Source organism: Emydura macquarii, unplaced genomic scaffold, assembly GCF_026122565.2.
Source record: "Emydura macquarii macquarii isolate MOO-44397 ecotype Brisbane River unplaced genomic scaffold, CSIRO-AGI_Emac_v2 contig_2297, whole genome shotgun sequence".
Lineage (NCBI taxonomy): Eukaryota > Metazoa > Chordata > Testudines > Chelidae > Emydura > Emydura macquarii.
In genome coordinates this window covers 1,959,883-2,031,971 of record NW_027132434.1, presented here as the reverse complement: position 1 = coordinate 2,031,971, position 72,089 = coordinate 1,959,883, and the positions used below count along the sequence as shown (strand labels likewise).

Below are 72,089 nucleotides of genomic sequence, written 5' to 3'. Positions count from 1 at the left end.
GAAGCCTGGCACTTCTCCACCTGCAGGGAACTAGAGCAGCCTCCTCAATTTTGGCTCAGCTGTGAAATTGACATGGCTGCCCAGTTCCTTGCAGGAACTGAGAAGCCCTGGGCTGCTTCTCTGCTCACTCCCAAGGAGAGTAGAGTGGACATCAACCATTGCAGTAATTACTATGTTAGGTTGAATTATTTTTCTAGTGTAGACACGGCCCTAGTTTTATTGTTTTGGAGAGAGAAACTCTCTATTCATAGAACAGAGCAGGGTTTAGCAGCAGCTGCAGCACAAGCTTCCCCAGGCTATTTTGACTCAATCTTGAACTGCATGAGCCATCTTTTGGGGTTAGGTTGTAATTCAGTTTTCACATCTATTCAGTCCTCGGTCTCTCTGCTGATACCGACAAATGTGACAATGTGTGTTTGTATAGCTAAACAAATATAGCAATAAACCTAATTAGAAAACAAAAAACAAACTCGAGGCCTCACACATTTAATCTCCCTCTAGAAGCTTGTGCTCTCATCTTGCAAACTAAAGCGTGAGCTTAACTTTACTCAGTTAAGTATTACCGTTTAAGTCAATGAGACTACTCATGCAAATAAAGTTAAGCATGTTTGCAGGTTTAGAGTTTGGATCAATTACTTTACAATATAAATTTATCAACTGGAGACTACACCACATTATTTTTCACCGATCAGCCCCTTTAAAACACATAATTGAATTAGATATAATTAATTTTCACACCCAAATGTGTGAACCGTCTTATTCCACAATAAGTGTCCACACATGAGGTTATTCAGGAATAGCTGTTCCTAAATAACTCCATGTGTAGGCAAGCCCTGGGCTTGAAAGTTGTTTTGGATTAATTTAAGGATTTTTGGATAAACTACTTTACATCCACAAGTAAAAGTTCTTGTTTTGAATTATCTAGTGTCTCAGCCTGTGTTAATTAACCTACTTTGAAAGCAAGTTCACTGACATTCAGGATGCTTTCCTTCAACAAAGTAGATGCATCTCCATTTCAAACCAACTGTTCCACTTCTGGCAGTCCTTCCACTGCTATTCCACACTGCTTTGTTCACAGTTCACATGGTCTGCAGCTACTACGAAGAGCCAGACCATATTTTTGCAAAGAGGGCCATCACTGAACAACAGCATGCTGTATACACCATTAAGAACACTCCTGCAGATGCCAACAAAGACACCATGCAAAAGGATCTCTTTGACCTGCTAAGCTGCATGGCAGAGACAGTGCTACAGACCCATGAGACCCCAGAATCACAGGGCAGTGAATCAACCTGAATTACATGTAGAGTTCAACCTGCCAGTGCTGGTGAGGGGACCTCTCTCAGTAAGTATTATGTGGTATATTACAGTACAACTGAACTGGGGAATTTAACTTTGTTCTGGGTACAATCAGGGTACTACTCTGGTTTGGCCACCCTTTCTCCACCTCCTCTTCTTTAAGTGTGTCTCCTCCCCTGCCTGGCATCCGGCATACTCAAAATGGTGGCCACACCAGAGAATCCAAATGCTCCATACCATTTATTTCTCCAAAATATGAAATCCCACTAGCACTGACCAAACATGCTGGGCATCCTCCTGCAATCCCCTCCTCTATTGCTGATTGCTCCCTCTCCTTCCTGGCTGATTGCAGCATCTCCCTCACTCCACTGAAAACAGTGGCATTAAATAGTGGCAGCATCTCCCTCACTCCATTGAAAACAGTGGGTTAAAAACCAAATGCATTGCATGGCAGGCATGTTTATTGTAGCGACAGATACAGAAAAGAAAAAAGCAACAGAAAAAATACTTTGACTCAGAGTTTCATTAATGCCCTCATTTTTTTTTATCTGACTTGAGAATTTATCAGGTAAATTTGAGATTGTCAGACATCATAAGGCATTCATGACTATCCCTCTTCGATTCAGAGCAATTACTGCAGATTTCTATTTATTTTGCAGTGCACTTTATGCTGATTGGCAGTGTCACAAAAGATAATTTTATGCAAAGAAAGTGCTTCTATTTTTGGTCACACATTGCAAAGCAATGCAGCTCTCATGACTGCTCTTGTAATTTGTGATTTTCCTTCCATTCCTGCCCCACTTCTGGGGGCACCATCCTGGCAAACAGCAAAGTGGCATATCTTCCTGGTTTGTCCATTGCCTTTTTGAACAAGATCTTTTCCCCTTTTTTGTGGACATCTCAGGGTAACATCCTCCAACATTAGGTGGACATCCGCCCCATCAACCAACTAACCCCAGCCAACTGACAGGCTGAAGACATGTATATGCAATTACTAATTACCCCCAATCCCCCCAAAATTCACCTTCCATCCCAGAGGTCTATACAAATTGGGAAGGAAGTTGGAAAACCCAGACTGGAAAGAGCTCATGGGACTGGAACTTCAATAGAGGAGAAAAAGCAACATGTTATCAGTTTTGGCATGGAGACTAAAACTGGGTAAGAACTACTTGTGCTTTTTCTCTGTTCCCCCATCTTGGCATCTGGCATGCCATGGCCCCCAAGGACCAGGGTGCTATCACTGGGTGAATGCATCACAAATTTGAGGAAAGAGAAGGAGAATAAGGGATGACATGTTTGGTGGCCTTGTGGCTGCTTCTCACGGAGGGTGAAGAAGACAGAAAAGTGGAGAGTAAGTTTCCTTCTCCATGTTGCAAAGGAGAAAGAGGAGAACAGGGAACTGTCAAGACAATCAAGCAGACAGTCCTGCTGCAGAACAAAGTAGTACTACCTTCACGACTCCTCCCTAATCTCCCTATGTCCTGCAGCCCTCTGATAGCTCCGCACACTGGGAGACATCCTTCACTTCCCCAACTCCAACTTACAGACCCTTTCCTCACCAGTCCACACTACAAGAAAACAGGGAGAATAGTGAATATTGAGACAACTGCAAGGGACAAGCCCTTCTATCACCATCCTGCACCCCAAGACGCAGAGAACTGCCCCCCTTACATAAAATCTGTGTCCTCATCTAAACAATCTCAGCACTTTAGTTATTTTTAATTTTGCCCTGTGTTTTAAACTTTGCACCACGTCATGTTTGACAAACATACTTCTTATTTACAACTTGATTATTATTTATTAGAAGTGTCATGATGTTGGAAAATTTCATAAAATCATTGCACAAGGCATGATAGAATCCATAAATAAAGCATGAGGAAATCTTTACACAAAGCATAATATGCTTACAGAGCCTGATAAAATCCTTCACAAAGGTATGTATGTTTTTCATAACAATGTCTTTGCCTACATCCCTCACCCTGTGTCCTTGACCAGTTGTGAAATTTATTAGAGCAGCATTTCCCAACCAGCGTGCTGTCAGACATGAACAGGTGTGCTGCTGAATTTTGGAAAAGTCACACATGAGCCCCGCACTGGGCTCTTCCCCCTCCCACCCCACACTGGGCTCCACGACTTCCCGCCAGTGAGAGCTGCCCAGCTGCTCTTGCTGGCAGAGAGCCAGCCAAGCTGTGGCTACCCTCTCCCCCTCACGCTGGGCTCCAGGCCTCCCCCCTCGCCAGGAGCCTCCCCCAGCTGGCAGCTCAACCCCCCACGCTGGGCTCCCCACCCCTCGCGCTGGGCTCCATGCCTCCCTGCCAGCAAGAGCTGTCCAGCTGCTCTCGTTGGTGGGGAGCCAGCCCAGCTGCGGCTACCCCCGCGCTGGGCTCTCCGCCTCCCTTGCTTGGAGGAAGCCGAGACCAGCTATGGCTCACACACCCCCTGCGCTGCCCCTCCCCTACCCCGCCGGGCTCTGCAACTCCCCGCCTGTTCTTCCTGGCAGGGAGCCAGCCCAGCGGTGCGCCCGCCCCTCCCCCCCCCCCCCCCCGTTTAAACGATAATCAGCTGTTTAAAACGTTTAAACAGCTGATTACCACTTCGGTTAATCTTTTACATCCCTAATTTTGCACATTATTAGTAATAATATTATAAACATAACTTATTTTCAATGTGAAATCTGAGCTTGCATCAAAGTATACAGTCACTTTATCCTGGCAGGAATTGACGACAGTGAAACTCGGAGCTCTTATTCCCCTGCTCTCAGATGTTCTCTGTTTTTGTTTTTTATGTAGGTCAGACTTGAAAAACTTAACTCACATAGGTAGGTTGTGGAAAATGGCAACAAAATTGAGATTGCATTGTCTGAGACTACTGGATATTCATTTGCAACTGTCAACCAGAATGTGTCCAACGTCATGTCACCAAATTTAATTTTAAAATTGCGATCCATCCTTAATTCCATAAGTTGCTCTTGAGCCAATAATGAAATATTTTTAGCACTTTCCATTGCAGATGAACTCCAAGGATCATGGACCCAGTCAAATTCTTCAAGATGAACTGAAGAGAAACAAAAACCAAATTTCTCTTCAAGACTTTTCAAATGCTGAGAAATTACACTGGCCAAAACACTGCTAGCTGGATCTGCTGAATGTGTCAGGGGGAACATTTCTATTGTGCCTTTTGCTACATTCTCACACCAGAGAGCTAGTTTAGATCTAAGCCCATGCAATTTATCAGTGATGGAGAGAAGATTTTCGTTTCTTCCTTACATTTTACTGTTGGGATTGTTGAGGTGTCAGAAAATATCAGCTAGATAAGCAAGTTTTGTGTACCATACTGCATTGGCAAGCTGGTCCGTGGATGCAGATTCCTCAGAAGTTAAGAAGATTTTTAATTTCTCTGTTTGTACAAACATGATAAAACCTTTCTATGGGAAAGCCAGCATACTTCCGTGTGCAATAGCAAAATTTGATGTTCTGCTTCCATCTCCTCACACAACAAGGAGAAAAGGCAACTTTTCAAAGGCCGTTATTTTATGAAGTTTACAATCTTTATTGCTTCCTCCAACACTAAAGAGAGCTCTTCAGATAATATTTTAGTCACAAGTGCTTCCCAGTGCAGGGAACAGCGGGTCACCAAAACATCGGAGTTTTGTTCCTTGACCCTGCTTACAAATCCTTTTAAGTTCCCCATCATTGAAGCAGCCTGTCTGTGCAAACACTCAGGCAGCTTTTCCAGTGTAGTTCTCCCTGTTCAAGATAGTCCATTGTCACCCTGAAAATTTCTTCTCTGGTTGTTTTACTTGGAAGGTTTTTACAAAATAAAAAAAATTTCTTTATACTATCTCCATCAACAAACCTGACATTAATCAAGAGCTGAGTGTGCCCACTGATGTCTTATCAAGCTGCAGTGCGAATTTTCCACTTGATTTTATTTTTTCTTGAATAACAGTTTCAATGTCAGCAGACATATCATCAATCCAGCAACTTATCATATTGTCTGAAAGGGGTAACTCTTGCTGGCAGGGAAGCGTGGAGCCCAGCACGGGGGGTGAGGTGCAGCTGGGCTCGGCTCCCCACGAAGGGGGAGGCACGGAGCCCAGTGCGGGGGGCTAGGGCGGTAGCCCCAGCTCTGCTGGCTTCCTGCCAGCAAGAACAGCTGGGCAGCTCTCACTGACAGGGAGTCGCAGAGCCCAGCGCAGGGCTCATGTGTGACTTTTCCAAAATTCAGTGGCACACCTATTCATGTCTGCACACCACTGTGCCACGACACACCGGTTGGAAAATGCTGCCTTACACCAAAAATCACAACTGTATTCAGATTACTCCCAGTCCCAAAGGATCAGTCACTTACCCCAGATAAACTGCACCTCAGATCTCACACCAAAGACACCGCTGGTAGCCAGTCCTATAATAAACTATCTAAAGATTTATTAACTAAGAAAAAGAAATGAGAATTATTTACAAGTTAAAGCAGCTAAACATACACACACATGAGCTACAGTCTTAGGTTCCAAAAGGTGGCAGAAGCTTCTATAATAAGCAAGCTCTATATGTCCTTTAGGGCTACCCAGGCCAAGCACTGGTGATTTTTATCTTATGCTTAATAATCCTTGCCCTTCAGGGCTTGTCTACAGTGCTGCAGCAGTAGTGCTACAGTGAAGATGCTACTATGCCAATGGGAGAGTTTCTCTCATCAGAGTGGTTAATCCACCTCTGTGAGAAGCGGTAGCTATATTGATGGGAGACGATCTCCTGTCGACATTGCACTGTCTACACCGGGTGTTAGGTCGGCATAACTCCATTGCTCAGGGAGAGGATTTTTCACACCCGAGTGACATAGTTATACCAATGTAAACTTGTAGTGTAGACCCCGCCTCAAAGTCCAAGCAGCATACAGATACAGCTTTCTTTTGTCAGGGATTTTTATTCCCTTGCCCCTCAGAGTCCACATGCATGTCTATTCTTCATGGGTGTAGGGGGAGCAATCAACCAAGTCTTTCGTCCTCTGATGTTCCACAGTGGTTTGTCTGAGGTGTATGAGCCTTTTTTTTTTTTGTTAGGTAGGAGATAATACCTCTTGTGGCAAAATAGTATTTCACTTGGTAATGCTTCTCTCCTGACTGATGGTTTACAGTTTCAGAGCACACACTTTTAGTTATAGAGCAAACATTTAAATATTACTTTATAACTGTGGTTCTCAATCTGCAGCCCATGGGCTGCTTGCGGCACAATTAGCACACAGCTGAGGTTCAGCTGTGTGTTAAAAAAAATTCAGAGTTTGCCACTCCTGGGTTCCAGCAGGGGCGGGGCGGTTGAGGGGCAGAGTGCCCTAGACTCTGGAATGCTCCCTGCCAGCAGAGAAGGCAAAGCAGACCCCTGTGGACAGGAAGGAGCTCAGTTGGCAGCCTGCTGCTCCCTCTCTGCACTGCAGGGACATAGGGTTGCCAGCTGTTTTTCTGGTTTTCAACAAGTCTGGTCAAAAAGGGAACCTGACAGTGTCCAGTCAGCAGTGCTAACAGTCCGGTTACCAAGGGCAGGGGGAGATCCTGGGTCATCAACCCATGCCAGCCATGGGCAAGGCGTGGGGGGCACTGCCCCTCCACCCTTGATTTCTGCAAGCGCCGAGCAGGGCTTGCTCTGCTCAGCCTGTCAGGGGGGAGGGGAAGGAAGAGGGAGGCTCTGTCCTTCCCAGGCTGTCCTGGCTCATTCAGACCATCTCCCCCACTAAGGCTGGCAGCTCCAGTACGCTGCCAATTCCAGTATGCTGCCTCTTGGGTCCTAGTGCCCGTTGTCATCCTCTTCTACATGTGCTGGGTCCTGTTTCTGTACAACGATGAGTGCCCATTGGGGGGGAAGGGCAAGGGAGTGGGTAGGGTGGTGAGAGGAGGGAGTGGGGAAGAAAAAGGGATGGGATAGGGCAGGGGGAATAGAAGTAGAGAGGGAACGGGTAGGGGACAGTGTGGAGAGTAAAGGGGAAGAGGTTGGGGGAGTAGGACAGGGCCAGGGGACAATGTGGAGAGGAAAGGGACTAGGGGTATAGGGCAGAGGAAATAGAAGGGGATGACTGAGAGTGCTGCTGCCAGGAGAAGTGCTGCCTCCTTGCTTCTGTGCATCTGTGCCAGAGGCATCCAAAGAAATGGCTAGCCATTTCTAGCCACTGGCTACGTGTTGCCTCTGGTGGGGATGAGCATGCTCCAAGCTGCAGCATGACTTGGGCTGCCCGCAGCAGACAGCGCCCACCTGCCCATCCCCTGCTGGTCATGTCCGGACCTGGAGCTCACTGCCAGAGCAGGAGGCTGCCCTGTAACTCCTGTCTCTGAAGGGAGAGCTGGGATGGAAATTTGTCCTGTGGGCAGCTTCCCAACTAGGAAGCTCCTAGCCATGGCTCTGTGGGTGGGCTCACCTCTACCCCTGATTTTCTGGGAGGAGACGTCAAGGGACATGTGCCTGACTAGGCAGCCACAGCAGGTAGGGTGGTATATATATTGCATGAATGCAGCCCACATAACACATAAGGAGCTGCATATGTGGCCCACGATGGTAAATAGGATGAGAATCACTGCTTTATAACATGAGATACAGATATTATAAGTGAGATTAACACATTCAGCAATTTACAAGTGTTTCATAAAGTCTAAACACCTTTTTATAATCTAATACCTATTTTAACAATAGAGTTATGTCTACACTACAAAGATAAGTCGACCTATGCTAGCTGCCTGGACGTCTCATCAGTCCAATTACCCAGGCTTCTTGCCCCTGCCCGAAGTGGAGTCCAGCTGCCCGGGCTCCTCACCCCAGCTCCCAGTTGGGAGCAGGGTCCAGCCAGAAGCAGGGTCCATTCTTGCCCCAGCTCCCAGCCAGGAGCGGAGTCCATCTGCCCAGCTCTCCAGGGCAGCAGGTGACAGCTGGGCTCTAGCTGCCCAGCAATGACAGCCAACAGCTGATGTAAGGAATGCAGTGTCTACACAGTGTCTGTAGACACTGTGTTGCCCTAACTACTCCAATCTAAACCCTATTCCTCTCGTTGAGGTGGTTTTATAATGTTGGCATAGCAGGGGAGTTACATCGGCAGAAGGAGCATTTCAATGTGTACACCTCCAGTTTTGTCAATAAAAGCTGACTTTTGTCGAGAAAACTATCGTGTAGACAAGGCCTAACACACAGGTGAGCCAGACTGGTTTCCAGCTATGCATTTGTCAGTCTTCAGTTGAGGCCTATGGGCCTGGGCATGAGCTGACACCTGGTCTCCCAGCATCACAGACCCGATAGAGCAAAACACCCATTTGGCTAGATAACATTATCTGGCAGACTCTTTCCTGTTGTGATTAATAATCATTTGAATAGGCTCTGAACATGAATGCTCTAGGTTTGTCCCCCATCCAAATACTAAGCCATGAGGTGAAGAGAGTCCAGGTTGAGATATATGATCCTCCCATTCTCCACTATGAGTAGCCAAAATAGATAATTTCTCAGACCCCTTTGTCCATTTTATAACCCTTCAGTTGTGGGCACATTACACTATGGCCAAAAAAGCAGACTTCTGAAACAGGTGGGACAGCTTCATTGTTAGATCGCAATTTTGAATGTCCTGTCAAAAGTAACTTTTAGCCAATAGATGAGGTTGGGCGGCTGTTGATGAGGTGGATGGAACGATATACCATGGCCCTTGTACTTTGATGCTTGAGTGGTGGTTTGTGTGGTTGATGATGGCAGAAAGGCTGTGGAAGAGGTCTTGAATATACATCTGCTTATGATGCTTCCTCTTCGGCGCTGGGGTATAAATGCCCAGGGAAGAGAGAGTTGTGCAGGCGTCTTATAAGTGCAAAGACTCATATGTATTCTCATTGAAAAGGATAGTTTTGCCAATCAGTAAGTCCTCAATAGTGTTCTGAACCTCCCTGGGGAACCCCAAAGAGTGATGCCAAAACTCTCATCACATTACTACTATAGTTGCTATGGCTCCTAATGCAGTAGCCACATCCACAGCAGCTTGTAGTGAGGCACTAGCAATGAGTTTACCTTCTTCAACAAATGGTTGGTATAAGGCCCCGTCCTCTTGGGGAAGATTGTCTTTGAACTCCAGAAACTTTGAGTAGCTCATGAGATCTTATTTCTCTAACAGGGCCTCACCTTTAAATATTGTGAACTGGAAGACAGTGAATGTGAATACCATCCTCCCCAGAAGGTCAACGCATTTTGCTCCCTTGCCCATAGGCGTAGTTTTAGGGTATTGTTGCCTGGATTTTTCTGTGGCTGCTTGTGCTACTAGAGTTGGGGCAGGTGAATAAGAATTCTGCCTCTTTTGCAGGCACAAAATAATGTTTTTCAGCTTTTTTAAGAGTAAGGGTACATGTTGCTGGTGTATGCCATCCCACTCTAGCTGGTTCTTTAATGGCTTCATTCCCTGGGAGAGTTACCTGACTAGGTCCTTCAGGCTGTAGGATATTTAAGAGCTTGTTTTGCGTATCCTGAATGTCTTTAATGGGATCTGAAGTTCTGCCATCACTCTCAACAGTCTTGATATTTTTGTGGTGTTCTGGAGGGGATGCTGAAGATGGGGCAATTGGCTCATTGGGTGAGGAAGAAAATATGCCTGTTGGTACTGTCGGATCTGGCTTGTCATTTTCCTCCTCCACGTACTCCTGTGGAGCTGGTTACTGTTGTCTGGTGGAGGGGAACGACGTGACTCCCTGGTAGAGTGCGTGGATCTGAGGTGTCATGCACAAGAATCCAATGGACTCCTATAGGGCTAGTATGAAGAGTCAAAGGCGGGTTTGGGGTTGAGGAGAGCAAGGCACTGGATATCAGAAATCCCTTGGAGAGTAATCCTGCTTGGGTAGAGGATGGGTCCGAGAAACTCTGAAAGCCCTGACTGGGCTAACCTCCCTTGGAGGTGATAGTTCATCCTGAACATCAGATCACCCAACAAGAAAATTGGATCCATCTCCATCAGCTGTACTGTTAGTGCACGTGGAAGGAAGCTCCAGTAATTACATGGAATAGGAGAAGTAATGCTTCCTCCTTGAAATGTTATCCTTTTCTAGGGCTAGAAAGTCCCCCAAAAGAACCAGGCTTGAAAGTAAAGGAGATTGTGGTCTGGGAGGATAAAGATATCCTCCAGGGTTGTATGTGACTCAGCCTGTCCTGGAGAATAATGGGTGCCAGTTATCGGTTCTGCCAGATCCGGTGCAGCAGTAGACATTGGGCATTGGGGCTGGAGTCATTGGAATCATTGCTCCTTGCTTCCATGTGCTTTCTTTTTGTGGTGGAAGACTTAGGTAGCCATAAATCCTTGGGACCTGCATGTGAAGACTCACTAACTTGTTTTTATGTCTGAGTCTCCCTTACTCTCAAGAAAAGCCTGAGACAATGAGTCTTTGAATTTGTCCGAACTGGCCTCTGCTCCAGACTTGATGGGATAAATCTCATGACTGGACTACTGGTATACAGAGGTATAACTTGTTCAGTAAGGACGTACAGAGAATAAATGAAGGTGATGCATTATACATCAGGAATATATAAACTTGTTCCAAAGTCCAGAAGGAGATCAGAGGCAGACCAGTTGAAAGCTTCTGGGTGAAGATAAGAGGAGGGGGAAATGGGTGATGTCATAGTAAGGGTCTATTGTAGACCACCAAATCAGGTGGAGGTGGATGAGGCATTTCTAGAATAAAAGAAATATCCAAAACACAAGACCTAGTAATAGTGGGGGATTTTAACTACTCAGACATCTATTAGAAAAGTAATATGTATAGGCTGGATGGGGATAAATGTTGGAGAAACTGTGGTGAAAGAGGAGATTTTATGCGGATATGGTGGACATGTCCAGTCATTAGAGAGTATTGTGACATTGTAACCAAATGTCACAAATTGTTGGATATTTATTACCAAATGATCCTTTGGTAATCCTCATGGGGCTTCCTAGTGGAAATGGTCACAAAAAAGGAAAAGAAGAATTAATCTCTCATCTGCTAGTAGTTACTGAGCTATTGGTAGTCTCTCAATGGGAAAAAAAATAGCCCAACCATTGAGGAATGGTTCAAAAATATGGGAGATTGTAGCTATGGAAAAATTAACACACCAATTATATACCCAGCAAAACAGACAGAGAACAGATAGGTATTTGGTTACTTTTTATTCTGTACTCAGAAAAGGTACTTCATCTGCAAAACAAAAAAAACCCTGCAAACCCCCCGCCCATCTCTCCAATTGTTTTGAATATTAATATTTGATAGACATACCTGCTCTTATAAATCTGTGTATATAGAGATTTCACTCAATTTAATAAAATCACTAGAAAAAACACAGAAAGATCTGGTGGCTGTATTCCTGTATAATGTCTCTTTAAACAAAAGCTAACTGTTTAATGATTGTTTTGTTTCTGATATTTATATGGTAAGGATTTGTAAACTATAAAGCTTCCTAAATACAAAATGGTCTTGGAATGTATCAATGACAACTTGTTTCAGAAGGTGGAGGAAACAAGTAGGTGGCCAGCCATTTAAAACTTGATTTTGACTAACAGGGAGGAATTGTTTGTGAATCTAAAGGTAGAAAGCAATCTGTGTGTGAATGATCATGAAATGATAGGTTTCAAGATTCTAAGGAAAGGAAAGAGTGAGGACAGCAGAGTGAGGACAAAGGACTTAAAAAACCTCACACTTTAACAAACTCAGAGAACTGATAGGTAAGGTCCCCTGAAAAGAAAATCTAAGGAAAAAAGGAGTTCAGGAAAGCTGGCATTTTTTTAGAGAGACAATATTTCAGGCATAACAACAAACTATCCCAATGTGAAGCAGGATAGGAAGAATAGTAAGAGGCCATCAGGGATATTTTAAGGACCTAAAAATTAAAAAAAGGAATCCTACAAAAAGTGGAAACATGGACAAACTGCAAAGGAAGAGTACAAACGAATAGCACGAGCATGTTGGGACAAAATCAGAAAGTCTCAGGGACAAAATGAATTATATTTTGCAAGAGTCATGAAAGGCAATAAGAAGAGGTTCTATAAACACTTTAGAAGCCAAGAGAAAGACAAAGGAAAATGTAGGTCCACTTCTTAGTGCGAAGACCTAATAACGGATAACGTTAAGAAGGCTGAGGTGTTTAATGCCTATTTCGCTTCACTAAAAAGGTTAATTATGACCAGATACTTAACAAAATATTAACATTAAATATTAACAGGGGAAAAGAACACAAGCCAGAATTAGGAAAATACAGGTTAATGAATATTTAGATGAGTTAGATGTACTCTAGTCAGTAGGACCTGATGAAATCCCCCCCTGGAGTACTTAAGGAACTAGCTAAAGCAATCTTGGAAACATTACTGGAGAGTATATCCCACTTCCACATTGCTCAAGACTTACTGCTCTGAAATTAACTTAGGACCAAGCACTGTGAAAATGGGACAAGACAGTTTGTGAAGGTGAAGGACGTTGGGTCTGGAGAGATGGAGACTGGTATGTCAACCTCAACTGGAGTTGGAGTGAAACCAGCAGTAGAGAGAGAAGTAGAGAGAGGCCTACACCTGTAACCCCTGGACCTCTTTTTTTTTTTTTTTTTTTTTTTTAAACCAAGTCCTGTCACGAAGAAGATGAGGAATATTGATGCGTCTGCTGTGGCTGATAGTGCTTCCTGACTAGGGCAGGTGTGTATAGACCTAAGGACTTCAAGGTGGCTCTCCTTAAGTCCATGGAACTTGCTGTCCATCTGGTCTGAGATTAGGGAAGGACCCTCAAATGGCAAGTCCTGGATAGTATTCTAGAGACTTCAGAGGGAAGACCAGAAGACTGCAACCAGGATGATCTATGCATGGCAATTGCAGAAGCCATGGTTCTTGATGCTCAGTCTGCTGTGTCCAGTCCCACCTGCAGTGAAGTTCTCACGACTAGTCTGCCCTCATTGACCAGAGAAGAGAACATCTGCCTCATGTTCTCCGGGAGCAACTCTCTGAACTTTTCCATGGAACCCTGCAAATTAAAATCGTACTGCTCCAACAGAGCCTGTTGGTTAGCAATACACAGCTGCAAACACCCTGTTGAATAAATCTTTCTACTGAACAAGCCTAGCCTTTTAGCATCTTTTGATTTAGGGGTGACAGCCTGGTGCTGTTATTGTGCTCTCTCATTAACCGCTGTAGTTACTAATGAGCCCGGATGTGGGTGAGTATAAAGGTACTCAAATCCTTGGGAGGGTACACAGTACTTTCTTTCCTTCCTTTTAGGTGTGGGAGACAAAGAGTGTAGAGTTTTCCATAAAGCGTCTATAGGTTCTAATATTGCCTTGTTAATTGGCAGAGCTACTTTGGAGGAATCCACGAATGACTAAATGTTCACCAGGTGAAATAAGAACTCCCTATCCTCTTCAACCTGTACACCTAAATCTGCAGCCACTCACATTAACAATTTCTGACAAACTTTAAAATCATTAGGAGGGGGTGAAGTTATCCTAGACAAAATGGCCTTGTCTGGAGAGGACAAAAAGGAAGCCAAGATTGGAGGGGACAAAAACTCTTCTACCAACTGTTGCTGATTCTAGAGCCTCTTCTTGATGGTCAGTTCCAGGCAAGATACCGAACTCTGGGGAAGGAGCCACTTGCTGCACAGATTCTTCCCTTCTAGATGAAGACAATGAGCGCACATGATGTGGGGAAGGATCTGGAAGCTGGGGGAAAATGTATGGGCCAGGACCCCACAACCCTGGCCACATTCCCATGACAGGTCCTATTGAAGGGACATGGTGGTAGGTCGGAAGAGAGGATCTTTGAGACTGGTGGGTCCTGCTTCAGAATTGAGGAGTAAGATCCCACCTCCAAATCTGATGACAAAGAGTACCCTACCTCTGACCACGGTGGGGCTGATCCAATTGGTGCTGGGGACTGATGCCAAGAGCCTAGCAAATGGGTGGAGCGACACCATCATTGCAGGCTTCCTCTTGGATGATACCAAGGGACTGCCTGTCTGGGAAGCAGGCAACTGCAATTGCATTGCTGCTGGATGGGGCAGGAAGCAGAGATTTCTTGCCACTGCAAACACTTCTGGGGTAGTTGGCACTGAGATGGTTTCTTGTTGTGCTGCCAAAGAAGTTGACCATGCCATTTCTGGCACTGGGTTCCACAATGCTCCTTGCAGACTTAGGCACCAATTTGGTGGAGGAGTGCTTAGGTTTCAGGTGTACTCTACTCAATTCCTTCTCGACCCTCTTACCAGATTTAGAGGGTGGAGACTTTTCCCTGGCCAATGCCTCTCTGGAAGCTTTGTATTTCTTCCTTGGTATGGGCGAGGAAGAAAAGTGCCAGGATTCCACTAAAAGTGTAGGTTTCCATCCTACTCAAGCTGCAGCACTTGGTACTTAGTCAGACTGGAATGGCTTCAATGGACTGAGCATCATCTCCATTAGCAGGAATTTCAACTTAGCCTCTATATCCTTCTTCATCCCAAGCTTGAACTCCCCACAGATCTGGCAGTGGTCCTTCCCCAGTGCCTCCCCTAAGCACTTCAAGCAGCTATGGTGTGGGTCGCTCACTGGCATAGGGCTGGAGCAAGAAGCACATGGCTTGAAACCCAGTGAGAGGGATATACCTCAGTATTGTGAATTGAAAAACCCCAAATCAGGGAAAACAAGTCCAAAAAACTTTATATATATATAAAACAGATAAAATTCAAGAGTCACCAAGAGTGGAATGCACAGGTGCAGTCTCTCAAAGAAGAAAAAAGTTACTATTCTGTTCCATGCTGTTGTTCTTCAAGATGTGTTGCATTTGGCCATTCCATGAGCCGCCCTTCTACCTCTCTTCATCTGAGGAGGGCTAAAGGCGCTACTCCTTTTGTACCTGCACACATTGGCATGTAGCAGCAGGGGGAGATTGAGCTGCCCAATGGTAGTACTGAAGGAAAAAGTTTTCAAAAGCCAGGCATTGGGAATACTGACACCAAAAGTGGAATGCACAAGTGCAACAACTTGAAGAAAGTGATATTGTAGGATATGGAGGGTTGGGACACCTGGCTGTGGTAATATGTGGACAGGAAACCTCTGTCAAACGTAAAAGGTATCTTCTTTGTTTCAGTTGGTTTTTGTTTATTCCCAGTGCAGATTTTACTATCTTAATTTTCACTATTTTAATATTTTCAATGTATGGGATAATTTTATGTTCTGTATGGTATATCTGCATTTCAGGTGGAAATTATGTGACAGTCCTATTCTGACATTGTCAGATGATCCACCATTTTACCTCTTAAGAATCCAGGCACGGCTCCCTATAATAGGATTTTTCTGATTAAATTTTCTGTCAGGGTGATGATCTGCTACATTAATACCATTTAAAATTTATATTCTCATGGGTTAACTTGCTCTTGCCCACTACACTTTGTGTTCAGTCTACCCTTAGTTTATGTGAAGGATGAGTGCAGTGGGGGACATTAGTTTTTTCTAACCACTGTCACCTCAGTGTCAGACTAGCAACTCAAAGTTAATGTCTCTTTATTCCATTCCGGAGTTGAAGACAAGTAAGTAATGCAAATTTCAGGAATGGTAACAGGATAAAAGAAATTTACTTATTTTAAGGTACAGCAGACAGAACATACTAGCAAAGACAATTGTTTAAATGTAGTTGCTTTTTTAAAAATACAAGTTTTGCTAATAATTAAGAATTTAAATGTGCATGCTTGATTAGAGTAATATATGGTTATTTACAAATGTATATTTCTCTGTATTTTAACAAAATTACACCCCTATTCCTGCAGAAAGAAATCTGTGCAGGAGTTCATTTCTCTCCTGGAGTGATCTTAAAAGTAATAAAGCAAATGAAAATAATGTTTGGAGATGGAATATTTCCTTCAAAACTTCATTTATGGTGCTTATGATGTCACTCATTCTGGTAGAGAAACCAGGAAGCAGCTGAAACTTGTGAGAATTGTCTATGTTAATATGGCGCTAAATTATATTATTTATTTCACAATGGCTATTTCTCCCTTTTTAGGGATCTTACAAGATAGGCAAAGGATTTGTTTTGAATTCCCAAAACTTTCACCCTTAATTAGTTTCAAAACCAAAATCCAAATAGTTGTCATATTCCAATCTTTTAAGCTTTTTTCCAGAGATAGAATGACTTAACCTTAACTATCCTCTATGGCAGGCTTCAACCCTTCTCCACCTAGTCACAGTCACAAAACCAGCACTGTGATTGTTGTGACTACATTTCTTCAAGGTTACAAGAGATTGGGATTAGTCAGAAACAACCCTATAGGTGTGTGATTTATCAAAGATGGAGTGGGAAAGCACTGAAGGTGAAGGACAACATATAGAAGTGCTGCAAAGGGTTATGAGAAGGAAGAGGAGAGACTCACTCCTTGTGCTACAGCATATCAGTCCTCCCCAGATCCCCTGAAGCTCTCCTTAAGTAAATAAATAAATTGCAGAGCTGTCTGAGTTCTACAATCAGTGTGGGCTTATACGATCTCCATGTTTCACTTGATGTTTAATAGGGGTAGGAGAGAGAAATCGTGTCTGAGCTGAGGCAGCACTGATGGAAAAAAGAGGCGCTTTCTCCTTTAACTTCCCCTAGGTAAGGTGTGACAAAAACTCAGCACAGACTGAATCCGGCACATTTCATATACTTATGTGGCCCACCTGAAATTCAAATTCTGCAGAAACTAAGTTTTGACTTTTAAAAACTGGTTATAGCTCTCATGGTTGCAAAGAAACACTCATTTCGTAGTTGAGAGGTTAAGTCAACACAATGTTGTCTTCCTGAGCCTGCAGGCAGCCTGAAACAACGGCTCATAGACTATGGCTACACTGCACACTACTGGTGGCAGCATGTAGAATATGCGTGGGTGCATGATATAGTGAAAAGCTGAAGCCACACTGCAGCATGCAGCTGTGTCTCACAGCAAACGGTTCTGGCAGCAAGGAGCTGTCAGAGCCTTTCCATGCCAACAATGCCTTTCACTGTAACAGAAAAAGGCTCTGGCAGTAGGCTACTACACTGCTAACAATGGCAGGGGAGGTACTGGTTGGGGGTGTAGTGAGCTATGTAAGATATATACCCACAGCATTCAGGTGCATCTTTACTCACCTAAGCAGTGCCTCATCATCTAAACTTCCATTTATGCCCAGGTTAGGGGCCATACAGCATATGTACCCCCACACACTGACATAAGATTTGTAGTTTAGACATACAGCATACCTTCAGAAGCATGGAGTCTGTGCTCCATTTAGTCTAACTGAGCTATAAAGTGAAAAGCCCACTGATGACACTTTAATGTAATATTTAATTGCTGATAATTTTAGGGGATGGGAATGGAACAAAATGCAGAGGGGAGGGGCAACAGAGTGGAAAGGAAGAGAAACAAATGGTAGAGAAAGAGTACTTGTTCTAAATCTAAAAGTATGTTCTATATAATATTGAATACAGCAATAAAGTACAGGTAAGGATAACTAAGCTTAGTTACTATATAAAGGTCTAACCTCCCACTAACATCAACAGAGGCTCTGCTTTGAATTAAAGGGAATATAACTCATTTATATTCCAGTACTGTAAATGAAATTCAGTCCTCACCCCTGCCTGCGGATGCCTTTCCCACTCTAGGACTCAGTTTCTGCCAAATTACTTTTTTCTAAGGTGAGAAGGTGAAAATGATTTTGGTCCTGGCCCCAAGGTTCAAAAACCTCTGGATTAAATAATAGAATAGTTTCTGTGGGCAATCTACCATGGACCACTTGAGAAAACAAAGTACCTTGACATTTGATGCAATTGTCTCATTTCCATATGCTTCTTCTCATTAGTGTTATTTCTGTTCAGACTACAAAACTCATTTCTGAGTTTCCACCTCCACCCTGGGAATGCATCACTTTACTGGTTAGTGGCTGAGGTAAACTTTTCTCAACATAAAATCCCCTAATCAAGCTTTGTGCTAGGCCCAAAAGACCAAATCCCCAAAAGTAGTAAGGTTAATAAACCCAATTTAAGCACCCCTGGAATCCACAAAATCACTACTGCCTAAACTCACTTGACAACTGAATTTGCACTGGAGAAGTTTCTTAGCCATCTAATTTTCTGACATTGAGTGTATGGCCTGCAGCCTTACTCTAGCAGTGCGAACACATCTCTGGCCTAAACCCCACTGCTATGCAGAGTGGGGATAAGGGAAAAGGCACTTCCACCAATGTGAGTTTGGACCCCACACACGAGGGATGAGGCAAGAGTCAAGTCTCTGTTATCCAATGACTACTGATATAGCGCTGAAGAGCTTTAACAGTACAACCGGCAGGAGACCTTGCTCAGAGTAACTCCCACTTCACTGGTTCAGGCACTCTCCTGTGATATGTAGATCCCTGTTCAAATCCTCTCTGCCCATCACAGAGGGTGGAACTGAACCTAGGTCTCCCCTTACCCCAGTCCTAGAGAAATGCTCTAATCAGCAGGCTAAAATGGATGAGCTCCACTTTTCCTGTCTTTGCAGTTGCCTAACATTATTTGCAATAAAGGGAGTAGGGGTTCCTCACTGTGGAACACATTCTTTATCAGCATGGCCCCAGCTCTACCTCAGGGAGGGAACTGCTCAGCATACAGACTTTGGTGACTCCCATTCTCATCAGTTTAAGTTCAATTGTACAAAGGATTACACACAGGGTCCAACACTTATTTAATGATAGTGGATACTGAGACCCAAGACGTGAAGGGGTTTATAACCATTAAAACACCAATTGTTTTACAATCACATGTCAAAATATACAAAACAAATATCCTTAAATCAAACTTGTTTCAGAAGCAATATTAATAAAACACTGCTTACCTGTAATTGATTATCCATGAAATATTGTGAGTGAAACCAATATTTATCAACATTTACTAGTCACACTCAAGTCCTTTCTAGCCTACCGCTAGCAGAATGGCCCTTCATGAAAGGGGTGCAGTCCTCTTCCACACCCCACAAAAAGTAAGTGGTGCTAAGAAATTTATGCAGTACCTTTCCTCCAGCTTTTGGTTGTGAATGTACACACTTTCTCCCTACCCCCCTTAGTGTAATTTAAATTAAGGCAAAAATTCATCTGAGAAGCCACACCATTTATTCCCAAATTTATTAGAGGCCAAAGTATAATAGAACTTTGAGTAATGCAGTTTTAACATCTAATTTCCATGCTTGGACCACACTTCTGTATGGTATATTTAAGTTAAAATCTAATGAATATTAGTACAAGACGTCAGCATAAAGTTTCGCATGATGCATACGTTTCAAATGTTTTAATGCTTCATTTACAAAACTGAGTAACTTTCACAGTTCTCCCATCTTGTTAAACAGCAAAGCAATTTTATAAAATCCAGCTTAACTGCATTGTTTGTGTTGTACATTAACAACTCTGCCATGATGCATTTTATTGCATTTGTTTACATAAAATGTCACCATGCCCCTGTGCCATACACAAAGTAATGAATACTATAGAAAAACCAAACACTAAAAAAGTTGAGAAAGATCCTCTGAACTACGTTGGTATATGTAATTTCCACCAAAAGACTAGAGGCAGCATGAACTTCTTCCCAGTCTTAAAAGTAGTGACAAAAATAGCCTTCTGCATTATCTTCTCCTTCCTTTTCACTAGTCCCATCATCCAGCTCATCTTCTAAGGTGTAGTCCAGTGATAAAAAGTTTCTTCATTTTTATGATTGTTAACTTCTTTTCATTAGTTCTTCCATAATTAATAGCTTCTGCAGCACTAAAAGTACACTGAGAATTCACACTGGAAGGTTTGCAGCTAAGGTACTTCATCCTCTTCTGGCATGGTACCCTTTTCTGCTAATTTCATCAAACCTAGGTCAGGGAGCAAATCACAGAGTGACAGTCTGTAATGTGTGGCGTGTGATGCATGTGAGGGACTGAGTATACAAAAAGATCTCAGCTTTGGAATGTTGAAATCTTTCCCTTTCACCCCAACTCTATTTAATCTTGATGCCAGGGGAGCTTCTTCTCACCAGTTCTCAGACTGTAAGGTCAGAAGGGTGCATTATGATCATCTAATCTGACCTCCTGCACAATGTTCCAAGTTTAGTGGAAATACATTTAGCAACCTTATTTGAGAGGTTGCTGTATTAGAATCACCCACGGGAGAAAAAACAGGTAATGCATCTTTAAACCATGGATCTAAAAATGTATCAAGAATGTACAGCTCAGATTCCCTAATGTAAATTGTATATAGATCTTTCAGAATGGCTAACCTACTATTTACCAAATACATTACTCCAGTATCATCCAGTTCTCTAAACTCTTCTTGCACATGGCATTTTTTCTTTTATGAAGCAAATGAGCAGATTTACTTGGCTAAGACTTTTTGGCTCACCAGTTGAGAAGCTTCATCAAAAGGTCTCTGAATACTACTAGACTTTTCATAAAATGCCACTGTGCAGGAGTTAGATACAGATTTGCTCCCTGCAGTGCTTCAGAAGTGTGAAGAGTTACTAATGGCTTTGTATTGTTCCAATAGCTGCTCAAGCATAGTGTGGAATTCCAGCTGTCTGGCACATCATGTTTGAGTCGGTCAAGGGAAGGCTATTTTGCCTTTGCAGTTCATGTAAAGTACAAGCAGCTGTAAATGAATGGTTGAAGTGACCGCAGACTTGACATACAATCGCCAGCACATTTTTCATATCCTCATCTTTGGTCAGAAAAGAATGGACTATTGCATCAACAATGTGTACAAAGCATGGCAGATGGAAGTATCCCCCCTCCTTGGTAGCACCGACCACATGAGTTCCATAATCAGAAGTAAAACCCCACTAAAAGTGAGCAAGGGAAAAGCCATTCTGCAGTAATATTCTGCAGTTTCCACAATACATAGTGGATTGTAGGATTTTCTCAAAAATCACAAAGGGTTGCTTGCTGGCAGGCAGTAGTCTGTGGCCAAAGTGTCTGGCTACTTCCTTCCACAGGTAACTGAAAAGGAAGAGATACCCAATGAGCGGAGGATATACACATAGTCCATGACCTGACCCCTAGTTCATATTTCAGTGGTCAGATAGCAACAGCCAAGGCAGTGAGGCTATGCAATCTATCAGAAGTGAAGACAGTTTTGTACAACTGTGGCATAGCCTTGACTGCAAAGTAGGCTTTGCTAGGTATTTGCTACTTGGGAATGGCATATTCCATTAGTTCCCAAAAAAGTGCTGCCTCTACAAATGAAAAAGGGCTACAGATCCACTGCTAGCATTTTGCTAGTTTTGTATTAAGCATGCAGATTGTAGAATGGTTTTTCCTGTATTTTGATGTACTTTGAAATGTTTCTTTAAGTGTAGGTTGTGTTATTTGAGGGATAGTTTGCTTTTGTATACAGGATGTTATGCCACTCACAGGAGTATTTGTGGACCCAATTTACCAGGTGTTTGACCTCTCCTCTATCTTTCTCCGCTGCATGAGGGCTTATCTACTGAATGCAGCAAAGATGCTTCTCCCCCATTACAGCATGCTTATTTTTCAAGTGGCTTCTTAAAGCAGAAGTTCTCGTGTGTTATTGACCTCTTTTCCTCAAAGAGCAGAGAGCACTGCTAGAGTCTTTCTTGACTAAGAAAAAAATTCAAACACCAATGACATTGATTTTCTCATGCTGTTGGTTTTTATGAATCATTGACTTACTTTCTTTGTCTCCATCAGTGTACACAGAACCCAGGCCATGCTTTAAGCCTAGTTTTTTTCTCATGACCATGAGTCTTGAATTTTGCTTTCTTACAAAATGTCTGATTTTTGTTTCCTCAGAGTTTTCACTGATTGATACCATCACCTGATCTATTTCCTTTCTCACCTCCTGCATGATATTGTACTCAAGGGAAGCCTCATTACTATGATTTTCTGTATCAATTGGTACTCTTTCCATCTCTCTACATGAGGTGCCTGTGATTTCCATTACCTATTTATTATTTTATTTCTGTTAAGGGCACAAGCTTTTTTCCAGTAATAGAAAGTTGTGCTTTATTTCAGTTTTATTTCCTTTACAAGAAACTGGCTAGGCACTGGAAATTCCCCCCCCGTGCCCCCACCTAAAACTTATTGCTCTTAACATTTTCTTTATCAGGGGAGGCTCCCCTACTTAGTAAACAGTGGAAAATAACTTTAATTTTTATGCTAAACTTTTAGTTGTTTTAAAAGTATGCTCTATTTCCCTTCAGCCACAATCTCCTGAGAGAAGTCATGTCTAAACAGATTTTAAATCTGACTGATGTAGCAAAACTGAACTTTTTTCTTCTTTGATTCCACCTGCAGTTTCCTTTTTATAAGATCGTTTTGATTTTTACTAGAGAGAGTTAGGTCTTCACTTTTGACAAGACCTTCAGATTTCCACAACACATGACTGCTCACTGTTTTAAATCAGCTGAGACTGACTGGTTCTGCTCCATGTGAAGTTTCAGAATTACCACCAAACAATTCCACAAGCTATTTCAGAAGCATGAATCAAATTAATTTTTTTGCTGTTAAATCTTGGTATGAGTATCTTCAAGGGTCAGACTTCTTTCCAGTCATACCTTCCACACTTGTCAGGTGATACAAAAATTGCACCTCATCACTAAACAAGAGAAAAACAAGCTAAAATGGCTCCTTTTTATATAAGGAACTGAATCCACAAAGGAAAAATGTTGACTTTTACATTTTGTTCTGAAGCAAATGAAGCTGCTCCACCTGAACTTATGCCTTTAAAGTTAAATAGTTGGTAGATTTATCCAACAGAAAAATTTAAATTTAGATCTTTCAGAAACCAGATCCACATTTAAAGACTAAAATTTAATTTCTGTAGGCATAAGCTTTTGTGGGCTGTGGGTTACAGCCCACGAAAGCTTATGCCTGCAGAAATTAAATTTGTTAGTCTTTAAAATGTTATAGAACTTGTTTTTTTGCTGTATACAGACTAACACGGCTACCCCTCTGGAACAGATCCATATTGGAGTTTTTTCAACAAAAAATTCAGGTTCAGAATAGAATCATCATAGGTAAGACCCAATAAATTACACTTCAAATGTGAATTGAAGTGTAATACTTTGTATAAGTTCTTTGGTTTGTAAATTTACATTAAAAAAATAGTAAAAGCAATATGCTCAGCCCATACAAATATGGCACACTGACATTTCATAGTGACTCCTACAGATTAGAAAGGAACAATGTTGATTAATTCCAAGGCTAACTAAGGTTACTGACATAAAGGGCCATGGGAAAAGGAGGGATGTCCTTCTAACTGAGGACAAATTGAGATCAGCCACCTGACCAAGTTATGCCAATATTAAATAGATATCTGCAATGTGAGAAAGCCAAAGTTAAATACAGGAACAGTTCACACTTTTTCAACAGTAAAAGGTGCATTTTCTTTAAGTACATACCTGAGTAAGTGCATCTGCTCCTACATTTTCCACCATTTCACTGTTCAGAAAAAGATTCAATTAGTAAAGCAAGCATTCACTTTTAATTTTCTTATATTAGGCAAGGAAATGTTCCATCTATTCATCCTTTCATATTAAGACTTCAATATGATGTAGTATTAAATATATACTGCATCAATAGAACCATCCTGCAAATTCTGTGGAGTTGAAAGTATAACAATCACACATTTTTCATATTACCCTAAAACATCTGCTTTTCTTTCTCATACACAACTCAGTATCCTTGTAAGGTTGGGTAGTTAACAAGTAAATAAATGTGATCAAGTCATCAGAATCTACTAAAATTCCTGCTTTCCTGTCCTTCAGAGATTAGAACTGGAGGTAACTCTGAAAAGAAATTCTCAATTTATAATAAACAAAAATCCCAAGTGGTCCAAAAGCCAGCAGGTATCACTAAACTGAAGGCTTACATCAAGGCCACTTTTACTGCACTGGCCAGGTATTCAAAGCATTTTAATCTTTATCATTGCAAGAGAAATGGAAACCAAAGTGGCCACATCCTAGACTGAAATATCAAGTACTTCATGATCAGTCAATTATATCCTATTAGAAAACAAGGTAAGCACACAAACTAAATACCATTTAAGTACATCAAATGAGCCACTGATCATGCAACAGTCCATGCATCACCGCATGTTCAGAAATCAGACTGAAATGGGGAATAACAAAGTGCAGTTTTAGAAAAATAATCATGCCTTGTGGAAATCCTTAAGTTAGAATACAATAGGCAATTTCAGTCAATACATGAAGTCTACCAAGTAAGCAATCTACTTGTTTGAAATACTACTTTCACATCATTCTCGTGTTTAGAAAAAGCAATATGAATTATGGTTGTCTAATCTCAGAAGCCAGATCCGTATGAGTTTTTCATCAAGGAATCAGGTTCGGGATAGTATCATCATTGATCAGACCAGAATCACTCGTATTACATCAACATTATAATACATACCTTTAATATTGAGTCAGCCTTCAGAGAGCTCTGCAACAAGACAAATTGCACAGTAGTTTGGTGAAATGGAATACAAACAGTTTATATTATTTTTAAGAAGCATTTCCCTACAGCAACCATGTCCCACCCTCAGCGCATTTCCTACTGGTCTCCCATCTGTCTAGATGTACTTCAACACCTTACACATGAGTTGGCTGCACAGAAAATTAGGATTATGTAAGTACTTCATGTGTAAACACTTGGGGCCAAATCATGGGTATCATGCCACATTTTAACATCTTGCCCCTATGCCCACCACTCAGACACCCCCATCCTACTTTCACTGATAATTATGTCTTGGGACAGAATTTGCCCTTTAATTAAAAACCATCTCATCAAAAATGGAAAGGAAGAAATATTATAGGTGCAGTACTGGATTGCACCAAGTCAGAACTCAGATATCAAATTTGTATTTATGAATGTTCGCTTTAGAATTCTGTTGATGTGCTCCTGGAAGTGGGACAAAGCATGAATGCCAACACAAGGGTCTCAGCAGTTGTATTATAGGGCCTAGTCAATTTGGTCTTGTCCCTAAGGGTCTGCCCATGCTTTTGGCCTCTATGCAGGCTGTCTGTCATAGGGCTTTTCCTCCTGATCTGGTTCAATGCTAAATACAATGCTGATTGCTAAACACTGAATATATATAAAATAGCTTATTCCTAAAGCATGTCTGTAACAAACATGCAGATGCTCCACTCCTAAGTCCACAGAAAAGGATCTATTTGTCTGCAGTCCTGCATCCTACCAAATTTTCAAACCTCCTGACTAAGCAGAGAAGATCTACTACTAAATTCTTAAATACCAGATAATTAACTCATCCCTTCTTTTGAAAATCCCAGCCTTGTGTCTACTCAGTAATAGGAGTGCTCTGGGAATTATGGGATTTGACCCATCCTACAATTCCCCAGACTTGCCAAAAGAATCCTGAGCAAAGTGTCCACAATGCAGAAAACTAAGAAGCTCTGCCATGAATTCTGGGATAAGTTTCCAGACAGCAATGCACCACACTAAGTACAGCACAGTCCCAAGTGTGAACCTACATGACTGCATATACAGCTAGTACAGCATAAAGAAATGACAGTTTACGTAAACATTAGTTGATAACAGTAAATATTTTTAATGTCTAACACTTAAAAAAGTATCTAAGTAGTGCACCACATAGAACAGTGGTGTAGCCAGGTTAACTGTTTACCTATGGTGGTCTCATCTCAGAAGCCAGATCCGTATAAAATTTCTCATCAGCAAGTCAGGTTCGGGATAGTTTCATCACTGATGGACCACTTTAAAAAGTAGACATCTTGATATACTGGAACAGTATACCAAAACAAACATGAGAACTACAACTCAATGTATATACATTCCTAGAATGAAGTTTATAAACAAGTTGTATGCCTTGAACCGTGCTCTTTATCCAGTTAGGCCAGATACCTTTATCAAGACAAACCACTGCAACTTATAGGTACAATAGAGTCTGTTCCACACAGGTAATGTGTTGGAGAAAAGAAGCTGACTTTAAATACAAAAAAATCAAGTATCAGTAAACTATTTTTGCCCTGACAAAGCAAAGCACTCAACAGATCTGTCCCTATTACGTCTTATCTTGATCTTAAAAAAAGAGATTGGGAATGCTTAAATGAGCTAGAAATATCAAAATCATTTCTCCTTTCATAGAAGAGGCAAGAATGTAAAGGCAGTTCATCTGAAAGTACTTCAAGGTTCAATTGATAAAGCTAGAGCATCTTAGCTATGTCCCAAACTACAATATTTTAGAAGTATTATTTGTGCTTTAAAGATTAGTATATTGTATTGTGTCAAAATATCAGAAAAGTATTTGTCAATTGTTTTTAGTTAATACCTGTTTTAGCAGTACTAGAGTTGCAGGTAGTTTTATAACCCAACTGCGCTGTCAGTTACTCATTCCTTATCCACGGAATACTTGCTAATAAGTCACACTAGAAATAAGAATAAGGTAACCATTTTAAATTTTACTAATAAATATTGCAGAATACAGCATGTTGAAAGTGACCTAACAAAATAAGTTACTTTCCCTCAAGCATTTTCAGGACAGGAAAATACTAGATTTCGTTAACAAGCATAAAAGCTATTACAAATTAGTCCAAATTTTGCACCACTCAGGGCCACTATGGCCACTTGCCCAGAGCCTGCAAACCACAGTTAATTTGCATACAAATGTGCATAATTATTAAAACTGCATACCACTAGACATGTTCATTTTCACCACCAACAAAAACCTTTTAGCAGGTCAGCTTTGTTCTCACCTTCTCTTAAGAGTTTGTCTACACTAAACTTCTATCTTGAAGTAACTAAGCTAATCGACAATGAATTAACATGGTTGTAAAGCCTAGTGCAGCCAATCCACAAATAGATGTGGTGTACTATTTTCCACAGTATGGGTCTTAAACAGTCCAAAGAACTACTATACCATATCTACTTCTATGACTCTCCCAACTGTTCACAATGTCAAGATAGAACATGTTATACCTTGCAGGACTGAAAGCTGTAATTTTGCCTCAGCTATTTAAGCTAAATGTGCATTTATTTGAATTAATCAATCCATGTCTAGATTTTTGCCAATCCATTTATTCCCATCTTAATATTTATTCTTCCACTTCACCATTCACAACGTACTTCTGTCTTTAATATTCAGGAACATCCGCAATTGAACATCATAGTCTTCTAGATCTGTTGATGTTTTCATGAAGGGCTGGAGTTAAAGTTAAGCAGAAAAGGTCAGATTTCAGAGTACAATAGCACAAACTCAAGTTTTATAAACATGAGAATACTTATACTGTCTGTTGTGGTTCAACACTAAAATACATCGCATCATGAATATCAGTGTGCAAGAATAAGATGTTCCCCTTTATAATCAAGATCAGTCACAAAGGTTCGGCTGATTGTTGTCAGAGTAAACCACTACTAGTGAGCTTCATTATAGTTAATCACATACTGATAACTCAGTTTCTGCACTCTGATTTACAAAGGAAAAGCAGACTATTTTAAGAAAGGAAACAGCAATATTCACAATAAAGCTACACACAAATTAATACTCCCCATCTCAAACTTAATTTTATTGCAGGGAATGATTTAAATAAAAAGTTTACATTTAATCACTAGATACTCAAAATCAACATTGTATACTATGCCAACCTGAAGTATTAACTACCTATATGAAGTCAGAGGACTTCTGAAAATCCAAGACTTTCCAAGACACTTAAGCCCCAATCCTGCAAACAATTGTGCACACAAATAACTCAATAGGACTAGCCATGTATGTAAAGCTATACACAAGCTTATATACTTGGAGGATTGAGGTCTTAATTACTGCAGACAGACAGCTAACTTGCTTACACTATACAGCAAATTCACATACTATCCCTAAAAGTATGTCTAACACAACAGCAGCACAGCTGCAGCTACATCTCTGTAGCATAGACACTTACTACAGCAATGTAAAAGTGCCTTCTGTCATTGTAGTAAGTCCACCACCCCAAAAGGCAGTAACTAGGTCAATGCAAGAATTCTTCTGTCAACCTAACAGGGTCTACAGTCAGGCCTAGGTTGACATAAATAACTACATTGCACAGGGCATGACATTTTTCATAGCCCTGAGCAATCTAGCTAAATCAACCTAAGTTTTAGGTGTGGAACAGGTCCAAAACCAAGTAGAATAATGTAGTGCCAGGACAAACAGGTGTTCCAGAATATATGGCGCTGGTGATAGCAAAAGACAAAAAGCACCAGACAAAGTGCCTGCATCTACTGTGGACAATCAAGCAGAAGCAGTAAAGTGCTAGAGAACTGAAACAAATACAAGAAGATTATGCAGCATGACTCCACTAACTTTAATTTAGTGTAGCTGTCTTCCTTTCAGCTCTACCCAGTAATACAGTCACAAAGTAGTTGACTGGCATGTACTCTAAGAGGGAATTACTTTCAAATAGATAGAGCACTCTTCATATCTTCAGGAAACTGGTGCACTTCGAAGCATTCAAATCTTGATTAACTCCCAAAATGCAGTGCCATTACTAGGCCAAACAAATTAAAAAATTTCAGAGCCATACCTTAATTTCTCTCCACAACTGCCACGATATCACCATAAAGTGCATCTCCATAGTTCCTAGAACAAATTGTGACAGAGCTAGTTATAAAAAATGTGTATCATGAATAACTCGTAGCCATCAAGGAAATGTAAAAACTGCAACTCTTAGCCACTAGAGTAAAAAGTTATTTTGGCAGGACTACTGTGGTCTTAGCCTACTCAGCAAAATAAAGGACTAAGCCAATGGCATTAGCAAGTGCCTTTTCCTTTCAGTTTACTATCAAAATGCAGAAGTTTCCCATCTAGAAAAAAGCATAAGCTTCCTAAGATGCTGATTTGGTTGAATCTGAAAAAAGTTTAATTATTCAGGGACTAATTTCTTCGGTTCACAATTATTGCTCAGAAAAAAGTTAGCTGGTCCTTTATGCATTTGTAATGGGTCCAAATATATTTTAGCCTTTACATGTTAAATATCAAAACTTAAATAGACACTATCTACTTGAAATCCAGCCAGTTAAAAAAAGTGTTAAAAGTAACTTCAGGTAATATAGCTAGTCTTTAGTCCCCGTGCTAATTTTTGCAGATTTACCAAATGTTCTGTTGCTGTGTAAAAGACCAGCACAAACATGGCAACTGATTATACATAAAACACAGCCAAATAAAGGCCAAAATATGAAAAAATAAATCTGTCAGATATCATAATCTTAACAGTCACAAGTAAGAGCAGTGGTGTTAACTAAAGTGGCCAATGAATGTTATTTTAAAGTTGATATGTCCCTTTAAGCAGGAGTCACCTAATGGTAACAAACTGTTATTGATTATGTAAAACATTTGTTAACTTTGTACTTCTACCTTGGCTCCTGCTCTTGGCAAACTCAAGGCTGTTTGAAATATTGAAAGGTAGATAGACTCAATCTCCCAGTTGCCAGGACACACAAATGTGCGACACACACAGTATTCCACATTTTGATTTTTTCACACAAATTATTGCAAGTGTACAACCTATTTACATAGCAGGAACATAATTATCTCAGAAAAGATCAGCAATCTCACAGATTAATTGTTGGATGTATCCAGCTACAGTTTATTTATACAGTGAAGAATCTTAATTCAAAACAAGTTTATAAAACTTTTATAAACACCAACAGCTTCACATTTTGGTCATTTGGTGTTCACACCCAAGCTACATCAATCAAAGCAGTCCACACACACTTGTGATACTGTCCACCCTACTCTCCCAAATCAATGCAACCACCTCCCACTTATTGCTTGTTTAACTCTTCCTCTCTCAAGGCTACTGCTGCAGGACCCCATATTGTCTTTCAGAAGCCCAGGAATCCTCAGCTGCTGAACTCTAGGCTTTCAGCTGCTTTGCCTCCCTCTCCTCCTGAAAACTATTATGTAGAGTCCCAGAGAACCAGCTAGAATGTATGCATAAAGCACTACAGTTGAGAGCCCTGTTTTTGTGTCACAGCTCACAACACAGTTCCATATACAAGAGAAATAGCCCAATTCAAGTGAGCAAGAGGATACCAGAGTTGGAAAAAGAGCACAAAGTTTGACAAACTCCAATACATGTAGCTCATCTCAACAGCAGTCTGAAATCCCTGGCATTAAAGATTAATTTTTAATATTTCCAAACTAACATTTCCAGCTAACTTCAATTTGCAAACAGCCCTGGTTTAGATATAGTAATCCAAGCATCAGCCACTAAATGACACTGGGTGGGCATCATGATTGTATAGTTGCATTAGAAGGGGCTTTCAACATGAAATACCTCAACAACCATAAGGGTTAGGAATTAAAGCTATCAATGTGTATCATTTATTTACAGGCATGAGGATCCATGAAATAGCACATTAAAATGGATTCCTTCAATCAGGAATGCCTCAGTGCATAACTTTCAATCTTCAGTGCTACTGTCTGCTACATTTTGCAATTTCCTTAATGGTTTTCTCCTAGAGTTCCATTCAGAGATACTTGTTAATTTTTACCCCAATACATTTTCAACTTAATAGCTCTATAGCAACACATGTACGTGGTTAAAGCAAGTGAACGGCACACGCACCTGCTAGTGCCATATTACATTGGTAGGAAAGGGCTGGAGCTTAGACGGATGATCTCCACACACACTAAAGTTGAGCAGTAACAGATCAGTTTTACATGCCCACGCAGGATTAGTATAAAATGGGACCCCATGTTCTGCTCAGAACACTAACTGCTCAATATCGCTGGAAACAGGCCAGACATTAGAGGTACGAGCCTCACCAGGAAAAAGGGGGAGGCACTTTCGAACACTGCCCAAGAGCAGATGGCTGCGCGGGCCACGTTTATTTCGCGCTCCCTTCGGGCCAAGCCAGAAGGCGGAGCGCGGCGCTGCCACAAGAAGCTCTAAACCTCACGCGGCTCAGCCCCGCCGCACCCAATCACGATCCAAGGCGCTGCCTCGCCGCGAGCTACTGATCCCAGCCCGCACGGCTCAACCGACCACCGATCCCAGCATGCACTGCGCCACGCGCAGGCGGCGGCGCGGAGGAGCGGTGCATGTTGGGACTTGTAGTTCCCGCGGCGGCCCTTATCCAGCCGCCGCCTTGAGTCACTCAACACGGCCTCTGCAGGTGCGGCAGGCCTACGCTGACCAGACCGCCCCGCCACCCCACGGACAAACGCAGCTCAGCCGGGCGGGGGGGAGGGGAGGGGCGGAATCCGTAGCATTTCCATGAGCCAGAAATGGGGACGCTACCTCTAAATCGAGGTCCCCCGAGCGCCACGACCAGCTCAGCCCCTCCCTCAACAGCGTGGAATAGCGCGGACTCACCAAAAACCTGACACACCAGCTCCTAATCTGTCTCTCTCTCCTCCGCAGAAAAGGAGGGAATGGTCTTCAGAGACCCTTATATGGCCGCTGCCTAAACCAGAGCGAGGCCGACTCCTCCCCTCCCCGCCCATTGGGCAGAGGGGAGCGCGCGGGGGAGGAGTTTTATGCTGGGGGGTTGGAGCACCGATTACCTCATCCTGCGTCCGCGGCCACGCGCCGCCCCTCGCTTCCAGGGCGAGTCATAGCGGCGGGAGGATTCGGGCGGCGGGGGCTCAGTCAGAAAAGAGAGAGCCGGCAGGTGCACGGCGGCACTAGCCGCCAGGGAGGGTTGGTAGTGCTAGTGGTTAGCCAACCCAACCTAGCCCAGAGCTTGGGCACCTGGGGTCAGTCTGTAGCCCCCGTGAAGAGCTCTGTGATGCTCCAAAGCCTGTCCTTCCCACCCGCAGCAGTTGGGCTAATAAAAGCTATTCTCTGCCTTCACCCTCCTCGTGGATCTCAAAGTTAAAGTATGCAGGAGAAGAATTTCTTATTAAACAGAAGCTTTGTGCAGTGTCTAATTAATAATCATCTTGCAATGGTGTTTGCCAGGGTTATGGCAGCGTTTTCAACTGTAGCAGCCGAAGTGATGAAAGAAGATAAAGTGTTTCTCAACAGCTGGATGTTCTGATTTTTTTAATATATGATGGGGGAAAAAGGCACAGTATATGGCATGAAATGATCAGAAGGTGAGGGTCACTTTGGCTGCCTAAACTGCTATAGCTGGTAGTTGCCCCTACTTTGTCAATGTTTTTACAGAGCTTCAGAATTAAGAAAGTGTGATCATATTACCTGTGATTGGTGGATGAACACATTTTCTTGCTGATCAACTTGGCCTTTCTCTTGCAGGTACAGAGAGATGGTGAACATGGGCTGTGTTTGACTGGAGTAATGTGGACCATCCTGTAGCATTGTTAAGAAGTTGTTACGAAACGAAACAATGTTAATGAAAATAGGTTTAAGATGTATTTTCAGTAATTTCCCTACTGGTCCTGGAAGAATGTTTCTTGTATATTTTTCAAAGTAGGTATGAAAACACTGAGCTATGTGGCTGGGTTTCTTTTGAAATAGTGAATATATCTATGAATGGTGTATTCTGTCCACTTTATGGAGGCATTAGAGTTTTAAGGTGATCTTCAAAGGCTCTTTATTATAATGCTGGTTTTTTTATATTTTATGTACTAACAGAGATAAGCATATAAATGCCAATTGGCCAAAGGGAGGATCATCCCCCTAAATAAATATCACTAAGACCAAAAATATAAAATGTGTACACCTAAAAATAGACATCCATCGTCTTTAGTGGGAGTTTTGAAATTGCAGATCACTTATTTAGGTGCTGAAATAAGGATTTCATTATCTAACTTTGCTGGAATGGAATTTATTACTTCAGGATTATGAAATTTTGTATTCTTATTTTCAGTACCTTTTCTAATTTATTTTAAAATATCCCAAGTGATGGGTCTTTCACTAATTCATATGGGAGGCTACTCAGCAGTCTAATAAATTGCACTGTCAGAGAACTTTTTCCTATGTTAGTGTTATTTAAAGCAACAGTCACTATAATATTTCAGGACTAGATCATTCAACTCTTACGTGGATGACCATATATCCACAGAAGTAATCCCATTGAAGACAGTGGGCCTATTTGTGTAAATGTTCATCAATGCAATAGAGCCACAATCTCTATCAAAGCACTTTTCCTGATGCTGTAAAATCCCTTTTCTTTATTTGAATCTATTACCTTTGTTATTACCTTCTTACACCATCCTAAATTATTGTTCTCCATGCCTGGTGTTTACATTTTTCATATACTTGTAAAATGGTTAACACATCCCTTTAATCACTTTGTCAGGCTATAAAGTACTCATTATTTTATTCATTTTTCACATATTAATCCTTTCAGCACCTGGCACTAAAGCAATAAGAAATATTTGAGGTGTTGTCTCAACTGAGCCATATACAGAGGATATAACTTGTTACTCCAGAACATGGTCTCTTTTTATTCAGCATGAAATCATATTGACTTTTTACATTTTTTGCTGCCATACTACGCTACTAACTTTGTCTAATTTCTTCCCTTGTCATCCCCCCCACCACCCGCATTCACTGCTGGAAGGCTACTTTGCAGGTTTGATCCACCCACTGAATATCTGTTTTCATATTATTATTATCCAGATGTATTAACTTGCATTTTCCTAAAGTGAATCTCTCTTTATTTGCTGAATATATATTTATATATTTCTAACCTTTATAGATCTCTTTATTAGTTATATGTCCAAAATGTTCACAGTGCTTCCCAGTTAAGTATTGTTATCCTAGAGGGTGTTGATACCTGCCTGTCAGGAGCTGCTCTAGCTACAGGCAAACTAGACCACAGCCTAGCATAGCAGATTTCTGAGGATGGGGGATGAGGCTGGAGGGGCTGCCTTGGGGAGGGGGCATCCATCAACAGGTACTCCAAGAAGCAGGAAGCGACCCCCATCTGGGCTTCTGAGGAAGCACTCCTGATCCCCCCTCAATCCTCTTCCCGCCCCCAGTGCAGTAAGATCATGGCTCAGATACTGAGTGGCTCAGGGCTGCTCCTGGGACTTTGGCAGCCCCCAGTCCTTACATGGCTGCCACTGCTACTTCCTAAGAACATAAGAATGGCCTTAGTGGGTCAGATCAATGGTCCATCTAGCCCAGTATCCTGTCTTCCGACAGTGACCAATGCCAGGTGCTTCAGAGGGAATGAATAGAACGTAATCATCAAGTGATCCATCCCCTTTCATCCATTCCCAGCTTCTGGCAAACACAGGCTAGGGTCATGTCAGAGCATGGTTTTTCTCCCCCCTCCATCCTAGCTAATAGCCCTTGATGGACACCTATCCTCCATGAACTTATCTAATTCTTTTTTGAACCCTGTTATCGTCTTGGCCTTCACAACATCCTCTGGCAAAGAGTTGCACAGGTTGATGGTGTATTTTGTGAAGAAATACTTCCTTTTGTTTGTTTTAAACGTATAGTCTATTAACTTCATTTGGTGACCCCTAGTTCTTGTGTTAGGAGAAGGAGTAAATAACACTTCCTTATTTACTTTCTCCATACCAGTCATGATTTTATAGACCTCTATCTATCCGTCCTTAGCCATCTCTTTTCCAAGTTGAAAAGTCCCAGTCTTATTAATCTATCCTCATACGGAAGCTGTTCCATACCCCTAATCATTTTTGTTGCTTTTTCCAATTCCACTACATCTTTTGAGATCGGGTGACCAGAACTGCACACAGTATTCAGAATGTGGACATATGAAGATTTATAAAGAGGCAATATGATATTTTCTGTCGTATTATCTCATTCCTAATGATTCCCAATATTCTGTTTGCTTTTTTGACTGCTGCTGCATATTGAGTGGATGTTTTCAGAGAACTATCCATAGTGACTCCAACATCTTTCTTGCGTGGTAATAGCTAATTTAGACCCCATCATTTTATTTGTATAGTTGGGATTATGTTTTCCAATGTGCATTTCTTTGCATTTATCAACATTGAATTTCATCTGCCATTTTGTTGCTCAGTCACCCAGATTTATGAGATCCCTTTGTAACTTTGCAGTCTACTTTGGACTTAACTATCAAGTAGTTTTCTATCATCTGCAGATTTTGCCACCTCACCATTTACCCCTTTTTCCAGATCAATTATAAATATGTTGAATAGTACTGGACCCAGTTCAGATCCTGGGGGGACACCCCTATTTACCTCTCTCCATTCTGAAAACTGACCGTTTATTCCTACCCTTTGTTTCCTATCTTTTAACCAATTACTGATCCATAAGAGGACTTCCCTCTTATCCCATGACAGCTTACTTTGCTAAAGAGCCTTTGGTGAGGGACTTTGTCAAAGGCTTTCTGAAAGTCTATGGAAACTATATCCACTGTATCATCCTTGTTCACACGCTTGTTGACTGCCTCAAAGAATTCTTATAGATTGGTGAGGCATGATTTCCTTTTACAAAAACCATGTTGACTCTTTTCCAACAAATTTTGTTCATCTATGTGTCTGATAATTCTGTTGTTTACTATAGTTTCAACCAATTTGCCTGGTACTGATGTTAGGCTTACCATTCTGTAATTGCTGGGATTGCCTCTGGACCCTTTTAAAACAAATTGATGTCACATTAGCTATCCTTCAGTCATATGGTACAGAAGCTGATTTGAATGATAGGTTACATACCACAGTTAGTAGTTCTGCAATTTCACATTTGAGTTCCTTCAAAACTCATAGGTGAATATCATCTGGTCCTGGTGATCAATTACTGCTTAATTTATCAATTTGTTCTAAAACCTTCTCTAATGACACCTTAATCTGGGACAGTTCCTCAGATTTGTCACCTAAAAAAAAATGGCTCAGGTTTAGGACTCTCCCTCCCATCCTCAGCCGTGAAGACAGATGCAAAGAATTCATTTAGTTTCTCTGCAATGGCCTCATCTTCCTTGAGTGCTCCTTTAGTATCTCGGTTGTCCAATGGCCCCACAGGTCATTTAGCAGGCTTCCTGCTTCTGTTGTACTTTAAAAAAAGTTTGCTGTTACTTTTTGAGTCTTTGACCATCTGTTCTTCAAATTCTTTTTTGGTCTTTCTAGTCATATTTTTACATTTCACTTGCCAGAGTTTATGCTTCTTTCTATTTTTCTCAATAAGATTTAACTTCCAGTTTTTAAAGGATGCTTTTTTGCCTCTAATTGCTTCTTTTACTTTGTTATTTAGCCATGGTGGCACTTTTTACATGACTTACCTCTTACTTTCTCTTACACTTCAGCGTTACTGTGGCTGGGCTCTGGAGACACTACCACTGTGCAGGATAGACGTTCATCCAGAAAGTTGTGGGCTGAGGGTGCAAGGGCTAGGCAGGGGCTTTGGGTAAAGTGTTGATTCCCAACAGTGACCCCCATACATGGTACTTGCTCTGCCTTGACGAAGCCCACCTTAAAGAACACTGTTTGATTGGTAGATCATTCAAAAAGAGGAGTCAGGACCTTTGCCTCAACAGCACCTGCTTGAACAGGCCATGCGCCTAACCCAGTGCCGAGACCTTCCTCAGGCCACAGGTCGCCCTCAGTCTTGGAAAGTACTGCTGCCTCTCATTCCAGGGCTGGTGCCAAAGAAGAGGTCTCATAAGACCAGTCATGAGTGCACTAGGTCCTGTGGTGGCTCTTCTGCATCCCCTCAGAAAAGCATGGAATAGTTCGGGACCGGCTCTGGCATGTGGGATGGCATGGTTACCTCTGACCCTCCCTCAGTACAGAAACCCTGTATCGTCAACTCTGGTTCTGGCCTCCAGCCATCATGAGCCTGGTACCAGCTGAAGCAATGCTGGTACTGAAGTTGTCTGATGTCTGGCTGCAGCAGATCTATTCTGCCTTTTGGTCCCATCCTCGTCATTGGTGCAAGACTTTGCAAGGCTGGCACCTGCGATGGCCCTCCCAGTTGGAGAATGCTGCCAAAACCATGGGCCTCTTGGCATTGCACCCGGAGCTCCCCTCCTGTTGGTTGGGATGGACATGGCACCAGAGCTGGTACAGAGGTCTTTGGTTCCAGGGCCTTTCTTGGCACCAACACAATCAACGCAGCAGATGCTTCCGTGGCAGTTGTCGCCACCTTCGACGTTGAGGCACTCGGGCACTCTGGGAGTGACCTTGCCTGTGGCACCAACATATTTGGCACCAGCAGTACTGGTTCCATTGGGAGCACCAATTCCAACCTTGTTCTAGGCCACAGATGAGTCGGATCGCCTGTTGGCTCGCTCTGGAGTTGCTCTTCCTATATCTCCGAATTCCTGGGGCACCTTTGCTTCAGAATCGGGGTCCTCGTCCTCCTGCTCCACTTCACTGGAATTGATCCAACAGGGCTACCAGAGTTGACATGTGCCCCGAGGCCGGGATGGAGGCCCCTGTCCTGGCACCTACTGCCCACCAATGCCTTACCCATACCAGTGACTTCTTGGGTTCAGTGGGAATTTCCTCCTTCCCAGAGGTCTTGTTCATTGTTCAAGTCAAAGGTAAGGTCATTTGCCCATGTGACATTGGTGGCTGCAGCATACCCACAAGCCCAGGTGCCCATGGTTCCCCTTCCCAGAGTTTCCCTGTCCGGAGATACTATCCCAGGAGCAGGACCTGATTGTGGCTCAGCCAAGAGCCTGATGCTAGTCCCTGGATGATGCTGGGCTGCCTGGTATATCCTCCCCTTCCATCCCAGAGGACTTTAATGCATACCAGGACTTTAATGCTGGGTAGTCTCATCCCTCAGTAATTAAGCAGAGTTTCTCCAGGAGAATACCCGTAAACTTGTGGACATTTTCCAGCCCTCTGTTCCTGGGAGGGTGGCCCTCCCAATTAATAAGGCGCTCCTCAAACCAGCAAGAGCTCTTTGGAGTACACTGGCCTTGGTGCCACCGGTGGCTAAGTGCTTGAAGAAGTGCTATTTTGTGCCTGTTCAGGGATGTGAGCAGTTCTATTCCCATCTGACCCTGACTCCCTGGTGGTCACAGCAGTGAATGACAGAGCCTGAAAGGTTCAAGTCCCACCCCCAAGGACAGAGACTCAAAGCAGCTGGACCTTTTGTGTAGAAATATATATATAATCTCATTGTCATTACAAATGAGGATCTCAAACCAGCAAGCTTTGCTGTCCAAATATGAATTTCTCAATTGGTCATCTATGGCCAAGTTTGAGGACCAGTTTCAGCTGTTTGTCACCAAGGGCTGCTTGGTGGCCAAGACATGACTACAATCTGCCCTTGATGATGTGATGTTCTCCGTGATCACTCTGAGGAGAGCTTCCTGGCTCCAAAACTCGGGAATCACTCTGTTCTCACAGCAAGTAATGGAGGACTTGCCTTTTGATGGCTGAACCCTGTTTTTGGACAAGACTGATGAAACCCTTCATTCCTTTAAGGATTCCAGGGCTATATTTGTACAGGCATGACTACCTGCCCTTTCCTGGTTACTGTATGCGGCCAGTCTGCATCCAAGTCCGATAAACAAAATTTAAAATAGGATATTAAATGTAACTAATATATATTGGTTTTAAAATTTTAATAAATACATATTTCAGAGGACAGGTAAAATAGTAGCCAATGGAGACAGTATTACAGACAACTAATGTCCCATTGATAAAATTAAGATATGGAGAAGATATAATAGCTATTAGTAGGATATATCAAATGGGGTTCCGGGATCGCTACTTGTCATTGAACAAGGCCAGCATATCGGCAGTGGCGTACATTGCAAGCCTACATAGATTTTCTTTAAAATGCTTGCATCTCTCCATTCCCAGGAGTGTTAATAATTCATCATTACCTTCACTACATTTACCACATGCTCCAATTATGTACCAAAGAAGTGTATGCTCTTACCTTCAGAGCTCCTCTTAATCTCTTCTTCCAGCTTGGAGTAGTACTCCACCTTGTCCCTGTGGGCCCCCTCCAAACTGTCAGAATTGTCTTCTGAGCAAACTGTGGCATCTACTACAGCAGCAATACCATCTTTTATGAAAATAACATCTGGTTTCTGTAAATTCCCTTCTCTGTTCCTAAGATGTGGCTCCATTATTGCCCTTCAACCTAATTTAGTTGCTTTATCAAGTAAAGCTTTCAATATTCTATTATGTCTTTTAATACAGGCTTCTTTGGTATTAAGGCATTGCCCAGATATATATGGAATGGTTTCTCTAACCTTACCACCCCACCTACACAATGCATTAATCTTCTCTCTCCCTCCAGCTAAGGTCTCCCCTTGTGGGATATACATTCACTCTCATTTGTAGTGCAATGATAAAAGAAGATTTGGCTAAACAAGATCGCTTTAAAAATGAATTACTAATAATATTCTTAAAATAATACACCCTCCCTGACACTTCAAACCATTCCACCTAGAAAATTCTTCATTCCTCCATGTCTTGGGATTAGGGGTAACAGCACTATAAACTACAATCTTATCCACCAGATTTTCTCCAGCATAAATAAAGGACAAGTCTAGCCAATTATCTCTTGATACTATATGTCTCCTCCACTTTTAAATTAGCATATTTGGAATTTGTACACTACATTTTGTTATTGTTAACCCTCTATCTCTAACTCTAACATAAAACAACCCATCCGTTGTATACTGCGGAAGCTGTGACATATTCTTAATAAGCTTCCTCACCAAAATGGATATCCAATTCACTTAAAATACAAAAGGGGGCTCAATTAAAAGAAAATGATAAAATAGTCTAGATAAAATATATATTTTTAAAATCACCAATTTTGGGGCTGGTTTGAGGGTGATTCTACAAAGACTATCGCACCATTCTGTCAACTTGACTCCTAGGGTTATATCCTCCATCCTAATCCAAGGGTTGATTCTTGTCCCCAAGTATCTTTCAACTTGACCTGGTTGTACATAGTCAATGACCTCACTTCCTAACTTCCAATTTTCCTTTGGTTTAACCACAAAAGTCTTGTGTTTTGGTAAACTATGAAACCCTTTAGTCTTCCTAACATTAGCCCACAAGCTAGTAGTCATACAAAATTGATTTAAAATCTCAAGATTATTAACCATCCCCTGATAAGAACTACTTAAAACTGCCACATTGTCAGCAAAGGCCAGTGTTGTAATTTTATTTTCCTGAAACATAAAACCAGACCCTTCATATTCTAACTCAATTAAAAGGGGATCTATAGCAATATTAAATAAAATAGGAGATAAGGGATCCCCTTGTTTAACTCCACAACATATTAAATTGGACCCTGTACACTCATCACCCACCGATACTTTTGTTACACTATTAGTATACAAATTCTTAATAATTTTAATGAACTGTTAACTAATCCCAAATCTTTTAAAGCCATGTATAATGTGTCTATAGCCAATAGAATCATATGCTTTAGTCATATCAACAAATACAATAGCAATTTCATCCCCATTTCTCTTTGCTCCCTTAATCAAATTATCTAAAATAGAAATATTCTCCTCAGATCCAGGAGCAGAGATAAAACTGTATTGTCTATTACATATCTTAACTGCACTGGTGAATCACTTAGCTAAAATTTTTATATGTATTCTAATCCATACTGATCCAATAGTCAAAGGTCTCCAAGAAGAGAATTTAGCTAATTCTACTGGATCTTGGACTTTTGGGATTAAAATAGTTCTATTTTCCTTAAAATAATCTGGGATTTGCATATTTAAAAACCAAATATTAACATTTTTTGTGATAATGAGAGAGTCCAAATTAAGAAGGTCCCAAATATTATTAATGGTTACTCTATCAGGACTCAGAGCACTGGTTCTTCAAATGGCTCACAATGCCCCCCTAATTTCAACCATAGATATTAGACCTATTAATAAAGTATTATCAGCCCACTTCTCTACTGGAGGCCATCTGGCTGTACTGCCATGGCCAACCTTATCTAGTATAGCCACATAATACTGCTCAAGCTCAATCAGGGGGCTATTACACTTGACTTTATTCTCCCATAATTATCCATGCCAATCTTTCCTCATCTTTATCAAACAAAAATTGATAAAATTTTTATTGGGCCTTTTTTGTGGCATATCTTCTTACTTATACAGACTGATTCTTTCTATCTTTACTCCCTCTACTTCTCATCCTATTCTCATTATCTACTTCTGTTCCTCACTCTACCTGCATCAGTATCTATCAATAATTTACATAATTTCTCAATTATACCCCATCCAATAGAAGCAGTTTGAAACTGACTTAATTGCTGTTCTCTTTCATCTAAACTCTTTAAAATTTGCTCAACATTTCTCCCTTGTCTGCAAAATGTAGATACTCTATCAACTACTGGATGATCCTTCAGAGTTTGTATCTTTTCCCTACAGGGTGTTACTTCTAATATACCACCATTAGATCCCTCCCTACTTAAAATGCTAGTTGCCATGTCTTCCCTAATTCTCTTTTTAGCCAAATCCCTTCTCTTATCTGCAATTTATTAGTTTTAGTATGTAATTTGCTTTCATTACATTTATTAATATTCCTTTTTTCTAGCATATTTACTCTCTAGCTGAAGAAGGATATCAATCTCTTGTTCTGTCCATACGTGAGAGTGAATAGGCTTACCCACAACCTTAGTTTCCTTCCTTTGTTCATTTATAGTTACTGGATGCCTTGCCTAGTATGTTGATTCAACCCTGATCTAGTGTGGAAGGCAGACCCACAAAGTAAACAGCTGTAAAGCTGTAACCCATCTCTGAGCTGGCCACCTCTCTGGACACACAGAGTAGTGGGGTAGTGGCAAGCAATATTCTGAAAATGGGAATATTTGCCACATTTTTTGCATATGACTCTAATAGCCAAACTCTTATGAACCACATTAATGTGCTTAGCCCATTTACCAAAGGTTGCTAAAACCTAAGGACATATTGGACAATTATAGCACTTCAAGGGATACTCTAGCTAAAATAGCCCATCCTTCTGTGAACTAGTATTCTGCTTATTATCCGTAATATTAAAACCAGTAGATAAATTCATATTAAAACATCCAGTCTCAATAAAATATGGATCTTCAAATGCATCTCTAAAAAGGCTATTAATAAAAACCAACAGTAAAAATACTAAACATCTCTCACTTGGTCCTCATCTATCCAGCCTATTTCCTCCAGTATAGCATCATCTCCATAAAGGAGATCACATGTATCCTCTGCATGAGGTATCCACTCATGCACAACCTCCTTATACATAGGTCCTGTGACCTGAATTAGACCCCTAACATATTGAACACTGCTAACTGGGGCATCAAAGCCAGCAGCAGGGGCATTGTTAACCCAGTCCAGCACTGCTCCGGTATGAATATCTATATTCAATTTCTCCATAATTAAGAGATGTAACCCTTCACAGGGGGAATCTATCTCTTACCAGAGAGAGGCCACCCTTGCCAGGGAAGAAATCTATGCCAGGGGGTGGCTACCCTTATCAGGGGAGCATACTGTAATGGTGCTGCCCACCCCAACCCTCTCCTGAAGGGAGGGGTTCACCCTCCACAATTCGCCTGGTGTTCCACACCAGTTATCGACTCCCACCATGAGGAGGTGATGGTAGGACTTGCCATCCAAAGGTTTTCCTCAGTGAGGGGCCCCTGCCAGCTAAAGCCGAGTCCTAACAGTAGGGTGGAAGGTCTTTGGGGTTATATACACCACCCATGCAGAGACACCACTACAGTTGCAGCAACAACAGCCATATAGGCCACGGTATCCTTTTATGCAGCCCTTCCCCCCGAGACAGTGAGTCTATCCCAGGAAGAGAGATGGCCTCACAAGAGGAAGTGCTTGAACTCAAGGCTCAGCTGGTATGTTCATCCTCCTTTGGTGCCTGCTAAGTGCCTATTTTGACTCTTTAGTCCAGAGCACTGTTCCAGTTGTTGTTGTTCTTCTGCCCTCGTCGTCCCTCCAGTCCTTTGTGGATAGGCTGGCCTGCTTTGACAATGCCTGGGTCTCAGTTACCTCCAACAGAAGGGTCCTAGTCAGATTGGGCTACACCATCCACTTCCTTTCTATGCCCCCTCCCCCCATCCCTCTTCAGCGACCCCTCTCACAAGACACTGCTCTTCAAGCAGGTCAGCTCTCTGCTAATGTTGGGGGTGGTGGAGGAAGTTCCACAAGAATACAGAGTCACAGGTTCTATTCCCAGTATTTCCTGACATCAAAACCTAAGGGCAGGATGAGGCCCATCCTCAACCTTTGCAGACACAACAAATTAATCAAATACGTGAGTTTCCACATGGTCACTCTCTCAGCTATCCTCCCTGCTCTGTCTCAGAGTGACTGGTTCACTGCTCTGGACCTTCAGGACACTTATTTTCATGTGGTCATTCTACCAAGTCACAGGAAGTTTTTTCATTTTGTAGTAGGAGAATGTCATTGTCAGTATATAGTTCTCCCATTTGGCGTCTCTTCTGACCTGAGTCTTCACCAAATGCCTGGCAGTGGTCATGGCTCTCGTCAGGAGGAAGGGAATCCACATCTTTCCCTACCTCAATGACTGGTTGCTGAAGGGCTGCTCCAGAGAGGAGTTTCTCGCCCCTGTCAACACTACATTGCATTTACTTGACTGTTTGGGACTCATTCCAAACATCATGAAGTCAACGTTGGCTCCCACTCAACAAATGGAGTTTATTGGGGTCTTGTTAGATTCCACAAAGTCAAAGGTGTTCCTACTGACCGATTACTTCCAGGTGATTCAACAGCTGTGTAGAATGGCTATCTTGTGAATTGCACAGACTTGATGCAGCATTCACAGATGGGGAAACCCTTTTTCATTAAGCAGAACTGAATATAAAACATTCCAACAAAATTATGATCTCTCAAACTCATTTGAATGAATTTTTATATATGTTCCAGTGGACCTAATGCAATGATTGTTGGCTAAATGTTAATTCCACAAAGGTTCTTTGTTTACTGCTAAAAGAGACAGCAGACCACACTAAAAACACTCCAAAATGGATTACTTATTTGAAATAAATGATTGATTCTATAGTTCCTTCATTTTGGATTTGTGATGTTCAATTCTTTAGTCAGGTGTTCAGTCTTATGATAAAGTTCTATGCTTCATGGAATTTCTTTAGGGATGTGATTGTTTTCTTTTTCCAGTTTTCTATCAAATGAAAAAACATAACATTTAGTTAAAGAACAGTAGCACATTCATGTCAGACGTTCCATGGCCTGTGTTATACAGGAGGTCAGACTAGATGACCACAATGGTCCCTTCTGGCCTTGGAATCTGAATCCACAAATATTTTCATTGAAGAAACAGAAGTAGTCTAGGTGGGAAAAAACAGAATTTTTGATTAACTGTCTAACATATTCACTGAACTTATGTACTACAGAGTGCAATACCTAGAGATGTGAGTGATGACCCCTGTAAGTAATGTTACAAAGCTTTTTCCCTGATAACCCTCTTATTCTCATAACTTTCTGCAGTGTTCACCCTAGTGCTGAATTTTTCTGTTCTTAGACTCTACCTGAAGGTTAATTTGTTTTTAAGAAAAACTGAGCAAAAACTCTCCCTTCATCCATTTTTAAATTGGGTGTAGGAGAACCACCAGAAAACAATTTTGAACACTTTTTTCTCCCAGGAGCTGGGATAGCAACCACAAAAGGGGTAGTATGGCTGTTCTGGCTCTTGCCTATTGGTTACAGAGATGGACTTGACTCGCCTGTCCCCAAAAATGGAGCTGCCTCCAGCCACACTCAATTATTCAAGATTTGTGAAAGAGTTATGAATTTTACCCAAAGGACTTGTCTGCATGGTGGGATAATGAGCGCTACAGCGATGTGATTTCAAAGCATACTAATGTGTTGTGCATTAGTTGGTCTGTGTAGACCCTGCTGGTATACACTGAAGGTTCTCTAGTGTACTTTAATACAGTACTGTTTCAAATAGTACTACATTAAAGCATACCAGTAGGGTCTATATGCACCAATTATTTTGCAACACATTAGTGAACTTTAGATATCACACTCCTGTGGAGCGCATTACCCCCTGCGTAGACAAATTAAGGCTCCAATTGTGCAGGGAGTTCCCCATAGGCAGGTGACAGGGGTTCACTGGGTGCCCTGGGCTGGCAGCACTGCCTAGACACCTCTCAAACACACACAGCACTGCCTGGACCCACCCTCCCCAATACACACACCCCCCACTATGTGGACACCCCCCTCTCTCACACACACACACACACACACACACACCCCCTCCCAAAAAGCCCTCCTCTCCCAACCCCCACAACACTACCCAGTCATCCCTCCAATATACACAGAGTTCTGCCTAGACACCCCTCGCAACACACATAGAACACTGCCCAGATACACCACTGAGCCGTGGGTTTTTCTGACGTGGTTCTCCTTCAGTGTCTCCTGTAGAAACTGTCTCAATGTGGCTAAATAATGAAAGAGTGACTGGAGCAGGGGGACTAGACACAGAGTCTCCTATGTGGGTGCCCTACCCACTGAACTACAGAGTCACTCAGACTCACTTTCAGGCCCGCTGACTATTTAAGTATTTATCCACAGTGGAATAGTCATTAGGCCTGAGAGCAAGTGTAAAAATGGCTCTTGTAGTTCAGTGGTTAAGGCACCAACGTAGGAGGTGGGAGACCCTGGGTCCAGTTGCCCCACTTGGTAAAATTGGTTGATACACAGAGTCCTGTGTCCAAGAGCCTACTCTAGTTGTGGGAGAGTTGTGTAATTCCATTCCAATGCAGGATGAGATCTGAAGGGGTGCACGCAGAAACCACAAAGGGGTAAAAGGTGCAGCTGTGCAACTGAGACAGTTTTCATTTAAAAAAAAAAAAATTTCAGCCTTTGGGTTGTGTAGATAAACTTGCAAACATGAAGGACGGGTGCAGTGCTGTCTTCCTAAATCTGCAGATAGCCATCTCTAATGCCCTTGCTTCTGCTTTGCCAAACTGCAGCAAGATGAAAACTCTCGTAAATTTTCACTGCTACTATTGGAAACCTTGATGGACATCAGTGAAACTGATAAGAATCATAACAGTTTCACTCTGCTGCTGCTCAGGAAGGCTAAATGCAGTTGCAGAAGCACTGGAGCTACCCAGTGGCAAAGGGACCTCAAACCAGAGATTGGGAGAAAGGATAAAGTAGAACAAACACTTAATCCTCTCGCCATCACAGCAGCCAAGAGCCTGGGGTAGAATAGAGTAGCAGAGATCCTTTGCAACAGCTAGGAGATTGGGGTGGAGGAGACCAAGAGAGTTAATGCTGCTCTTTTATCCAGCAGTCATAGAGGCTTGGGGACTTCAAATATAACAGACACCTATTAAATGGAAGTTGACATAAAAAAAATGATGCCCCCAAGTGGAGTCCAAGGAGAGGACATTGGCAGGAGTGTCGGTGTCTTCCCATTTACCAGCAACCGGGGAAAGAATTAGCTTCTTACCTAGGAGTTGTCTCTGGACAGTGATAACCGAACCCAGCACAGTTCCTCAGATTCTCCATTATCTCACTGGCAGGGAGAGTATCTTTGTGAAGGATTTATCATGGCAGTTTCCCATCCCATAGCTTCTTTCCAGGGTTTTTAACAGGCTAATCTGGCCTATAAAGAGGTATTTATTTTGTACATTCACTATTGTTAAATAGGTTCTGGAATGTGGGTTGGGGCTAAAGGGATAACAGAAAAGTGAGTTTTGAGGAGAGATTTGAAGAATTTCAAAACTGTTGTATGGAAATGTATTAATTTTCCCTTAGTTCCAGTATTGGATTTACTAGACACCAAAATGCATCCACTTGTAAAGAGATTCTTACTGCACAATTTTTCAGACTAAAGAAATAATGTTGTATTTGTGATATTCATCTTCAAGTGATTGAACATATCGATTCCACGGTAGGTGTGTGCACCCTGTGCACCATTGTAGGAGGCTTCCCCTCCCCCCAGCTGTACCTGTTAGGGTGGCTCAAGCGTCCTGTGTTACCACCCACCCTTGAGGTCTGCTATGAGAGGGTAGGGCCACCCACAACCCCCCTCAGTTCCTTTTTACCACCAGTGATGGTTATCAGAGCAATTTCAGACTTGTTAAGTCAAGTGCTTCCCTCACTCCTTTCTGTATAGGTCCTCTGTTGTAAATTAGTAGTTAGTTATAGATAGCTTTTTCAGTGCTAGGTTTCCATTTTAGATATTTTTGAGCTTTTTTATCTTTCAGTACCAGGATCAATAGTGGAATGATGCCTCATTCATCGAGGTTTAAGTTCTGCTGGACCTGTGCTAAACCCATGCCAGTCAGCGACCCACACCAGGCCTGCCTGAAATGTTTGGGAAAATCCCACAATAGTGACAAATGTCATATTCGCAAAGAATTCAAGCCCCACTCCATATTATATATATATATAGATAGATAGATAGGGGCGAGGATCAAATGCTTGCTTATGCAGGCAACACTTCATCCCCCCATCAGAACAGTTGCACAAGAAAAATGCTCTAAATATATCAGTTTTGGTACGAAGCTCTCCACTAGAGATGTCTGTGGCTCCTCGGTCCCATTAGCTTGTAGCAAAGAAAAATCTTAGACTTTCCTCCGGCTGGATACCTTATTTCACTGGGTCGGTATTGAAGCCAGACAGAGGCAGACACTCCACAAAGCATTCGGGGAGAAGATCTCCCTGGAACACTCATCACCTATCAAGAGGGGATCATAACCTCTAGTGCCTGTACCAGGTCTGTCAAGGCCGTCCCCTGAAAGACCTTAGCAGAGCCATCAGACAGTGCCACTCCCAACCACCTCAGAGGCATATGCAGCTACAAGGGACCTGCTTAGTTTCTCGGTACCAGTATCACCAAGAGTAGAAGGTTTGCATCTGGTACCGATGCCTGATGCTCATATCTCACTACATTGAGATCCTGTGATACTGCTACCCATGCCTCCACAGAGGCCCGTGCTGTTGAGAGGAAAGCTTCCAATGATTTCCCCCCTACTGCCATCCCCAGGCTCAGGCTGCTTTTCACAAATCCTATCTAGATCTGCCCCTCTGTTGTCAGAAGTATCTGACTCTTCTTCTTTGGACTCAGAGGTGAGGTAATGGGAATTGAGGGTGCTCAGCACCTTGTGAGATTGAGCTCTTACTGCATAAGCAGATAGCAAGTGACAGGAAAGCTAGGAGAAGTTTCTTCAGAAAATGACTTCAATTTGCATGCTATTGTATTGCGTGAGTGAGTATATAATTCTGCAATGATAGTGTCTATGGTAAAAATGAGAAAAAAGCTGGACTACTTTCTATCATCTCAGGTATCAAATAATCTACTTGAAATAGTCCATGAAGGTAAGAAATGATGCTAGTTCATTGTGCCAATATTATATTTATAACTACTGCTTACCACATCTCTAAGATTCTTCAAGGGATAAGATTTATGTGGTCTGTTTGAACATTTGTCTAGCATCGGTATATGTGAAGAGAGGATTGGATCTCAGATACAGGAAATGTTAACTGATTTGTTTAACTTGTCTTAAATGATCATGTAGTTCTTTAGCACAAATCCTTCCCACAGCTTTCACTGGGAGATCCACACATAGAAGGACAGTACAATCAGGCCTTTAAGAGCAAGTCAGGGCTTGAAACAACTTTAATAAAGTCTATTTACATGGCAGGTGAACTAGCTAGCTTTTTATTTTGAACGGTATTCAAATAATTATCTTTCAAACACAAGAGGGCACTCCCACCTCACTTTTTAAAGTGTACAGCAAATTTGAAAAATTAAATGCATTATGGAGATTGATAAAGGGAATGAGATGCTGTGATGCTAAGCCTTGCCAGGCCTAAGTTTTAGGCACCTAAAATATCACAGGAACAACACTGATCCCCAAAGCCTGAGTTAGGCACCTCGCCTCCCTGTATGATGAATGGGAAGAGAGAGACCTGTGATTCACAAAAGCCAGCATACTAAAGCAGAGCACTGCCTAAACTAGCCAATAGGAGATGCTCACAAAAGGGGCATAGGTGGTGGGTATAACACACTGGGGGAGGCTAACCGTCCCTAACCAGCTGCCACGGGAAGCTCCCCTGCCTCTCCGCACCACCCACGCCCCACTCCTGTTCTCTACATGGTATCATGGGAGAAGTTGGTCTGGCCCTGGCCCAGGCCCACCCCCAGTGTCTGCTTCTGCATGCAGCAGATCCAGCCTGGGAGGGGCCCAGTATGACAGCTACTGCCCTCCAGTGCCGCAGGGAACACAGTCTGGGACCCGGCATGGCTGCACTCCCAGAAAGCAAAGGGCACCCACCCTCCCTGTCTGGTGGCACAGAGTCCAGCTCGTGTGGGGGTCCAGGCGGGTCCTGATTCCTCTTGGCCCTCTTCCCCAAGACCTCTCCCCACCCCCTGCTCATGCCTTTTCATCCTCTCCCCCCCCCACAGAGGCACAAGTGGTGGATGAGGGAGGGGGCAAAGAGGTGCGCGTGATAGGCGAGCGGCAGGCAGGGCAGTAGGCTGAGAGGGGCCCACCCAGACCCCCTGCATTGGCTGAGCTCTGCACCACCTGGCATGGAGAGCGGGCAGCCTTTGCTTTCTGGGGGTGCAGCCCCGGCCCTGCCTGGTCCAGGCCGCACGCTGCATTTCCTTCAGCACTGGAGGGTAGTAGCTGCAGCACCAGGGGCAGGCTGGGCCAACTCTTCCCCCAGTGGCATGTGGCGGCTGGGGGTGGAACAGAGGTGGAGTGTGGGCAGGGCCTCAGGGGGAGGGCTGGTGCCCCCCTCTGCCCAGTCTCCCCAAAGGCAGGCATCACATGCTGCCCCTGGAGAAGGTTGTGTCCTAAGCCCTCCCCCTCTCATAGTTTACATCTTCACTGACAGTGGCAAATTCACCGCCATCAGATTGCTCTATCTGAAAAATCGCCATGTTAAAGCCACCCCCTGAAGTGGCGCAGCACAGTGAAGATGCTGCGTAGAAGAGGAATTATGATGTCAACATGAGTTACACAAGCTACACAGAGAAGCTTGCGTAACTCTTGTCAACTGCCACCAAATTTGAAGTCAGTGTAGACCAAGCCATAGAATTAGGTGTTTAAGTCCAAGCTACTGGGAAGCACCTAGCTTTGCTTGTAATTATCAGATGTGAACCCTGCCCTGGAGCTAGGCACCTAAGGCATTTCTTGCAAGAAGCTGGGAGGAAAAGGAAGAGCTCCCTCATAACTTTTACCTCAGCGATTAGGGTAGGGTGCTTAGCCGATATAGGTGACACATGGTTCAAGTCCCCCACTTCTGCCTGATGAGAAGGAATCTGAACAAGATCGGCCACCACTCAAGCGAGTGCCCTAACTGCCAGGCTATGGGATGGCTTGATGTGGGCACTCTCAATCTCTCTTGTTGAAACTGTTCCCCTGTGGATAAATAAATGGCTTTTAAAAAGTGTCCAGTACAGGAAATGAAAACCCAGGCCTATAAAATGGATTATTTTTGTTGGTTTTTAAATGCAAGTCAGAGACACAAACAGTTAAACTAATTTGTCATTTTACAGGAAATACTTTAGAAAAAATGCAAAATATCACTTTCATCTTACTTAAAAATAAGTTACTTGTAAATCTTTGCTTAGAGTGAAATATGTTCCCTTTCTCCTCAGGGGCTTTGTCTCTGAGGATCTCCATGGAAGTTGTGGAGGGAACAAATTGCAATCCCAAACCCTTGGGCTGAACTAATGGCAGTGGCCACTCCGCACTGTTTCTGCAGGTTATTTTCCATCAGTTGATCCACATAGGTAGGATGTGTCTTGGGCCTTCTCTCAACAGTCCCTTCTGCATCAATTATTTGGTGCCAGCAAGATGCCTCTCTATGAAATGCAGAGATTTCCTGCTACCTGCCCAATGGCTCTCTCCAAACAGCCATCCCCTCCCACTGAGGAGCAATGCCAGGCTTCTGGAGGTGCAGAGTACCTTGCCTGGGTCCTCAGAGTCTGGATGAATTCCACTCTAATAAAAATAAATACTCTGATACCTGCAGCAGGTATAGCACAGACCAAGCAGGTCAAATTATGATTGATAACTGTGCCTCTTGATCATGGATCTGATCTTCTGTTTGAGGCAAAATTCCTACTTGCCAGCAGGAGCCACCTCTCCAATTCACAACAGTTACCATTTTTGATAAAGAAAATAAGGAAAGGAAGAACAGAACTGTTATTTTCTAATGCAGCAAATTGCTTGTCACTACTTTTTAAAGAACATTTTCATACTTTGAAAACGTGAAATACTGGGGTACTGTGCTTCCATGCTGATCCTTGAGGCATGTATTGTGAGTTTGTATTGTGGGATCTTCAGCTCCATTTTACTTTAACAATAATATATTTTTATGGTACCTAGCAGCCATAGCTCTTGGAGGTGCTTTATAAAGCACCTAATTAAACGTGACTTAAAATACTAAGACAGATTAAAAGCTGATAAAATATTTATAGTATATTTCCATGCATGAATTTTGAGTTTTATTAAATTTTTCTGCTAGTGGCCACTAATTAGGAAAAAAAACAAAAAAGCAGATTGTAATAGTGACAACTTGTCTCGAGACCTTTAGGACTGACAAGATGCTCACTTCGTTTTCATTTCCAAGGATGACCTCCTCCTCAGATATGTCAAATGATTTACATTTATAGAAATTCTCAGAGATGATCACTATTCATACTGATACCCTTAATGAAAAGGTTGGCTGTGCTATAGGAGACTCCCTCTGCCATCAGTTGGAAACTGCTCCCAAAATAAAGGGTTTATGGTAACTATTAAAATAAAGGAAATCTCTCAAATGTTCTTCAGCGTCTCCAAGGCCTTGGCTATGAATACACCTTATTATTCCATCCAGCAACATTTAAAATCTGTGAACAAATTAATTGCTGCTATTACTAGGTAAAAATCCACTGACCTAAAAGTGTTACACTAGTGTAGGCTAGATGTGAATTTAGCCCTGTAAGATAAATTGCTTAATGTAAAATTCAACTTACTGATGTCACTAAAATGAACAGATGACTATGAACACAGAAAATGGCACTTTTTTTACACTCAGGGAGCAGGTCTGTTGAGTTATATCTGCACACATTAGCAACAAAAATAAGTTTACTGTTTTTTACTCCATGTAGCCCTGCTGAGTCAACACAACAACTAAAAGAGGGAACTGTGGATCTATTTATCTATCTTCCTTTCTTGTAACAGCATTTTTGTTTTCTTCCCTCTGTTGTTTCCTATATTTGAAATGTTCTCCGAAAACTTACACACCAAGCCACCATCCTTACCTCACTCAAATCTCTCTGAAAAGCACACAAAAGAGTAAAACTCCTCTTCAAAACTATTACTTATGCACTATGGAGGAAATCAACTTGTCATAGGGTTGCTGGCCCCTATGAGGCATTCTTGGCTCTGGCTTCCTGTGATGAGCTAATTTAATGTTTTATACTCTTGTGGACTGTGCAGAATTATTGAGGTGCTCAAAGAAAGGGGAAACTGAGGCACCACACAAGCACCAGCACACAGCACCACACAAGGTCAGCAGGGGGCTCTACAAGACAGACAGCATGTGACAACTGGTACTAGGTGGGATTCCGAGACTGTCACCAAGGAGGGATGACTGTAGCACAGTGCAGACACCTACCTTGGTTGTAAGAGGTTTACCCTTTCCTCATTGGGGTATGGAGGGGCAGCCATGGTGGCAGGAGTTCCAGTTTTGGGAATGTCTGGGCAACAGCAGAAGCCTGTCAAGGAGGTTCCATGACAGGAAATAGTAAGTTATCAACTCCAAAAGAAAAGGCAGCACAGGGTTTGATCAACTTTATGTATTGACTGAAGAAATGGGGCCTGCAGGATGGGTTTATTCCAATATGAACAATGATTAAGGCAAGCCAGGTTGCACTGAGCACAAGAGAAGCCAGGGAGAGCTTGTCTACCAGACTCCCTCCCTTTCGGTCTCAGGCCTTCACAAACTCCACATAGTCCAAGAGGGTGTAAGACAAAGTTCCCCTGCTGCAGTTGCACTTTGCTAAATCCAAATTACCTTGAAATAAAGTCCTTCCCCTTGGGTGCAGGGGGCTGTACAGCCCTCCTCTCTGAGGTTTTTAAGCTCCTAATCCTGTTCTCCAGTTTCTCCACAAGGAACCATACAAGGCTTCTCCGAGAATTGCAGTCTCCATAATTTCACCATAAACACCTCCCTACTGCCAAACCCAGATGGCCTTTTATCAGGCCCAGGTGCTAGTTAGTCAATTAACTGCCTAGATGGGCTCATTCCCCTTAAATTACCTCATCACATTACCTGGGCCTGGATTTGCCAAAAGGGGACAGCAATCCTGTGACATCACTCAAATCCAAGTATGTGGACTCCAGGCAGATTGAGTGTAGATGGGTCAGGGAGATAAAATTCATTCTCTTCCTCCAGCAATGCAGAGCAAGGGTAGGAGGCTACTATGCAGCTACCCTGAAGTTGCTATTCCAGCTGTGTGGGTGTTGGGGCCAAAGGATTTGTGTAAAGAGTAAAACAGGCAACCATTACCTATGCAACCATCCTCACACCAACACCTGCTTTCGTAACACCTTTAAGGGGCTTGTCGACATACAAAATCAATTAAGTCAGATGCAAGAATTAATGCTATGTGAAAAATTATTTACTCCATCTCTGAACCTTATGTGGAAAACTCTAGAGAGTCCAACTAGTACATATCTTCCTCTAGCAAGTCCTGGTATACAGGGTGTACTAGGGTTGGGGACAGTGATGGTAGTAGTGCTGCAGCACATAGTGCTGTGGAGATTCTGGGCACTTTTGCTGCCCATAGAAAGCCAGTGACAGGATGTCATAAATTAGACAGTCCCAGAACTGTTATGCAGGGAGCTATTCTGGCCCCTGGATCATCCCAGAGCTGGGAGAGTGTAAAGGTGGCTAAATTGGTCTTCAGCAAGAAAACAGAAATATGGACATTTTAGGAAATAATGAAGTCTGTTTAAAAATAAACTATTGGTTTAAAAAAAACTAGGAGTAGCATAATTTGGCTGGCATAGTCCACCAGTTGTACAATGCTTTATATATATATAATATATATATATATATATATATATATATATATGGCTTAGTTTAAATAATAATAATAACAAAACAAATTGTAAGAGAAAAAATTTATATGTATGTGTATCTTCATTTTCAGAAGAGCCAAGCACCCATAAATCTCAGTGAAGTTGGTGGGAGACACAGATGCTCAGCACCTTTGAAAATCAGACCACTAAAGGATAATGCATAGAATTGTGTACAAAAAGCAACATAAGTTTATAATGAACATAACCTGGCAGACAAACCTGATTCCTTTGTTTTTGTCCTACATAAAGCTACAAAATTAGTAGATAAAGCAAATGCATATGATTTATCTTAACTATCCCCTCAGTAAGGAGATGGCATTATGTTTTCGTTACACTGCTGTTTGAAATGTAATATGAAGAGGAGAATGATGTTCAAACACTCTCATGTATTTACAGACACTTGGATGTAGTTCTTGAGGGTGTGACTTATTTAGCACAGTTCACTGCTCCCCATATGGCAATGATGTAAATATTTATTTGCAGCTCACACTAAAATGCTGACATTAGAAAGTTATATTTGAAGGCTGATAGCTGAACAAAAACAAGCAGAGTAACAACAAATACTGTAATTTCAGTTTTAGAAAGTGTATGCAGAAGAAATCTAGAAAACTCTTTCTAGTGTTAAGGTAACGTGAGTACAACTGTTATGATTGGGGAGGCTGTGGTTTCTGGTGGTTAAAGTAGGAAACTGGAAGTCCAGATTATTTAGTTTTCTTCCCAACTTTGTCGCCAATTTACTTAGTGACTGCAGGTAAATCACTAAGGCCCAGTGTGGTGAAGCAGAGAAACCGTCCATCAGCATGGGCAGGGTTAAAGAGAGCCTCTGGGCGCAGCTAGCCCCATGCCATTATATCTGCAGCCAATGCCAGGCCTGGAGGAGAGAGAAAAGGAGGGAGCTGGACTCAAATTGGGGCTGGCAGGAGCTAAGTACCTCCCTGCCTGAGGGAAGGACCAGTGGTCTGCTAGCTGAGGCAGCTCCCAAGCACTGACCTTCTTGGCCAAAAGAGGTGGAGAAAAAGGCCTAGGAGCACTTGGCCTAGAAGGAACCCCAGGCACCAAAATGCAGAGACCTTGCTCTGGAGGGTGAATTTGAGCTGTGCAGCACAAAACTTATAACCCAAGAAGAGGAGTTGCTATGGTGGCTTTAAGCTACCTTTGTACACTCCCAGTTTGCTCTGGAGGTGAAGAGGCCCCCAGTGTAATTTAAATAACCTGTGGGAGCTTGTCTAAATTACAGCAGCCACCCTGGACTGCTCTGTACATCACAGTGCTGCTGGGAATCTGCCCAATACTGTGTGCTGTGGTTGTGCCCTATATTCCCCTCCTGCTCCCACCTCTAGTCTTTTCCCACATGCCCCAAGGCTAGCAAAGAGGACAGCATTATGTCTGCCTTCCTCAATTCCTGCACTGGGTGAATCCTCCCCAGTTAGATATATGGTTTTTAAGGGCACCTTTATGCTACTCCAGCCCTTTTCTCTGTGTAAAGTGGCCAGAACAGGGGCATGGATCTCACCTGGGTCATTTAAAGGGATAATAGTGTAGCTGAAAAGTCAGGCATCAGACTTAGGTTATTTTTTTAAAACAATCACCTTCTTCCAATACATTAAAATATTGGGGTTAATTTTGAAAGATTTCACCCACTACCTTCAAACTCTCTGACCCTCACCCATGACCCTTTGAGGAAAAGTTTAGATGTGGATCAAGTTAAAGCTGAAATTTGGAGGATATGGAATTTTATTTAAGGAATGTCAAAATGGTGGCTAGTCTTAGAGGCAACATACTTAGCAAATCCTAGACTCAATAGGATAAGTTGAGCATAGTTTGTAATTTTGAGCTTTGTCTCCTAATTAGGTCCAGAATATTAAGAATAACCATATAATAAAACAGCTACTCTACTAAAACCAAACCATTAATCTCTTTAATTTGCCATACTGGATTGGCCCACCGATCTGTCTTGTCTAGCACTCTACCTTCGACAGTGACATATACTTAATGCGTGTAATATGTGAATGGTTATTTGGAAGAGATGGTAAATTCTCTCAACAATGACAAGCAATTGTGCCTTAAAACATAAAGCTAGATTTCCTTTGTATATTTTTGTTCTAGCCATGATCCAATATCTTTATAAGCAAATGGGAACATTTCTCAGGATTTCACACAGGATTGAATCAGGCCCATGACTAAAATTATTTTTATTACTACATGTACCATGCTCAATCTTGAACATCCTTATGCATGTGATTAGCTTTACTCATGTGTCTAATGTTAGTCCTGTGTTTTAAGTATTTGGAGCATTAGACCTTAAATTGTATAATCCCTTGAAAGATCCTACTAACCTATTTAACATTAGCTTCCTGTGGTAGTGGTCTAAACAACTTACTGTTCAATTGGCAATCTTAGTGTCTAAAAATTTGTTTTAAAAATAATTCTAATTACTACAACTCCACACTTATTTAGGTGAACTAATTACATTCAGCTAAGCTTCACTCATAAAGAGGCAAGATTCCTACCAGATAAACTCAATTTAATGACAAAAATTAAATGCTCTGATGCAATCAAATTGATTTGAAATCAAGCTTGCTTATGAATGTATAATGTGGTACTTGGGATACTGAGTGCTATGGAACATTGCACATGTAACAAACAAATGTGTCAAAGAGGGCTCTTTATTAGCAAAGTAATTGAACAAACTTTGAGCATTCTCATTATGACAGTTATTGAGAGCTTTATGTAAACAAACTAGCTAAAATCTGATCTTTCACACTGGAACAACACACGTAATTTCCTGTGTGTGACTGAGCAGAATTAAGTCTGTTTAAATGTCAGTAGTTTAAAGATCAATCATATTGTAAAAATGTTTAAATTAGATAGATATAAACTTAGTCACAGTGTAGTAAGGAGGCATGGCCTTCCTCTGAAACAGAGTGGGAGGGCACCCTAGCCACCCCTTGGTGGATGGAACCAAAGCAGCCCTGCCCACTCCATCGGAAGCAGAGAGACAGGGCAGGAAGTATAAAGGGGGAGCCCAAAAGCTCAGTTGGGCTAGAGCTGCCCTTAGAGCTTGAGTGCTACAGCATAAGGACCAAGGAGGAGCTGCCAGAGTGCCACCTAAGACACCAAAGAACTGTTGGGGTTACCACTAGCTGTCTATCCTGAGGAGACTGATGACCCAAAGTGGTAGGAAGTAGCCCAGAGAAAGAAGACTATAGTCTTTGTTGTGGCCTGATACTTTGTCAGCGTGCTTCAGGTTGGACCCCACTGACCACTGGCAGAACCTTCTACCACTGTTAGGGCCCTGGATTGGGATGCAGTGAAGTCAGGAGGCCTGCATCCCTGTGCTGTTCCTCCTGGGGGTGGCAGCTACCACACTGTAGGCCAGGAGGCCTGCTTGCTCACTCCTGCCCTGCCTGAGGGCCTGGGGCCATAGACTGCCTAATGCTCTGCCCCTGGACTGATGGGTCTGGGTCCAAGCCCATAGACTGCTTGCCAACTCTGCTCCCTGCTTGAGGGCCAGGGGCATTAGACTAGCTGTCTCAGGGCCCTAGCCCTTGGGCAGGGCAAGAAGCAATTGTCTATTTTTAGCCTGTCTCTTTAGGTGCATGGCCTGCCTGTCTGTCTGGGAGGGAGGGGTGGCCTAGACCTCAACCTCCTACACACAGGCTTTTTATTTTATAAACTCCATTAATTAAAAACCAGAGTGTCTTGAGTTTGTTTGAGAGAAAGAATTGCTGTGTTAATCAAACTCTATAACTGCCAACTGTGAGATAGCAGGGCAAGGGAGCAGCTGGAGAGTGATTGAAGGGAGATATCAGCCCTAGAATGATCAAGCCCTGTTCCCTGCTGACTAAGCAGGGATTACAACAAAAGAAATGGGGAGCACCTGAGACAAACAGGTGGGAGAGCTAACTGGAGGTAGAGTAAGAGGAGTGCTATGATTGATTGGAGAAAAACCTTGAGAAAGGTAGTGGGACTTGCTTGAGCAGAGACACCCCCAAGCACAGAGGCTTGACAAAAGAAACCTTGTCTAGGAAGAGAGGACAGGGAACAAGGAGCTCAAGGGGCAGAGAAGGAAGTAGTCCAGGGGAAAGAATTGCAGTCTTGGATACTGTCAGCAGTGCACAGCTGCTATTCATAAGGCCCCTGGGCTGGGACCCGGAGAAGTGGGTGGGCTTGGGTCCCTTCCCTTCTCCCCACTAGACATTATGGGAGGGGTCCTGGCGCTTGGAGATGGGGTAACTGATGGCACCCTGACCCACCCTAAGGAGGAAAAGTGCAAGACCCACTGGAACAGAACCAGCTGTTTGCTACACAATGTGTGTAATTTTAAGAGAAAGCTGAAAGACATTCTAGAGAAAACAATCTAATGACCAGTAGTGCCTAATTTGCTGAATGACAAAACTAGGATATTGAACATTTAAAAATCTAATCTTAAGGTCAGAGATGATCTTGGCTTTCAAGGTCATTTTGTCATTTCTTAGTTCTAATAGTATAGTATCCTCACCAAGTTGTCTGGGAAAGAAATTCTGTATAATGGACAATAGTTTCCAGAAACATCATACTTATCTCTGCTTTGTCTGTAGAGCCGTGTTAAAGGTTACTGCCACTTGCTATTAAATAACCTTTGTATGTGAAATTGTAAAGTATAGGGCATCCCTCCCTGTCCATTAGCGACGGAGGTCACACCCCCTCACTACTATGCTCCTATGGGTGCAGACACTAAAAGAGGAATTAGCATTTGGGGCAGGGGTGCTGTGCCCTTCTGCTGGTCACAGGCATCTATGCAGTCTCCAGCCCTAGGCAGGGCAAGCAAGCAAGCAGGCTATAGCCCTAGGCCCTCAGGCAGGGTGGGGCAAGCAAACGGTCTCTAGCCCCAGATGGGGTGAGCAAGCGGTCTCTAGCCCTAGGCCTTTCATTCAGAGCAGGCAGGCAAATAGCCTATGGGTCTCCAAGGCTTTACAGGCCAGGGTAAAGTGACCAGAGCCCTATCAGTGGCAGAGCGTTTGTCAGTGAGTTGTGGATGGAGCCCCACTGATACAGCTACAGGGCACAACACAACCAGACAGTTGTCTAGCTCTCCTGGGCTTCTTCCTCCCCCACTTTCCTGGAGTACCTGGGCCTCAGCATTATCTTCAGTATCCTCAGGGTAGGTGGCCAGGGGAAAGGCCTACAGGCATTCACAGGTAGCTAACAGCACCAAGGGAAAGACATCCTTTCCCTCCAAACTGAACTAGATGGCTTAGCTTTTATATTTCCTGTCCCACCCCTCAACTTCCAGAGGGGCAGGTAGGGCTGTTCTGGCTCTGCCCACTGGGTGTCAGGCTGTCCCTCCCTCCCTGTCTGTCTGTGAGGGAGGCCATGCCCCCTCACTACAGAAATCTTTAGCCAAAGTTTGTTATACTCAGTATAGCAATATGCATGGAATTTGGAGGGAGAAGCACAGGCTGTCAGAGGTAAGGGTTTGGCAAGGCATTGGGAAGACAGTCTGTGCACACGTGGCTAAATGCTAGCTGCAGTTGCAGCATCTCTATAAATAGTTCTCTAAAAGAGCCAGTTCAGTTTTAGAAATAATGGTCCCTTCTGGCCTTAGAATCTTTATGATCATCTGTTTGACCTCTTATATAGCACAGGCCATAAACTTCCCCAAAATAATTCCTAGAGCATATCTTTTAGAAAAAAAGCCAATCCTGATTAAAAAACTTTCAGTGATGGAGAATCCACCACAACTCTTGGTAGATTGTTCCAATGGTTAATTTCTCATTTGTCAAAAATGTATGCCTTATTTCCAGTCTGAATTTGTCTAGCTTCAACTAGAGCCATTGGATCATGTTATACTTTTCTCTGCCAGGTTGAAGAACCCATTATTAAATATTTGTTCCCCATGTGGGTACTTATAAACTGTAATCAAGTCACTCCATAGCCCTCTCTTTGTTAAGCTAAATAGATTGAGCTTCTTAAGTCTATCAGTATAAGGCATGTTTTCTAATTCTTTAATCATTGTTGTGGCTTTTCTCTGAACCCACTCCAATTTATCAACATCCTTCTTGAATTGTCGACACCAGAACTGGTCAATATTCCAGCAGTGGTTGCACCAGTGCTAAATACAGAGGTAAAATAACCTCTCTACCCTTACTTGAGATTGCCCTGTTTGTGCATCCCAGGATCACATTAGGTCTTTTGGCCACAACATCACCCTGGGAGTTCATGTTCTGCTGATTATCCACAACAACCCCCAAATCTTTGAGTCACTGCTTCCCAGGATAATGTTTCCCATCCTGTAGGTACTGCCTGCATTTTTTGTTCCCAGAAGCATACATTTACATTTAGCTGTATTAAAACACACATTGCTTGCTTGTGCCCAGTTTGCTCTGAATCAGTGACCTGTCCCCTTCATTATTTACCACTTCCCCAATCTTTACATCATCTGCCAACTTTATCAGTGATGATTTTATTTTCTTCCAGGTCATTGATCAAGATATTAAATAGTGTAGGACCAAGAACTAACCCCTGCAGGATCCCAATGAAAACAGATCCATTTGTGGACAATTCCTGTTTACGGGTACATTTTGAGACCTATCAGTTAGTAGTTTTTAATCTACTTAATGAGTGCCACATTAATTTTATATTGTTCTAGTTTTTAATCAAAATGTGCAGCACCAAGTCAAATACCTTACAGAAATCTATTACATCAACACTATTACCTTTATCAACCAAATGTGTAATGTCATAAAAAAAATCAAGTTGGTTTTACAGGTTCTAGTTTCCATAAACGCATGTTGATTTGCATCAATTATATTACTTTCCTTTAGTTCATTATTAATTGAGTCCTGTACCAGCCGCTCTGCTATCTTGCCTGGGATCAATGTCAGGCTGACAGGCCTATAATTAATCAGCTCATCCCATTTACACTTTTTTAAAATTTGCACACTAGCTTTCTTCTGGAACTTCCCCAGTGTTCCAGAACATAGAGTCCTCTCATGCTATTACATGAGCACCCAGTACAGGGAACATGGTAGCAGCGGTCAGTGAGACTTACAGCAAGAAAGAGAGTGTGCCTAACAAGAAAACAAAGCAGCAGCTGAAACAGAGTAAACATGCAGCATGGAGGGACTTGGATCACTGGAAAAGCTTAATTTCCAGACAAACCTTTTCCCAAGCATGGAAGCAAAAACTGACTTTGTATATTGAGCTGACTGAAATGCTGGCAATATCCTGAACAAATCTGATGGAATTAAGATAAACTTTATTGAATTAGGGATAATACTTTTGGGGTACATTATATTGTAAGCCAGGTCTGAGTGTCTCAGTGACACTCTCTCTGCTCAGCAGCTGAAAGGGGGGCACTTTATTCGCATGGGCTTTGTATCTGCAAGAGTACAATTAAGTATTTAGCATAACTTACCTAGGTGCTGAGCATAATGGGAAATGGTTAGCAGGGCTGGTTTTGGGCTACAAACCACTTTTGTGTTAACTACTGGGGTAATGAAATGTTGTCCTTCAATTGTATGAACAGATGTCAGCTAAACTGTGCTTAGTCTGTTATGATAGAATCTGCACCCTAAACTAAACAGAGCTCCACAAGGGTGGCAGACAGATGTTTCCCCCTGGAAAGGGGGGTGGGGGTTGGAGTCTCTGTCTCCTATTGGGAGCACACTGGTCCTGGTAAAGGGCTGCCCCCAGGCTTGGAGTGATTCTCTCTCCCCATTGTTAAAAGATAGAATTAATGACTCATCTTGGAGTCTTTTGTTTCTTGAAAGCAGGGATATTGCCTGTATGTCAGTAGAAGGTTTATCCATGAGCTGAAATCACTAAGAGCTGAACTAGTAGAGGATCTAGGAAACCTTTCCTGACAACTAACAGAGCTGAGTGAGCACCAGGCTACTTTGGTGAGAGGCTGGCATAGTCAGTGCCAGCCTGATGCAGTCAGTGCCAGCCTGGGGCGGTCAGGGTCAGTGGAGAGGCTGGCACAGTCAGTGCCAGCTGGGTCAGCGATTGGCAGAGGGGTTGGCACAGTCGGTGCCAGCCCGGTGCAGTCAGCGGGAGCCAGGTGTGGTCGGAGCCAGCGGTCGGTGGGAAACAGGCGTGGTTGCTGCCAGCAGTCGGGGACTCAGCGAGGCCCGAAGGCGGTAGAAGACAGCAGCAGAGGGGGCCTGGTCAAGCCCATGTCGGACAGGAGCGGCATGGGGGTGGAGCCACCCCCAAGAGGTGGACATTGCAATTGACGCCGGTCAGTACAGGGGGAAGAAGGAAGGGAGAGGCGAAGGACATGCCCCATACTCTGGGAGGGGTTTGGTTCATTGAGTTCATGAACTCTGCACTGTTCCCCAAACCAATGCTGTGTTACCTCTCTTTTGCTATTAAAAGGTTTCTTTCTACACTCAGACTCTGTGCTTGAGAGGGGAAGTATTGCCCTTTGGGGGAGCCCAGGAAATAGTGTGTAATTTCCCAGGTGACTGGGTGGGGGCTCGAGCCAGTTTGGTGTTGTATCATTGAGAGGGACCCCTAGATATAGAACCCGGCCCTTGCTGCTGCCGACACGGTCTGGCAGAAGGGTTACAATATTAAAAATACAATTGTGTATGTGATGTTGTGGCATTGTATGTACCTTCTTTACTAGGGAGCGGGAATGCTAACGAACTTCCTCTATATCAGCCTTTGAAGCCATCCCCGGTAGATATGCCTATACCAGTTCAAACTGGATTCTCCAGAGACCAACAAACAAAGAAAAGACTCTTGGATAAAAGCCTGGGTTCTAAGATGACTTAGGGTCTTTTTCCTGATCCAGCAAAGTGACAGGACCCCTGATCCATGGAGACACCCAATCTTTAGGGGAAGATTGGAAGGACTTGGCCTATTCAGGCCTCATAAGACTCTGCTTGTTCTGAGCTGAAGCTCTGATGAACTGGTAACCTCAAAGAAACCCTTATGGTGGGGTGATGCCTGGTTAGCTCATTAGCATGTGTGTTGGTTCTTTTATTATTTTTAATGCTTCCTCTATAATGCTTTTTAGCTGAAGAATAAAGTAGGATGCTTAGGCCTTGTCTACGCTAGAAAGTTTTGTCGATGCAAGTTACAGCAGTGATTAAAAAAAATTCTGTAATTACAGTGCTTGCACCCATACACACAGCACTCACTGTGTTGCTGAAGCGCATCAGTACTCTGTGCTCTAGCATCAACATTAAGAGCAGTGCACTGTGTGCAGCTATCCAACTGTGCAACTTGCCACTTTGTGCTGCTAGGAGTTGTGAGAAGGCATTTAGGCATCATTGGTGTGGCTCTACATCCCCCTGATGCATTGACTTCCGTCCTGTCATTCCATGGGTTTCTGATGGCATTTCATAGCATTTTTCAATGGCCCACATTTACTGAGCGCCTGCTATCTCCATCTGAAAGGATGGATCTTGTATTGCTCTCCACTATTGCTGTCTGTGGCTGGTCGTGCAGTATATCATTACTGCCCAATCGGAACTGCAATCTGAGTAGCCTGACCTGTTGTGTGTCATCCAAACAAACACTATTGCATTACTGTTTGCATTCACAGAACATCTGCACACAGTGAATCACCCCTTATGGGCGTGTGAGACAAGCACTGAGTGGTGAGATTGCATCATTATGCAGGTGTACTTCTCTATGGTACTGCAGGCGCTTGTGGATAACTGTTGGCGCTTCACCAGCATCAATGCGAGTTGGTCAGGGAAGGTGCATGACACATGCATCTTTAAGAACACTGGCCTGTACAGAGATCTGCAAGCAGGCACTTTTTTTCCCAAACCAAAAGATTCCAATGGGGGATGTTGAAATGCCCATAGTGATCCTGGGAGACCCACCCTAGCGCTTAATGCCATGGCTCATGAAGCCTTATATGGGCAACCTGGATAGCAGCAAGGCATGTTTCACAAACAGGCTGAGCAGGTGCCAAATGACCACTGAATGTGTGTTTGGTAGATTAAAGGCTCAGTGGAGGTGCCTTTATGGGAGGCTAGACCTCAATGAGGACATTTATTTCCATGGTTATAGCTGCCTGCTGTGTGCTCCATAATTTATTTGAAGCGAAGGGTGAACTGTTTGCCCCTGGCTGGAGTGCAGAGGCAGATTGCCTTGCAGGTGACTATGAGCAGCCTGATGCCAGGGTTGTTAGAGGGACACAACAGAGGATGGGCATTCAAAACAGGGAGGCCTTGAGGTACTCTTTTGACAATGAGCCTCAATAAGTTGTCTTTGTAAACAGCAACGTGTCGTGCTGACTCTGACTAATATCCAGCTTGCACTCTCTATCAATGAGAAGGGCAACCAGCCTGTGCAAGAGACAAATAAATAGTGCTTACTCTTCATACGTTATGTCTTTATTAAATATCAGTAATTGACAACAAACACAAAAACAGGGCTATAGGGGAGAAAGCGGTGAGGGGCAGTGTGAGCTATCACAATTAGGTGTAAGTCCAGCTATCATTCTGGTAGCTGTCTGAAGGGGTGGAGTGAAGGGAGTACCGAGATGGGCTGGGACTTTGGTAGGCATGTGTGGGTGGAGTCTGTGGAGGGCATGGATAGCAGTTCTGTATTGGCCTCAATGGGGGGCGAACAATGATTTCAGTCTGCAGCATGATTAGCGACTTTAGCAGCTCCATTAGTTCCTCTGTGGCTTTTATCATATGCTCATGACCCGCCATCACTCACTCATGGTTTTCCTTTTTGTCCTGATGATCCATGTGGCTCCATACCCTTTTTTCTTTCTTGTCCTCAGAGGAGTGGAGGAATTCTTGGAACATCTCCTCTGAGGTCTTTTTCTTATCAACCACAGCCATTCAGCAGATGTTGGATGTTTGACCACCAGGGCCACATCTGTAGAAGCACAAAAAACAATGAACAGTAGCATTATTGTGAGTACAATAACAGCACTGATGCATTACTTTAAATATACCTGTTTCACTGTCCCTTGGCAAGTGCACAGCTCCACGGTGAAGCAGGAGATGGTGAGTTTTTCCCAGGAGGTTGGAGGGTGCAATAAACCTGGGGAAGAGGTTATGGGTGGAAGGTTGTTTGGGGTCTCTATGGAGGTCGAGAGGGACAAAATTGTAAATTGTGCCACCATTTTCCGCAGGCAGGGGCCATAGAAGCCAATATCTCATTCTTCAGAGTAAACAGAAATGCTAGGGTGCATCTCCTCCATGTGAGCAGCATCAACTGGGTCCCTATCCTGTGTGCGGCTTTGGTTCCTGCACAAGTGATTACACTTTGACGAGAAGTTGCCACCTTTAAAATGGCACAGAGGGCTATGAAGGACAAAAACCAGCTGCACACAAGGCTGACATTGGATCCAACAGCTGCAAATAAGTAACACACTTCCCATAAAAAGGATGTGCCTGCCATAGAAGAAAATACCTGCAATTCCTGCTCACTTGCCACAATTGTCTTTATGGCATCTTTCTTGTGGCAGTGTTCATGTATTTATGTCCAGCACTAGGTGGCAGCACTAACCTGAGCTATACAGCATATCAGGGACAACATCTATGTCTTTGCCTTTTTTAGTAGGGTGACCAAACAGTAAGTGTGAAAAATCGGGATGGGGTGGGGGCTAATAGGCATCTACATAATACAAGTCCCCAAATATCAGGACTGTCCCTATAAAATTGGGACATCTGGTCACTCTAATTTTTAGTAATGTTTCAGGAGTGACAGAGCACACAGGGTCCTATTGTAGATATTGTCCTTTCCAGTTTTTGTACTTGAGCTTTTCCTCATTTTACACTGAAAAGCAATTTGTAGTCGCTTCCATCCATCTCCTTTTTCAGTGGAATCTTGATAGTTAGAGAAGGGGGAATGACATGGAGTCTTACAAATACAGGCTTCTTACCCTTTCACTACAGTCTGGGGTTGGAGTTTATAGATTAACCGAAGTTCCAACAGGGACACCTATGTAGGGAGGAGAGTAGGAAGTTGTGGTAATTATCTCATTTTCTTGTGGTCTGTATAGTTCATCTAGTTTTTTTCTTCTGATTGTATGATTTCACCTATTCTCAGTTCTGTTTGTTTACCAGTCACATGAAGGGGAAGAAATATAAGTATCATCAGCAATCTGCTAAAACTGAAAGCTTTTCTCCACACTCTCATTTGCCCTGGCACTGATAGGTTGGTGTGTAGTAGAGCTTTCTGAAGAGCTGTTTGTTTGTTTGCAGGAGTTAAGCTGACCTTTTTCATGGGCTTCCATTTGTGGCTTTGTATTCCTGAAGTTTCAGGTTTGAATGAACACAGCAAGTTTCACCTGGTTCCAGTGCAGAAAATCACTGGCTGGTCCATACTCTCAAAATTGGGCCCAGCTACTCTTAAGATTTGTGAATCTTTGGGTGGACTTGAGCTAAGTATCAAGTTTGTAACTGAAGATGAAACTAGCCAACTTTTGCCTGGTTGACTGCAGGCATGGGCGGTGCATATAAGAGGCTTGGAGAGGCTACGACTCCCCCAAATAAAAAAGACTGGCCATGCAGGGAGCAAATGCTGCGTGTGGGTCACTTTCACAGGCGTACTGTGCTGTCCTGCCATCACCCCCTTGGTGCCCTGGGGAGCAGAAGCACTGGAAGCTCCCTAGAAGTGTGTGGAAGGGAGGAGGTATACTGGTACTTGGACTGTGGCCCCGCCCCCTGCTCCGCCTCTTCCCTCCCCCTCTTGACCTCTTCCCTGAGGCTCCTCCTGCTGCTTGCTACTCTCAACCCCCACCTCCTGTCGCTCACAGTTAAGGCAGGAAAAAAAGTAGGAGGGTAAAAGAGATGGGGCTATGGCCCCTGGCCCCTCTGTTTTGGCATCCCTGAAGATATAAAGCTGAGTTGATGCCAGAGCAACACCTCTTATGGGCAGGGGCAGGGGCAGGGGCCACAGTCTAGGCACCAGTGTCTCTCCCACCCCCACTTCTACGGAAATTCCGGTGCTCCTGGGCATAGCCTCCCCCAATGAAAAACTCACATGCCACCTATGACTGCAAGCATCCAACAAATGGGTGGGCGCCAAAGATTACAAGAGATTTGTGAGGCTTCAGTAATATTGAAGTCATTGAGCCCCCTGAGGTCCGCGCCAGCTGGAGCAGAAGAACAGCGCCCCTCCCTGAGCTCTGCACCTGCCAGGTGCCTGGCCAGAGCAGAGCAGAGCAGTCCCACACCGGTGGGGGCCTGGATCAGCCCTGGCTAGCCTGCCAGAACCCGCCACCTCCATTATCCTCTCTTGGGAAGAGGCGGGGTCACACGGGCTGTGTGGTGGCAGCTGTGCCAGGGAAGGCTTAGTTTCTTACTCAGGTAAGAGTATATTATTATTATTATTATTTATGTAATTTAGTGTTGTTATTAATATCTTTATGTGTTTATAGGGATTATGTGTGTTTATGGCTAGTGAACGGGTGGAATGGGGAGGGCGCGTTTTACTTAATGTTAATTAGTGGGGCTTTCACTTATAACGGTTGGGAACCACTGCTTTACTATATTATGCTTCATTGACTATAGCAGTATATTCTTTAACAACTGTATTAAGTGTTATTGTTAGGGTGTCTTATAATATAAACTTTTAATATAATTCATTAATAACTTAAAAAAAAATCTTTCTGTAGTGGGTGAAACTTATAAGTCTTCGAAGAGAAATCTGTCTTTGGGCTGATGTAAATTCTGCTGGTGTAAATTGATGTAGCACCATTGACTTCAACTGAGCTACATCAACTTACACCAGTTGAGGATGTGGCCCTTTAACTTTAACTTGTAATATGCTGTTTTTAGTAGCTTTTTATTCTTTTTTTATACATCCTAATACTAGATTTTTAGGACTTAATTTTTTTAAAATTGTCAGTTCAAAAACCACACAATTGTACAGGTGATTATGTGTGCAAATCTGATTCTGCATTTGGATACATACATGGCCTTTTATTCCTATGACTATTTTAGTAAAGGAACTTCTTCCAGCTATCTAATAAATTGATACATACATGGCCTTTTATTCCTATGACTATTTTAGTAAAGGAACTTCTTCCAGCTATCTAATAAATTAATGCACTTCCTTAACTGCTCTAATTAATGTCTGCATCCTACATGATCTGCTTACTTAACAAGGAAGTATTTCTAATTCTAATGACAAATCTATTTTTCATATTAGCTGAACAGTTGCTGCTTTTTTTTTCTGTTGCAAATACTGAAGTTGGCGCCAGTTCAAGAATGCATTCCTATTCAGCAAAGCATGTGCGTATCTTAAATACATGCTTAACATCCCCTTAACTTGCACTGAAGTGCTTTTCTCAATTGAGGCCTAAACACCAGACCCTCAGCTTGTGTAAACTGGCATAGGGCTATCGAGGCAGCAGCAGAAGTGACCCAAGAAGAAAAGGAGACAAAGAAGATGGTTGGATTCAGAAGCTGTGGGATGCACATCATCCCTGAGTGGGTTGATAGAAACTAATTATACAGGAACCCTGAGGGATCTTGTCGGACAGGAGTTCTAAGACTTAGAGATGCAACTGGAAATGATGATGGAATTCAATGGGGATCTGAAGGTATAATGCAGGAGAGGAGGTGATGGACAAACTCAAGATTTGTGGACACCTGCCAAACTAAAGGACTTAGAGGAAAGACTGTGAGAACAGGAGGGTGATCTATGGAAGAATATGACCACGAGGAAAATATTGATGAAGAGATCACTAGTGGTGATGAAATAGAGTTGAATAAAGGTTTGCTGCACTGGAGATGAAGGAGGAGATTCAGGCTGAAGATGGGATGGGGAGGAAAAAGGAAGAGAAGTGAGTCACTGCAGAAGAGATGGAGATGGCTCTGGTCCCTGGCTTAAGAGAAAATGTGATGATATATAGGGGACTGCAAGAGAGAACATAAGACAGATTCAAACCAGCACCAAGAAGAGACAGGTCTCTGTGAGTGGGGACTTAATACTCAGAAGAATTGAGAAGCCTTGTGACCAGACCAGGTCCAGAGAACAGAAGTGTGTGTCTGCCAGGAGCAAGGATACGAAATATGGATGCGGGGCTGAAAAGGGTCCTGATGAGAGTAGGCAAAATCCTTTGATTGTGCTGCATGTTAGGACGAATGACACGGCTAGATTCCTACTGGAATGGATCATGAATGACTAAACTCAGGTGAGTAAGACACTTAAAGAATGGGAAGCTCAGGTAATCTTCAGTGGAATAACTTTCTTCCCTAAGAAAGAGGGCAAAGGCATGACAAGATGAAGATCAACAGATGGCTCAAGGATTTGCGCTATTAGGAAGGTATTGGGATGACTAACTATGGGGAGATGTTCACAGAAGAATCTTCTTGACTGATGAACTTCAGTTGAATAGCTGGGGTATTAATTGTCTGGGATCAAGGCTGACACACTCAATAAGAAGGCCTTTAAACTAGGAGCTGAGGGGAGACGGTTGAGAGGGACTTACATAATCTTCACACCTGGCTTCAATACACAGAAAGAGGAAAATCAGTGAAATGAAGATCTAGTAAGGGGTTGCAGAACAACCAGAAGGTAAAAGCATGGACAGCAAGAAGAAAGAAAGTACAAATACTGATTGGAGTAGTAATCAGTGAAGGGACTATATCTAATTCAGCTTGAAAACTGGGTGAAGTCTGAGAGAAACAACTGAAATGCTTGTACATGAGTGCAAGGAGTCTGGGCAATACAAAGGAAGAAGTGCAACTACTGGTGCAGGAGATCACACCATATGATATAGGGATTGCAGAAACATGGTGGACTAGAACTCCTGATTTGAATACAGGTATTCATGGGTATGTGCGTGAGACTGTGTGCTATCAGCAGCATCCTGATCACGGGTATTGCTGCAGTCTGGGGAAGGCTGCAGGCCCAACTGAGATAAATTACACATTTTCTGGTGAGGGATTATGAGCACTTGAATGACAAGGTAATTGGGGAGATAATAAGGCGAGGCAACAGTAAGCAAGGGCAGCTCAAGAGGAAGCTTAAAGGATGAGTCTGGGCTGGGGAGTGAGGGCTGCAGGGAAGCCTGTGATGCAAATTTAGATTTGGTTTTGGTTACTAGGAAGGACATCATAAAGCTGGTTGTAGGAAATAACCTAGGATGGAATGATCATGAGTTGATTCAGTTTAAATGGAAGGGTGATAAAAAAAAACAGGTCATCAACTGTAGCTTTTGAAATAAAAAGGGCAGATTTTGGGAAATTAAGGGAATTTAATTAAAGAAGCCAACTGGACTGAAAAGCTGAAGGACTTATTTGTGGAGGAGTGTTGGAATTTCTTCAGATGTTTTTTTGTATAGTTGATTTTCAATTTGCATCCTAAGTGAGGGGAAGAAAAGTACCAGACACAGCTGCATGAATAACCACCTCAAAAGTGCTATTAGGAGTAAGCAGAGAGCCAATAGGGAATGGGAAAAGGGATTAATCAGCAAATAAAGCTACATCTTGGACGGAAAATGTAGGAATGGAATAAGAATTGCTAAAAGTCAAGCTGAATTGCCTCTTGCCAAGGTAATTTAAAATAAAGAGGTTTTTTTAGTTGTCCATCCTTGTTCTCTTTATTTATGAGGTTAAGCCACTATTCAGAGCAGATGGGAAGGAATTTAAAGATAATCTAGGTATAGCCAAAAAAATCCCTAAATGAATACTTTGCCCTAGCTTTCAGTAAGGATGATAATATGGAATGTGGGAAATTTCCACATTTGAGGTGGAAGAAAAACCTTAGATCTTACTTTGCTCAAAGTGGGGGACTGGATAATTTTCATCCTGAATTTTGAAAGAACTGGCACTGAAATTGCTAGTACAATAGCAAGGATTTTTAATCCATCAGTTTAGGGGGAGTACTACATAACTGAAGAATAGCTAACTTTATACCTGTATTTAAGAAGAGCAGGTGTCAGGGTGAGTGATCTGGGTAAATTTTCAGCCCTGTTAGGTTAACTTTTGGTCTAAATCTTTGCTTTCCACCAATTGAGAAGAAAAGAATAATTCGTGGAGGTAAAAGGGATGTAATGCATCATGGGTTTACCAAAGGTAAATCATTCCAGGCTAGCCTGGTTTCCTTCTTTGAGGAAACAACTAACTTCTTTAGTTAAAGGAAATCATTAGCAAAATTAAAGAAGAGGGGGATTAATTAAAGAGTTATAAGGTAGACTAGGCACTGGCTAAAGGAGAGAAGGCAACCGGTTGTGCTGAAAAATAACCTATTGGACTGGAGGGAATTTACTAGTGGAGTTCCTCAAAGATTGGTCTTGGGTTCAATCTTCATCAATATTTTTTTTATTAATGATTTTGGCACAAAACGTAATGTGCTAATGAAACTTACTGATACAAAGCTGGAAAGGCCTTAATGCAGAAATGGACTGGAAAATTATACAGGAAGATCTGGATGACTATGAAGACTGGAGTAACAGAAATCGGATGAAATTCAGTAGTGCAAAGTCATGCATTTATTGTCTAACAACAATTTCTTCTACAAAATTGGCATTTATTATTTGGAAGTGACAGAGACCAGGGTGTGTGGGTCAATCACAGGATGACTGAGGCACAAATGTGGTATATCCTTGGATTGTGTTTGCCTTTTTCACAACTGTATCAGGCGAGCCATTTCCAGCTGAAACCAAAAAGTATTTGTGCCATTGTACAAAGCATTGGTAAGACCTTATCTGGAATACTGTGTACAGTTATGCTCATCCATATTTAAGAAAGGCAAATTTAAACTAGAACAGGTGCAGAGAAGAGCTACTAGGATGATCAAGCGAATGAAAGGCCCACCTTATGTGCGGAAACTGAAAGAGCTTGGCTTTTAAGCCTAGCGAAAAAGATTGAGAAGGGATATGATTGCTCTCTATACATCAGGGGAAAGAGGGAGGAAAGCTATTTAAGCTCAAGGACAATGTTGTCAGAAGAACAAATAGATATAAACTGACCATGAACAAATTC

General features: G+C 42.6%; 3 long non-coding RNA genes and 3 other non-coding genes across 7 annotated transcripts; 1 reads left to right on the top strand and 5 right to left on the bottom strand.

Moving 5' to 3' along the window:
• Positions 1-18,929: 18,929 nt before the first annotated feature.
• Positions 18,930-31,627, bottom strand: LOC137161456 (uncharacterized). Of its 2 annotated transcripts, XR_010922078.1 has the most exons (7): positions 31,582-31,627; positions 28,786-28,841; positions 27,353-27,428; positions 26,559-26,655; positions 24,665-24,694; positions 23,656-23,695; positions 18,930-21,229 (listed from the first exon to the last, which is right to left on the bottom strand). It is a non-coding gene; the product is annotated as an uncharacterized lncRNA (long non-coding RNA). The 2 variants fall into 2 exon arrangements; XR_010922077.1 differs by lacking the exon at positions 26,559-26,655.
• Positions 23,201-23,274, bottom strand: LOC137161474 (small nucleolar RNA SNORD50). Its single transcript, XR_010922086.1, has one exon. It is a non-coding gene; the product is annotated as a small nucleolar RNA SNORD50 (small nucleolar RNA).
• Positions 24,554-24,622, bottom strand: LOC137161472 (small nucleolar RNA SNORD50). Its single transcript, XR_010922084.1, has one exon. It is a non-coding gene; the product is annotated as a small nucleolar RNA SNORD50 (small nucleolar RNA).
• LOC137161473 (small nucleolar RNA SNORD50) lies at positions 25,909-25,978 on the bottom strand. Its single transcript, XR_010922085.1, has one exon. It is a non-coding gene; the product is annotated as a small nucleolar RNA SNORD50 (small nucleolar RNA).
• Positions 31,628-31,871: 244 nt separating the features above from the next.
• Positions 31,872-33,674, top strand: LOC137161435 (uncharacterized). The gene is made up of 3 exons (XR_010922069.1): positions 31,872-32,087; positions 32,170-32,306; positions 32,467-33,674. It is a non-coding gene; the product is annotated as an uncharacterized lncRNA (long non-coding RNA).
• A 9,453-nt stretch (positions 33,675-43,127) lies between these two features.
• Positions 43,128-53,255, bottom strand: LOC137161434 (uncharacterized). The gene is made up of 3 exons (XR_010922068.1): positions 53,117-53,255; positions 52,718-52,817; positions 43,128-44,246 (listed from the first exon to the last, which is right to left on the bottom strand). It is a non-coding gene; the product is annotated as an uncharacterized lncRNA (long non-coding RNA).
• Positions 53,256-72,089: the final 18,834 nt, after the last annotated feature.